Source organism: Diabrotica virgifera, chromosome 6 (genome assembly GCF_917563875.1).
Source record: "Diabrotica virgifera virgifera chromosome 6, PGI_DIABVI_V3a".
NCBI lineage: Eukaryota > Metazoa > Arthropoda > Insecta > Coleoptera > Chrysomelidae > Diabrotica > Diabrotica virgifera.
Window position 1 is genome coordinate 177,333,934 of NC_065448.1, and position 63,746 is coordinate 177,397,679.

The window sequence follows — 63,746 nt, forward strand, 5'->3', positions numbered from 1 at the left end:
TAAAAAAAATTCTAGCATCAAAATTAAACAAGTTACGCTCAAAATAAAGTTAGTCCCTTTTGGTTTTGGTAAAAAAATCGAGAAAATTACCCCCTAATTAGTATCTTAAATGAACTTAATCGTTACGACTTCACAAGTTTCTTGACTCGTGTATAATATATTGTTTATATGCTCTGTAAGTTTCATCGGTTCAAAGTCCTTATTATTGAAAGGGCTGTAGTCAACAGGGGTTGAACGAGTCACTGATCACGAATGTATGCAAATTTAGAAGCACCAAATCTTAATCAATTTTTGTCTAACAGAAAAACAAAAAAATACATGATATTCAAAAAAGCAAATCTGACTTTTTTTGTTTTTCGAGATTTTTGGTATCTCTAACAATTTTTAAGTTATTTTGAAAAAAAAGCATATTTTTCAAAATTTAAATTTTTAAAAATTTTATTTTGAAACCAAATTTTTTCAAAAATAAGCACTTTAAATCGATGAAACTTACAGATCAGATAAACACAACATAAGTAAAATAATTTGTGGAGCGCTAACGATTAATTTCATTTAAGTTGCTAATTAGGGGGTGGTCTTGCCGATTTTTTTTTTCAAAAACAAAAGGGACCAACTTTATTTTGAGCGTAAATTGCTTAAATTTAATGCTAGAAACTTTTTGTAAAAACTGAAATAAACCTTTTTTTAAACACTTTAAAAAAGTTATAATGGGTTTTCCCCAAAAAGTGCTTAATTTTTTGGATATTTCACGTCGAAATATTCTATTTGAAATTTGGTAAATATGAATCTATTTTTCATTGGCTATAACTCTGGTTCTACGAGATCTAGAGACCTAACGCGTACACCATTTTTTTACTTTTTTATAGGCTATATTTTTGTTAAGAACATTTTTTTCGACAAAATACTTACTTTTTGAGTTATTTGCGAAAAACCATCTAAAAATGTGGTTATTTTGTTGAAAAATGAACATATTCACTCGCAAATAACTCGAAAAATGTTGACTTGGCGAAAAAGCTCTATAGAACAAAAGTTACTTAAAATTAGTCAGTTTACCCATTTCCGGACTTATTTTGGACATATATTTTTTCACCCCCAACAGGGGGTGAAAGTCACCCCTAGGACAAAAGCACACATCGGCACAATATCACTTTTTTTCTTTGACATGTAAGCTATACGTATGCCAAATTTCATGTCAATCCAAGCGGTTCTTTACAATTTAGAGCAAAAACCGTGAAAGAATGGACTAATGTGTAGTAAATTCTATAAAGTACATTCGATGATTTATTTCCACGATCATCCATCCATATCATATTCAAATAAACCAATCGCAACCATTTTCTATTTAGATCCGAATATATTTTCATTGGTAAATATTTCAATGCAAAAAGTTTCTACATTTTGCAACTTCAGTTTTTATTGATTAAGGAAACATTTTGCACTTGTTTCATCATCGTGTTGTTTGTTTTGCGTCGTCTTGAGGTTATGAAAATATTAAGAAATCGTATTCTAAAATGATCATGTGTATGATCTTATCGGTGCAAATAAAAAGGTAAATAATAATGGAAATTATCTTTGAGTAATATCTGCTGTTAACAGAATGATATTTATAATTATTTAATGCTAAAGTGCATGAAAAGTATTAACTGTACATCAAAAAAACATACAAACAAGCTGCAGTTCCATCATTAATGATGTCCAAGCTACAGAGCAACAACGTATATTAGTCCAGTATAATAAGGTTTTTTCCATGACACTTGAACCAGCCAGGGTACTGAAGCGTTTTTTCGATAGGTAATACCTATAAGAGCAAATTGTAACTATTTCCTGCGTAGGATCTGGCGGCCATTTTTATTTTTAAACAGTTAAGTGTCAAAAAATGGCATTTTTCACTTTTTTTTTCAAATCAATCAAAAACAGGGAAAGTTATGGTTTTTTTAGTACAAACATCTTCGAGATTATGGAAAAAGCTTTAAAATGACGTAATACAAGTTTGATATACTAATTTATTGTAAATATAATTGCGAAAAAAGGTCAAAATTGCAAAAAAATATTTTCGCAATAACTGTTGCAAAAATTAGTGTAGAGCTTTGAAATTTTTGGCAAATAAGGGTTCTTTGGTGCATAATATGTGATAAAAATTTCAAAGCGATTCATTCAATTGTTTAAATTTTATTCAAATTAATTGAAGAATCTCAGATGCCGAATCCACCAATTTAATAAGAATTAAAATGGTAAATAGTATTTTAAAACTGAGATTTTTCGTGTTGAAAGTTCTTACTGGTACATCCTTAATCTGTGACTTTTTCAATTAATAGGACAGCAGACGACGAATATAGAAAACGAAAGGGAAACGATCACATTTCGCTTTCATTCGTCTAGGAAAAACGGACAGCAGAGGACTTCCAGTACTCAAATCCGAGTAAAGGAAATAAAAATAATAAATGATGGTTTTGCTTGTTTTCGATTCAGAGGGTTGCACACCAGCTAGACAGGCTGTTTCTACCATTTCAGGCGTCCTCAGTAGCTTTCGTTAGTGTGCCTACCTCTGGACCGAAAAACAGCTCTACCATCATTTTAAAGGGAATCTGAAAAATAATTCAAATTTCCCATCAGACGCGATACAGCGACATCTACTAACAAATTGAAGAATCTCAGATGCAGAATCCACCAATTTAATAAGAATTAAAATGGTAAATAGTATTTTAAAACTGAGATTTTTCGTGTTGAAAGTTCTTACTGGTACATCCTTAATCTGCGACTTTTTCAATTAATAAGACAGCAGACGACGAATATAGAAAACGAATATTTCGTTTCCCTTTCGTTTTCTATATTCGTCGTCTGCTGTCTTATTAATTGAAAAAGTCGCAGATTAAGGATGTACCAGTAAGAACTTTCAACACGAAAAATCTCAGTTTTAAAATACTATTTACCATTTTAATTCTTATTAAATTGGTGGATTCTGCATCTGAGATTCTTCAATTTGTTAGTAGATGTCGCTGTATCGCGTCTGATGGGAAATTTGAATTATTTTTCAGATTCCCTTTAAAATGATGGTAGAGCTGTTTTTCGGTCCAGAGGTAGGCACACTAACGAAAGCTACTGAGGACGCCTGAAATGGTAGAAACAGCCTGTCTAGCTGGTGTGCAACCCTCTGAATCGAAAACAAGCAAAACCATCCAAAACCATCATTTATTATTTTTATTCAAATTGTTTATCCCAAAGAGCATTTTTTTGCAATAACATAAGTCAGAAGTAAATGACGTTAGAACCATCCCACAGGTGTCAAATGAAAGAGCATGAGCTATATTTTCAACTTGGTTTAAAAAAGATGAATAAAAAACGCATTTAGTAGTAATAAATAATTATACAAAAGTATCGTAAATCTTTCCTTATAAACTTTTTATTTTGTTATGAAATTATACATATTTATTACAATTTTTTATCAATTATGATATAAATAAAATTACTTGGTAGTTGTGCACTTAAAACAGGGTAAAAAAGTTAATTTTTTTGGAAAAAGTTATTCAAAACTTTATAACGAAAAATTTACGATACTTTTGCATAATTATTTATTACTAATAAATGCATTTTTTATTCACTTTTCTAAACCATGTTGAAAATGTAGCTCATGCTCTTTCATTTGACACCTGTGGAATGGTTCTAAAGGTCATTTTTTTTACCTATGTTATTGCAAAAAAAATGCTCTCTGGGATAAACAATTTGAATAAAATTTAAACAATTAAATGAATCGCTTTGAAATTTTTATCACATATTAAGCACCAAAGAATCCTCATTTAACAAAAAATTCAAAGCTGTACACTAATTTTTACAACAGTTATTGAGAAACAATTTTTTGCAATTCCGATCTTTTTTCGCAATTATATTAACAATAAATGAGTATATCAAACTTTGTAATACGTCATTTTAAAGCTTTTTCCATAATCTCGAAGATATTTGTACTAAAAAAATCATAAGTTTTACTGTTTTCCGTTGATTTGAAAAAAAGGGGAAAATGCCATTTTTTGACAGTTAATTGTTTATAAATAAAATGGCCGCCAGATCCTACGCAGGAAACAGGTATTACGCTTCAGTACCCTGGCTGCTGAAGTGTCACGAACACTACGAACAGGGTATATTTTTGTCTTATTACCCTGGCCTATATATTCGCAACAATCAATAAACAAAAATTTTAATTATATTGTAGGTCTTCTTCTGTACGTGCCATCTCCGATACGAAGGTTGGCAATCATGATTGCTATTCTAACTTTTGACACTACAGTCCGAAAGAGTTCAATTGAGCTGCAACCAAGCCATTCTCTGAGGTTTCTCAGACAGGATATTTTTCTTCTATCTATGCCGCGACTTTCTTGAATCTTTCCTTGCATTATTAATTTTAGGAGTTTGTATCTGTCACCACGTGTTATTCTTTTGCCCTTTAATTCGTCCAATTTTGAACATAGGCTTCCCCCAGTTTCCTCCATTCGCTTCTGTTTAGTGCTTTCTGTTTCCAGTGCGATCCTCCTATCTTTTTAATGTCCTATCCCCATCTCATTTGGGGTCGTCCTCTTGCTCTCTTTCCTGTCCACGGTCTCCATTGTGGTATCGTGGTATTCCATCTATTGTCCGTTTGTCTAGCGTTATGACCTGCGAAGCTCCATTTTAGCCTGGCTATATGTTGTCCTGCGTCTTTGACTTTTGTTTTATTTCTTACCCAGTTGTTTTGATTTTTGTCTGTCAATTTTACTCCTAACATTGCTCTCTCCATGGCTCTTTGTGTCTTCATTATTTTATCCATGTTTGCCTTGGTCAATGTCCATGTTTGACATGCGTATGTGAGAATTGGGAGTATGCACTGGTCAAACACTCTTGTTTTTAAGTATTGTTGTATTTTTTTATTCTTTAGGACCCATTTTAATTTTCCAAATCCTGCCCAGGCTAATCTGACCCTTCTTTTTACCTCCGCTGTTTGGTTTATCCTGTTTGGCTGTTTGGTTATATGACCCAAATATTGCAATTTTCTTATTTTGATGGAATCCAGTATCTCCCTGCTGTTCTTTATTCTTCTTAGTACTTCTTCATTGGTTATTCTGTCTGTCCAGGAGATTCTCAGCATTCTTCAATATGTTCATATTTCAAATGCTTCCAATCTATTGAGACATTGCTTATTAAGAGTCCATGTCTTTACACCATACAAAATAACAGAAAATACATAACACTTTAGTATTCGTTTTCTAATATTTAGGCTGAGGTCTCTACTACATAATATTAGTTTTATATTATTGAATACGCAGGCATTAGACAAGGGACAGCCTCAGTCCATGCCTATTTAATTTAATAATGGATGAAGTTATAGGTAGTGTTAACATAATGAATCAGGGATACAAAATGGGTAACCGAACCATGAGAATACTTTGCTACGCAGATGATGCAATCTTAATAGCCGAAAACGAAGATGACTTACAACGCCTACTACAAAAATTCAAAATACCCGCCGAAAAGTATAACCTGACACTATCCAAAGAGAAAACCCAATCGATGGTAATATCCAGGAACCCAATTAGATGTAAATTAGTAGTGGACGACCATATAATCGAACAGGTAATGGATTGTAGATACTTAGGTGTGGAAATATCTAGCGACAGGCATCTGTGGCAAGAATCAAAACAGCAGGCAACGAAAGCAGCGAGAATATCTGGTTTCCTGAGGGATATAATCTGGCGGAATAAATATATGAGCACCGAAAGCAAAGTCCGCATTTATAAGACATGTGTTAGACCATAGCCACCTTTACTTTACAAGCCATGAAGAGAAAAAGGCAACGTCGCAATTGATGACGTCCGTAGTCCGACTTTCGGACTACCGCTTTCGAAACTACGATTTTAAAGTACAAATTCTGGTAAAATTTATAGTATTTTTTGAGTCGAACAAGAAAATATTATTAATTAGAAGTTTGTACAAAATGATATTAAAAGTAATTCCTTGTAAGTAACGTTTATTATACAAAAAAAAAACCAATAACAAGAATATAAACGGGATTCATTTTTTTCGAATCCTAAGAAAACTGATAGGTATTTTTCAAAAACTTAGACGCAGAGTGAAAGATTACGTTAGGACCGAGGGTCTAAAGTCCCTGAAAACTTCTATGTTTATTTTAATAAGTTACAGGGGTGAAAAACTAAGAAAATTGAGTGTGATTTTTAGTTTCAAATATGTCATTAAAAAAAACTTTTTATTCATTCTAAGGGACTTTCGGCTCTCGGTAATAAAGTAATCTTTTATTTTGCGTTTAAATTTTTCAAAAATACTTATTAGTTTTCTCAGAATTCGAAAAAAATGATTACATTTGAAATACAGGCGTCAAAATTTTGCATTTTGTTCCTTTCCCCTTAAAGTTTGTAGCACTTATTTAGAAACACCCTGAATTGATAAAGAACAAATCTAGTTGTTAAACATAAGCGAATTAGTTAAAAAAACAGAATGTTAAGAAAACCGGAGGCTATAGTTGGGTTTTAATTTCAGTATTTTATAAATGCCCTGTACACCATAAAAATTTAACTGGTTAACAACAATATTATTACAGCGGTATTATTAAAGAATTAGGCTATAACATATTAAAAAAATCACTTAAATCTGCCAACAGATTTGGGAAATATAAGACATTCAAAATGACAAAATTTTTAAGTGGACGGATTTCTATTGGCCCCCAAGTTTATATAAAAATATATTATATTGAACTAAAATTATCTTAATAACATACCTTTTAATGGTCTTTATAATTTGGAGCACGAAATATTGTAAAATATTTCAGTTTCTCTGTAAATACAGTGAAAACTATTTAAAAACAAATGAGAACTGTCAGAATTAATCGGTCTACCAATAGATGTTGCCAAGTTTCAACTTCATGGCTTGTTAAGTAAAGGTGGCTATGGTTAGACCCGTACTGACATACGCAGCTGAGACAAGGGCCGAGACAACAAAGACCAAACAAATAATGAGAACAACAGAGATGAAAACCCTAAGATCCATAAGAGGTATATCACTCAGAGATAGAATACGAAACGAAGACACATTGAGAGAGCTAGGCGTTCAAGATGTAGTGGGATGGACAAGAGCGCGACGACGCATGTGGAGAGACCACGTAGATCGGATGGACCCTGAACGTATGGCGCATTGGACGAAAACACAGAAGCCCAACACCAAGCGACCCATAGGAAGACCCAAAAAACGATGGTACGAGAGTTGGAGCTCCGGATCGCAGCAAAGACTGTAACAGAAAAAACAGGACATAGTCCTATTACAAGAAGAAGAAGAAGATTATTGAATACACTTCTAGCCTTTTTTATTCTAACTCTGATTTCTTTGGTATAATCGTTTGTTTAATTAATGTTTGTTCCTAAATAGTTATAATTCAGAACTCGTTCTATCATCTTATTATTTACGTGTAGATTGATGTTTCTGATACTTTTCTTTGATATAACCATGAATTTTGCTTTCTTTATGTTTAGTGACAGACCAAATTCTTCACTCGTTGCAACAACCCTATCTAAAATTCTTTGTATATCTGTAATATTTTCTGCTATTAGTATTGTATCATTAGCATATCTAATTTCACATATGGGTAGACCATTTATTATTATAAAAATGAAAATAATCGGTTTCGTTTTGATTCAAATCGAGTCTCTTGCCATTCTCTGATACCGTATTTCGGAGTCTACCCTCTATCAAAGAGGCTTCGCAACAAGGCTGGTTTGCATCAAAACAAAACGCACCGAGAAGATGGTAAGTACAAATATTCAAATATTTACACCGGAGTATGGTTAGACTGACCTCTAACATGGTTCGTTGCAGTGGCGTGTCCAGCAGGATCCAGCATCGTCAAGAGGGGGGGCCGATTGGCTAAATTTCTATGAAAAATAAATGAATAAATGAATGTTTTTATAACCTTCATATATATATATATATATATATATATATATATATATATATATATATATATATATATATAACAAAACTGGTAGGATTATCGACCGAAACGTAAATAACAATTTATTGTAGTGGTGTATCGGGTATGCGGTCTGTTATTTGAAAAAAAACTCTTTTTTTCTTTTATATCTCCATATATCGCTTGAATTTCTTGATAAAAACCCATCATTAAACAACAAAACTGGTAGGATTATCGACCGAAACGTAAATAACAATTTATTGTAGTGGTGTATCGGGTATGCGGTCTGTTATTTGAAAAAAAAACTCTTTTTTTTTTTCTTTTATATCTCCATATATCGCTTGAATTTCTTGATAAAAACCCATCATTAAACAACAAAACTGGTAGGATTATCGACCGAAACGTAAATAACAATTTATTGTAGTGGTGTATCGGGTATGCGGTCTGTTATTTGAAAAAAAACTCTTTTTTTCTTTTATATCTCCATATATCGCTTGAATTTCTTGATAAAAACCCATCATTAAACAACAAAACTGGTAGGATTATCGACCGAAACGTAAATAACAATTTATTGTAGTGGTGTATCGGGTATGCGGTCTGTTATTTGAAAAAAAACTCTTTTTTTCTTTTATATCTCCATATATCGCTTGAATTTCTTGATAAAAACCCATCATTAAACAACAAAACTGGTAGGATTATCGACCGAAACGTAAATAACAATTTATTGTAGTGGTGTATCGGGTATGCGGTCTGTTATTTGAAAAAAAACTCTTTTTTTCTTTTATATCTCCATATATCGCTTGAATTTCTTGATAAAAACCCATCATTAAACAACAAAACTGGTAGGATTATCGACCGAAACGTAAATAACAATTTATTGTAGTGGTGTATCGGGTATGCGGTACACCACTTATCGGGTAAGAAAAAAAAAAAAAAGAGTTTTTTTTTCAAATAACAGACCGCATACCCGATACACCACTACAATAAATTGTTATTTACGTTTCGGTCGATAATCCTACCAGTTTTGTTGTTTAATGATGGGTTTTTATCAAGAAATTCAAGCGATATATGGAGATATAAAAGAAAAAAAGAGTTTTTTTTCAAATAACAGACCGCATACCCGATACACCACTACAATAAATTGTTATTTACGTTTCGGTCGATAATCCTACCAGTTTTGTTGTTTAATGATGGGTTTTTATCAAGAAATTCAAGCGATATATGGAGATATAAAAGAAAAAAAGAGTTTTTTTTCAAATAACAGACCGCATACCCGATACACCACTACAATAAATTGTTATATATATATATATATATATATATATATATATATATATATATATATATATATAACTTGGTTTGAGAGGGGGGGCCGATCGCCCCTATCGCCCTCCCATGGATCCGAAACTGGTTCGTTGTCGACATTCATTTCACTGATTTCATTTATTTTTATGCCTGCTACTTCATCTTCATCTTCTAATGCTTTTTTGAATATTTCCTCTGAATATGCATTAAACGGTAATGGCGACAAGATACAGCGCTGTCTAACACCTATTTTAATTTTTGTTTTATTAGTTTTAAATTATTTATTCTTATGATAGCATCTTGTTCATAATACAGATTATTTATTATTATTATATCCCGTGTGCCGATGTTCTCTGTTCGTAGTGAAAATTCATCAGGAGTCATATTGTAGGTAGCTTCTAGTTAAGTACTGAAATTTTCAAAGCATACTCTTCTATTCTGGATCCCAACCATTTTGAAGCTGAAACACGTCTTTTTAATTACAGTTTACATAAAATATGTGTTCCTGGCTTCCTGAATCTCATCCAACGATGTCTGTTAAGGCATGCTCAAACGACTCATGTACTCGGCAAATACATAATTATTTACCTACTTGGCAAGTATACGAGCTTTGCTATTGCGGTGGCAAGCAGGGCGCTCACACGACGACGTGTACAAGGTATCATTCCGAAAGTGACTGCAGAGTGCAGACCGCAAACCACAGACTGCAGCGACAGTGTCGGCTGCGGTCATACCAATTCCGAACAGAACTGCATCTAAGAGCGACAACAGCATTGCGCAATGCGAAGTCATAATATTAAAAGTAGTGTAAGATGTCAGACATACTAAACGACAATGAGTTAATTTTATATCTTTTGATGGAAGAAGACCACAATCATTTTTTGATTTTGCATTATAAAAAAAATAAAGTCAACTAGGGCTCTATTTAAAAATATACAATTTAAAGGAAATTATTCAATACTCATTAAAAATAATCTAATGGGCAACAAAGTTGTCAAAAACTCATTTGGAAACAGCAAAAATACGTGCTGTTGCTTTGCTGTATGCGACACTACTGGTTCTGGTGCAGTACTGTGGTCTGCGGTGGCGACGTTTTGAGTGCGTCGGCGACAGTGCCGCTCTACTCGATATACAGCTCATAAGAAACCATATAAACCAGTAGGCCTGTCGCCTGTCGCTGCGGTCTGCGGTTTGCAGTTTGCGGTTTGCGGTCTTGTTCGGAATCGTACCTTTACCAGTGCGCGAAAGTAAACACTTGCCTTAAAAAGCTTGACAAATTAATCAGTGGTGTGACTACTTAAACCAGGGAATTTAGGAAAAAATAAATCGATTTTTAAACACATAGAAACTTACAACTTTTTTGCATTGTGTTCAGGATGATATCAGGAAAAAAGTGTACAGTAGACAATTGAGTGGAAATTCATAGTTGCATCTTTAAGTGCATAAAATGCATCCAAAAGTGCATAAACATGTAAAAATAAGTGTATTCGCAGGGCCAGATTTTGTTACTCGGGGGGTTTTGGGGGCGCTGAGGACGAATAAGACATCAGAACCGACCAACGGAGCACTTGGTGCCCAGGTTCACTGCTAAGGCACGTCATCTGGAGTTTCGAGAGGTTTCGGCACTAAATTGATACTCGGGTGTCTTTGGGGTCGCTAAAGAAGAATACGTCATCAGAACCGACCCCCTGGTGTAGCTGGTGCCCAAAAACCAATTCAAACTCCAGAAGATAACATGCCTTAGCAGTGACCTTATGTACCAGGTGGGGGCAGGGGGGTCGGTTCTTCTGACGTATTCGTATTGAATGACGAAGGAAGTAAACGTTGATATTTTCCTGGCGCATAAAATATTATTTAGTAAGTTCTTGCTTTTAGTATTCTATTCTATCTATTCGTTATATTCATTCTTAGTTAACTGTTTTTACGAGCATGCAAATTGGTAGAATCCTTCCTTGAGTGTCAATTGGTCATTCGGCACACCCTGCTAGATAAGCTCCATTAAGTCGCACACCTCTTTATTTTGTTTCTATATTTTGTTAGATGTAAAATCTGTTACATTGGCGCCTCAACTAAGCTGCCCATCAACCTACTCTGTTTACTCTGTTACAAGTTTTTCAGTATCTTCATTATGGAAGTTATCGACCTTGCATTGCATATTAATATGTGATTACTTCTCAATACCTTACTAGAAGGTTTAAAAAACGGCATTTATAATTATTAATACAGTGGACAATTGCTTAAAAACAAGGCGCGATGTCGCCATCTACTGGATATTGGCCAACTAAAGAAATCAGAATAACAACTTTATTCATTTTAATTCTCTTTGCTATTTCAATTAGTAGGTATTATTATCCTGTAAGACAATGTCTACAATTAGCGAATTAAAATACTCATTTGCACAGTTTGTTTGTTTATAATAAACGACAATGCAATACTTAGAGAATTTATGGTTTAATGAATTGCTGTGACGGAACGCGTGTCATTTAATTTAGATTTTGTTTAAGTAACTGAAGTTTATTAATGGTACGGGAGCCCAAGCGTTGATTTTTGTAGTTACTCGAGCGCGTCAGATTAGCGTATGGGGAGAAACCTGGTACATTGCAGATGTACCTCTACCATATATTAGCTCTTAACACAGGGGAGTTTGTTAAGGGGGGCCCGAAAAAAAAAATCTACTCGAAATTGTCAGATTAATATAAGGTAAGTTAAGTAATGCAAAAGGGTGTATATTTCAAAAATCTGACGATTTGAGAGGGGCGTAAGTAAATGGGTGAGTCCCAAAGTTTCACAAGAAAAAAGCGAATATTTCGCGAAATGAATGACAGATCGAAAAACTAAAAAACATGTGCTCAATATTTTTTAAAAATCTATCGAATGATACCAAACACGACTTCCGACGGAGAGGGGTCTATTAAAATTTAATATTTTAAATACCAATCCCGCGATATTTCGCGAAATGAACATCAGATCGAAAATCTGTAATATACACTTATTTAATATTTTTGAAAAATATATGGAATGGTTCCAAACACGACACCACACGTAGGTGGGGTGAGGGGTTACTTTAAAATCTTAAATAGGAGCCCCTATTTTTATTGCAGATTTGGATTCCTTACGGAAAAATAAGTAACTTTTATTCGAGACATTTTTTCGAATTATGGATAGATGGCGCAATAATCGGAAAAAACGATTGTTGGAAATGGAAAATTAAATTAAAAGTGGAAAGTTCCCACTAAAATGGAAAATTTTACTTAACTTTTTTTGGTTTTAGGACCTACTCTTCACAACCCAATAGGTCCCCATTACGCTCGAGTGACTGCACATTTAGCATACTTTGCTCCCCTACTATAACGCATTATATGCATCCATTACGTTGGTGCTCCGTGTAACTGCTCTAATGGATACGGTATGCGCTCCTCTATACATAAACCTCCACCGATTGGATCGCCGAGGGTGAGCGCCGAGCGGGAGCACCAACGTATCCACTAGGTGGAGCAGTTGCACGGAGCACCGAGCATCAACGTAATGGATACGTGCCTTTAGGTATAGCCGGGACCGATAGCTCCAACTTATTGTGGCTAAGAAATTATAGTCTAGATCCGAATCTATGTCGACCTTCATCCATCTGTTATCCGGATGGAACATTTTTGAAGTTACTTCTTATGCTGCACAGTGTGTCGATTAGATTTTTATTTTTTTATTTAGCGTATGGCTACATCACAGGTTCATATATATACATATATATATATATATATATATATATATATATATATATATATATATATATATATATATATATATATATATATATATATAAATTACAAACAACAGTAAATACAAAAATATTCTACAAACAAACATCTAGATTATAAATATATTCGATTGACTCTTTTGTAGCAACCAGGAAATCCGAAGGGTTGCCGTTATAGGATCTAATCGGGCATTCCTCTACCATGTGTTTTACTGTTTGCCTTTCGGCGCCGCAGTCGCAATTTGGTGATTGTATTTTTCCCCATCTGAAAAGTGAGTCGGAACATCTGCCACAGTTCGTCCTTATTCTATTGAGTGTGGTCCAAATTCGTCTCGGTTGGTTGAAGCCCTCAGGTTTGCTTGTAATACATGGCATGTTCCAGTTAGCTGGTGCAGCGTTATTCTCCCATTGTTCTCTCCACCGTTCAGTTACATTAAAGTTTTGATCTACTAGCCTTTTTGCTGTTTTTAGAGGCGGGTGTCTTGAACGGAGCCTATTTATGTCTCTGGCGGAAGTTCCGACATGGGAGCGAAGCTCAGGATCAGTATTGATTTTTGTAAATTCTCTGACAAGGGCATGTTCCCGGCGGATGGGTGGTGGAGCTATATGACTCAAAGCTGGTAACCAGTAAGTGGGCGTGGCCTTGATTGTGCCCGATATAGTTCGCATGGCTTGGTTGAGTTGGACATCAACACGGTGAGTATGTGGACTGTTTATCCATACTGGTGCACAGTATTCCGCTACGGGGTATGAATCGGAGTATGTCGATTAGAAGAAGCTAGGTAGACAAAATTATTTTTCATCATATTTACATTTGTATCGAGCAATAATATAATTTGATAATAAAATAAATCATTTTTATTAGTTAAAAACTGAATCAGAGAGGTCTAGAAGCCTAGAAAATAAATAAAAAAATTAAAAACAAATTTTGTTTCTATATTTAATACATTATAAATACAAATACATAAACAAAAAAATATTCGTCTGATTTTGAAGTCGATTTGACAGAGGTTGAGACTCTACTGTAGGAGCTATAATCAACAAACCCCTGGGTACAATTGACCAGCTTTTTTGTTTAGAATTTCTCTGAGGCTATTTATCAGTGGATCAGATCTTATGATCAACATTGAAAGTAAATCTGTAGTCGTGGCAATACGTGAACAGTCTCTGATGTATTGCTCCCGAAACTTGCGGCAATCTTTGTTCCTTGCTTCTTGAGTTTCTTTTGAAAGCGGTCCAAGTGGAACTAATGCTGATTTGATTACATACTTCCATACTATGTATAAGTATTTTATGTACAGTGGCTTTCAGTACCATGAAATGGCTCTTATGGCTAAGAAAAAGTTTTCTGTATTCAAGACAGAAATTTTCAAATCTCAAAAAAAATGTTGTGCTCGAGTGTTTTGGTTATAATGTTATAATAAATCTTATTATCAGTGGAAAAGGTGCAGATATTACATATAGCAAATTTAGCCCTGGTAGGGTCCAAGTCATTGCCATCATTTGAAAGTTTCAAGACGAAGGAAATTCATTCGTTCATCATACAAAGTTTTTTTAATATTGTTTGTTTATCAGATACATTTATTAAATTAGAAAAAATTAGCACAAATATTATCCATCTTTAACGATTAATCTGTATAAATTAAGGAAAACTTAAATTTCGTGTGAAAAAATGATGAACGGAACTTAACGGATTAATTCTATTGCAATAAAAATACGTACCTTTGGACGCTATTACTAAAAAAAAAAGAATGATGTGCAAGCGTGTGCAGGTTATAATAAGTATTACTATTAATGGGAAAGGTGCAGCTATGATATATTGAAAATTTAGCCCGGGTACAAGTAATTGCCACCCTTACAAAATTTCAAAACGAAGAAAATTTCCTTCGTTCATCATAAAAACTTTTTTTTAAATTGTTTGATTATTAGATAGATTTATTGGATGAGAAAAAAATGACCACTTACCTGCATAACCATTAGCCATCTTCAACAATTAATCTTTAAAAATTAAGGAAAACATTAATTTCGTGTGACTGAAATGATGTGCCGAATTCAACTGATTTATTCTATTCAATAAGAATACGTAGTTTTGGGCTCTATTACTCAACGATGGGATGTATTAGACATAAACAAATATTAGAGTAGCATGTTTTGAATTGTTTTGGGGTATTGTTTACAATATTCAAATAATAATTCTTTTAATTTTGAATATGACTTTTGTCCACCTAGCTAGGCTCATCGACACACTGTGAAAAATGTTGGGAGTGAACTTTTATGAAAACGACATTATGAAGTACACGTACAATGATAGTATGAAGTTAGTTCCTATGTTTCAAATTAGGTATTAATGCAAATAAAGTGTGAAACAAATATATATATTGGTGTTCTCGTTAATTCAATTATTATATATGTACTTATGACGGTGATAAATATTCATAGGTTCATACTCGCCAAATTCCAAATCGAATATTTCAACATGAAATTACCAAAAGATGAAGCACTTTTTGGGGAAAACTTATTACCACTTTTTAAAGTGCTTAAAAAAGCTTTATTTCTAATTTTAAAAAAAGTTGCTAGCATTAAAATTAAGGAAGTTACGCTCAAAATAAACTTGGTCCCTTTTTTGGCAAAAAGAATCGTAAAAATCACCCCCTAATTTTCATACTAAATGAAATTAATCGTTACCACTTCACAAGTTGCTTTACTCGTGTATGTATTAATTGTTTATATGATCTGTAAGTTTAATCGGTTCAAAGTGCTTATTTTTGATGGGATTGTAGTTGAAAGGGCTTGGGGTGTATACAAATTTTCAACAGACATACCTATATTTGTATTACAAAAAATACGAAATATTCAGAAAAGCAAAGCCAATATTGTTTTTATTCTTTGTGATTTTTAGTATCACTAATAAATTTTAAGTTATTTTGAAAAAAATAGCATTTTTTCAAAATTAAAATTAAAAATATTTTACTTTAAAACCAATTTTTTTCGAAAATAAGCCCTTTGAACCGATGAAACTTACAGATCATATAAATAATACATAATTAAAGTAACTTCTAAAGCGATAACGATTAATTTGATTCAAGATTCTAATTAGGGGGTGATGCTCCCGAGTTGTTTTGACAAAAAAAAAAGGGGACCAACTTTATTTTGAGCCTAACTTGCTTACTTTTTATTTTAAAAACTTTTTAAAAAAACAAAAATAATAGGTATTTATGAAGCAGTTCGTGAAGTATGCTTAATGCGAACGCACTCGATGTTTAGAGCACGAGCGACAACGGAGCGAGTGCACAGTTTCATACAATATTTTATCTATGATGAACAAATAAGAAAATTGTAACTCTTCGTCACTGGAATTTATTTCTATTCTACAATTTTTAGAACTTTGACATTTAAAAATTCTAACTTCTTTCAAACCACAAAACTGTCAAAACTTTTGTCGTAATTTATTGCTCATTATGTCATCACCATGACAACGCGAAAATTAAGGATATTTGATTTTATGAAAGTGTCAAAAACAGTGCGAAAAAGTAAGTCCCATTTAAAATACATTGTTATTTCACGCACACTTTAAACACTTCACGCACTGCTATCTGTAATGACAGTTTTCACAAACTAAAAACTTATACATAATATGACATAGAGTAGATAAAAATATTTTTAGACACAAAAAAGTCGTAATGAGTTTTTCCCAAAAATTGCATCATTTTTTGGTTACTTTTCGTTGAAATATTCACTTTGACATTTGACTAATATGAACCTATTTTTCATTAGTTACAACTCTGCTTCTACTGGGTCTAGAGAGTTGTTACCTACATCATAATTACACCATTTTTTCACTTATTTATAAGCTATATTTTTGCTAAGAATTTTTTTCGATAATATACTTAATTTTTGAGTTATTTGCAAAAAACCCGTCTAAATACATGTTTTTTTATTGAAAAATGAACATATTTACTCGAAAATAAGTGTTAAAGTTGTGTTACAAGACTTGTCTTTTAACTTGATTTTTAGGTTATTACTTAGGTATTAGTACGCGAATTTACTTTTCTGATTTAGTTTATGTTCTTTTTGGCACTACTGTTTAATTTTAGTTTTTATTTTTAATAACTTACATCTAAACAATTGAAAAACACTGAATTTATATCCTTTATTTTACAAACTACGATATCTAATTTATTTATTACACTAAGGGCCGGTTGTTCGAACGCTAATCAACAATGATCACTATCAAATATTTAATTAATGTCACCAACTGTCAATGTCAACTTTGATTGGGTTGCTGAAAACATAATTGATTATAATTATGAGGTTAGTTAATCAATTAACCTAACAATTATTAACAAAATTGATTAACTAATTTCATAATTGTAATCAATAATTATGATTTCAGCAACTCAATCAAAGTTGACATTGACAGTTGGCGACAGTAATTAAATATTTGATAATGATCATTTTTGATTAGCGTTCGAACAACCGGTCCTAAATCTAATAATTTATATAATTACAAATTCAAAAATATACCGCGCCCGTTACATATCAAACTACGCCGACGTTTTCAAATTCACAACTGAACCCCTAATTCCAAAAATGTCTATTTATACAGTATGTCCCTGTAAGTTGTATCCATATGGAAAACTTTTTTATTATTCATTTTACGAAAAAAAAGTTATTCTTCATAAAAAGCTCTGCATGTTCCAAAACCTAAGATTAAACCATCAGATATCAAATTTTATGAAATATTATACAAGGTATGTCAAAAAGTTTGAATTTCACTCAAGAGTAAAGTAGATTTATTTTTCACAATATTGAAAATTGCTATTATGAAAAGTTTTTTGGAATTAAAAACTATATTCTAATATGTAATTACATCCTTCTAATTGAAAAAAATTTTTTTTGAAAAATTATGGATAACAACATTATTTTCAGTTATTTCAATTTTGATAACTCTTTTATTATTAATTTTACGAAAAAAAGTGATTCTTAATAAAAAGTTCTGCATGGTCTGAAACCTAAAATACAACCATCTTATGTCAAATTTTATCAATTTTATACAAGGCATGTCAAAAAATATGAATTTGGTTCAAGAGTAAAATACCTTTATTGTTCACAATATCGAAAATTGTTATTATGAATAGTTATTAGGAATTAAAAACCATGTTTCAGTATGTAATTACATCCTTCTAATTGAAATATTTTGAAATAAAAATATGAGTATTTTAGACCATGCAGAACTTTTTATTAGGAATCACTTTTTTCGTAAAATTAATAATAAAAGAGTTATTAGAATTAAAATTACTGAAAATAATGATAGTTATCCATAATTTAAAAAAAAAAAAATTTTTCAATTAGAAGGATGTAAGTGCATATTAGAATATAGTTTTTAATTCCAAACAACTTTTCATAATAGCAATTTTCAATATTGTGAAAAATAAAGCTACTTTACTCTTGAGTGAAATTCAAACTTTTTGACATACCTCGTATAATATTTATAAAATTTTATATCTGATGGTTAAATCTTAGGTTTTGGACCATGCAGAGCTTTTTATGAAGAATAACTTTTTTTCGTAAAATTAATAATAAAAAAGTTTTCCATATGGATACAACTTACAGGGACATACCGTATATAATTACAATGTTCTAGAAATAAATAACATCTCGAATAATATTTACAAGTCTAAAAGATTTACTCCGGAAGTCTAGAACAAAAGAGAACATCATAAATCATTCTATATAAAAAAGGTTGAATAGTGGTAAACACATTCGGGTCTGTTAGGCCAGGAGCTGAAAATAGTCTGTGACATAATTATGTCACAGTTGTTTAGAATTAGTCAGTTTGTCCATTTCCGAACTTATTTTGAACGTATATTTTTTCACCGCAGAGAAGGGGTGAAATTCACCCCCAGGACAAAAGCACACATTGGCACAACATCACTTTTCTTCATTGGCATGTTAGATATGTGTATGCCAAATTGCATGTCAATCCAAACTGTTCTTTAAAACTTAAAGCAAAAACCGTGATTCAATGAACTTATTACTATTAGACCCATAAAAAAATTAAATTCAGCGCGTATTTTTTAAGATACTCTTAATTCGGTACAGCAAGGCTGCAAGGAAAACTATGAATACAGATACGGTCACGGGCGTAACGGTGGTAAGGGTAAAGGAAATTACAACTTAATCTAAAAGTGAGTTATAATAATTATAATGATAATTTAATTATATTAATACATTATAGATATACTCTATTCGGTAGGGATACACCGGTCACGAATTAATAAAGAAACAAACGAATCGGCAGGTCGATTGTAATATTTTAGGTATACCAGTAACATAAGCGTAGATCTCGGGTGCGTAGAGGGCCAATATCTATTTAATTATTGAATTTTTAGTAATTTTTTGATTAAAATTTAATAAACAGGATAATTTAAGGAAAAATAATAAGATAAACAATAAAATACAATGCACCCTTGTTAGAAATACCTTTCTTAGCAAAAACTTAATACTAACTTAGGAGTAAGATTATGCAAAACACCTGACTAGAACATTTTCCCGAGCAGATGCGAAGAGACTTCCTTGACTAAAAGAACAATTAGGATTTACCCGCAAGTAATATTTTAAATACGAAAAAATATATAGATTAGTGCCGATTCGATATGCGGTCTACCATCCAATATGCGGTCTACCGCAGAGTAACTAATTCGTTATGTGGTCTATCACAGAGTAGTTATTTCGATATGCGGCCACCACTAAATAATGTTAATGCATTCAGTAAATTTTGCAACTACTCGTATATACAGTATGGTGCAAATGAAAGGAATAAATTCTTTATTTCGTAAACCGATGACATTAGGGAAAATCCCGAAACAGGTCGATTTTTTTTTTAAATTATGATATTTTGAATGAAGTAAAAGACAGACGTACTCTCAATCATTTATTGTAACTTCCGACGACCGGTTTCGCTCTCTAAAGTATGCAGAGCATCTTCAGGTCAACGGTTACAAGTAACTAAATGATTCGGTTACAAGGAGGTACTACCTCAGTATTCATTAACATGATATATCTGCTTAAGTTATGCTAACGGGATATGGTGGAATAGACGGAGAATGTTGCAAAGGTAAAAAAGTTTATGGAATTTGGGAATTTTTGAGGGTGAAGAGATAGTTGGTGAAAGACAACCAACAAATCTGTACCGGCTTTAAAGATTTTTATTTCTATTTATTAAAAGATTTTTGTTTTTATTTATATTTATTAAAGACTTCTATTTATTAGTGTATGTGTTAGTGTAAGACTAACAACGTTTGGATCAAAACGGGTCGATATCTAATATGTATGTTAGATGTGGACGTGCAGCTGTAACCTAAATTGTTAAAGTCAATACTCCTTGATGTTTTAATGAGAGGAGTAGTGGTCGTAAAAAGAATGAAAAATCGGAAAGCTTAAAAATTATAGCTAAAAGGGTATATTAGCAGTCATATAGTAATAACAGTAATAAATGTGAATTGATAGACAACAATGTAGGTACATGAAATTGAGATATAAATTAAAGGGTGAGAATTAGAGTAGAAAAGAAAAGAAAGGAAGGGATTAAAATTCAGTTGAAAGTAATTGATTGTAAATTGAGACTATGTATTATTGATATAAGCAGTGAAGAAACATTAATAAACTATTGAAACAGATAAAAGAAAGGAATAGTAATAAAATATATTTTGGGGGTATACCTACATTGTGTTTTAAAATCTGTCAATAAACCCATTCAACATATGATATTTTGGCATATATATCATACTAGTGTCGTCATCCATCTGGGGGTGATGACGTAATCGATGATTTTTTTAAATGAGAATAGGGGTCGAGTGCTAGCTCATTTGAAAGGTCATTAAATTCACTATTTAGGCATATAAACATTTACACAATTATTTGTACAGGGCGTGCAAAAAAATTTTTAATGAAATTATTTGACAAAAAAGAAGAATGTATGTAGTTTATTTAATTCAAAATACATTTTACTGTTGCCCAGAAACAGAAAAAATGTTTATTTCAAAAATAAACATTGCTTTTCGATTAAATTCAATGTTCAAGCCAGCTCCCGCCAGCCACCTGTTTCTTAGGAAGTTTGAACATTTAATTTAAGCGAAAAACAATGTTTATTTGTGATATAAACATTTTTTTACTGATTTCTAACAGCAATAAAATGTATTTTAAATTAAATAAATTATATAGATTCTTCTTTTTTTGTCAAATAATTTAAATTAAAAAAATTTTTTGGGCGCCCTGTATAAACAATTATGTAAATGTTTATATTAATAAATAGAGAATTGAATGATCTTCCAAATGAGCTAGCACACGACCCCTATTCTCATTTAAAAAAAATCATCGATTACTTCATCACGCCCATATGGATGACGTTACTAGTATGACATTTATGGCAAAATATCATAATTTAAAAATAAAAATCGACCTGTTTCAGGATTTTTCCTTAAAGTCGCCGGTTTACGAAATAACGAATTTATTCCTTTCATTTGCACCATACTGTATAGTATCAAAATAAAGCTCATTTTTTGACCTAGGTATTTTAATTACGGTACTGTCTTGGCATTTTAATTATTCAAGTGAAAGTACTTAATTACCCAAATAGGTGCAAAACCAAATTAGAGAAAGTATGACAAACTAATGCAATTTTAATAGGTAATTTAACTAAATGGGTCGACAAACAAATCAGGAATGCTATAAGAAACTATAAGGACATTTGTTATCTTCCAGTTGAATTTATTCTGTCGAATTGGTAACGCCTTATATTGTTAATTTTGTGAGAATCTGTTCGTGCTGTTTAACCGAAAATGCCAAGACGTGTTTTAGATGTAGATACTCTAATTTGTAACCTACATAAGTACTTTATTGCGGAAAAAAACAATGGTGGTCCTTTAAAATCGGTAACGTCTGTACAACAACGCGTGTGCAATGCTTTAGAAATTAGCGAATCAAAATTAAGATCTACAATTAAAAACGAGAATAGTGAAGTGCCGGAAAACGATCACCACCATACTCGCCTGTTATTAAAAACGAACAATATGTTAGAAGGACGAAAATTTCAAATTCGTAATATCATATATCAAATTCGTGCAAATAAGGAACATGTGACTTTAGGTACAATTTTACTTAAGTTAAAAGAGAGGAAATTTGGTGACATCGGCAGAACAAGTTTATGGCAAGTCCTACATAACATAGGATTCAAATTTAAAAAAGAGGATAACAGAAAAGCGCTTTGTGAAAGAAGTTCTGTTGTACACAAGAGAATTGAGTTTCTGAGAAAATAAATATAACATATTTAAAGAAGAAGGGTCAACTTTTGTATATTTAGACGAAACATGGATATTTTCTAAGGGTGCTACCAAGAGAATATGGCAAGATGACAACATAAAATCGATCAAGCATGCTAGTGGAGAAGGGAAGCGACATATAATTCTGCACGCGGGAGGGAAGACAGGCTTTATAGAAGGTGCTGATTTAATATTTTCGTCTACATCAAAAAACAGTGACTATCGTGACAATATGAACACGGAAATGTTTGTGAAATGGTTGCGTGAAAAACTTCTTCCCGGATTAAGTGAGCCCAGCGTAATTATTTTAGACAATGCGCCTTATCATTCAGAAATACTAAACAAAAGTCCAACAAATTCGTGGAATGTAGATAAGATTAAAGAATGGCTAACAAATGAACGCATATCTATTCCACAGCATATATTAAAGTCTGAGTTGTTACGTTTGGCAAAAGAACATGCAAAACCAAAAATCTTTGTGGTGGATCAGGTTACTGAAAGTTACGGGCATCAAGTTTTACGTCTTCCACCATACCACTGCCAGTTTAATCCCATCGAATATATATGGGGAATAGCAAAATAATATTACGACAACCATATTGGGCCTAATGGGTATACAGACGAAGCGGTTTGGGAAACTTGGCGAGAAGCACTTTCAATTGCAACTCCAGAAGTATGGCGGAACTGTATATACAAGTGCGAAAAATTAATTGAGGATTGGTGGATTCGTGAAAATAAAATTAACGAAATAAGCCCAATCATAATAACAATTAACGGTGACGACAGCGATGATGATGACAGCGATGGCGATGATAGTGTGAACAATAACGACTAAATCATTTTAGTAAAAAAAATTGGTACGTATATTGACTTAATAATATTTAGCATTTTACTTAAATATTTGATGTTTACATAATGCGCTGCTGTAGGATTTCCGGATCCTTTTCAAGGCGTGATTTGTTTGAAATCGAAACTATTTGTAGATATTGTAGGTACATACGTAATATTATAATATTGTTTTTAATAATTTTTATTTTCGGGAAAAATACCCCATTATACATATAAACTATAAAATATACATGACTAACATAGAAAACATGCGATCTGATAAAAGAATAAAACAAGCTCAAATTAGTTTACAATGTCATATAAACGCTTTTTACACGCGTCAATTGACTTTAATTTAAAAACATCCAACGTCAATATATCACTTAAATTGATTGTGACTTTATAGAAAACCATTTTAGAGATTAAATTAAAACATCAACAATACAGCAACGTTTAGCCTTCTACCTTTTATAAGTTATAATTTGTTTTATTTTTATTATATTGATATTCATGCAACAATTAATATTAGGTATATTGATTTTTGGCTACGGATAATGAACTGTTATAAAGAATCACGAAATTATGTCGTTTAGGCTTCTGAGGCTATACAAACACCTAAAATTTAAAATTATTTGATTTATATAAGAACCTCCTCAAATAAAAAATTACTGCGCCCATGTGTAAATAGTTAAACTACAGCGGACCAGTAAATTCGTTCATTTCTTTCTTAATCCATGACCGGTGTAAGTCTACCGAATAGAGTTTACTCTTATTATTTTGGACAAGTTAGTTTATCTTTATTTTGGTCAACTTCGCACGGTGCTTTCTTACACACCTGGTTTCCATCTGAGTCTACACATCTACATTTTCCTCTTCTACATTGTTTTTGGGAATAATTTCCATTAGCATCACAGCTCGGCTTTTCATTACTAGACATAGTAAGTCTGGCTCTTGCACATTCTATAAAGACAAAAAAAAATAAATACTTTATTCCATATAATTCATGATATTTGTGATAACCTCGAGTATTGAACATGATTCGTTTTTGTTTAAAAGAGACATAGACGTATATTTTGACCTAAATGTAAGACAGTAATATTCAACCCATGTGGTTAGTATCTTACACTATATGATGTAAGTAGGTACATAAATAACACCATTTATTATTACTTACTGCAATCCATAGTTTTCGCCAAACTGTCAGTTTGAAGAACAGCATTTAAAATGGATCCTTCCTTGTCCACACAATATTTACTAAAACAATAACAAATGAATAAATACATTTAAAAATAAGTAGTAAATGAAACTGATTTCCCTGTAATATCTAAGCAATTTTAGGATATTAAACAGAGGATTGTACTATATACAGGGTGATTGATTAGTGGGGTAAAGCTCACTAGATCCGCTATAGTAATAGATAGCAATAAAAGTTAATAATAAAAATTGTAGCCAACTTTAAGCTTCACATTACAAAATTAGTTAGAATGTTACAGTGTGTTCGATAACACAGTGGCAGACCAAACTTTTGTTTTTTTTTTAATGGAACACCCTATATTTTATTTTATAGTCGAAATCCTGTTAACTTCTTTATCACAAAAATATAAAGGTTTCTTATGTTATACAGGGTATTTACAAAGTTATAACTAATTTTATATGAAAATCGCAACAAGTTCGACTACCTGTATAAATAAGAATACGCACAACAGCAATGGTTTATTGATGCCATATTTTTTATATATTGTCAAAATTTTCAAAAATGATTGATATTGTTAATTTTCTTTCAATCAAATACAGGGTGAGTCAAAACGCAAGTACATTATTTTCTCAGTAATTTTAAATGGAACACCCTGTATTTTATATCACTATTGAAAAGTACCATTACCGTACTTTAATTTTTAGATAACATTCCCTATGTCTAAATTTATTAGTTTTCGAGATCTTTTCATTTTTCAATGGACCCAAGGACGCGCCAAGTAACTTTGGCGCCGTCGTGCAAAATATTGATAAGCGCCTTTATCAAAATTATCAGGGTAGAAATATTATAATCAATCACTCCTTCACATTTCACCGTGGAAAACTCATTACTCTTGGCAAATTCATTAATTAGATTTTCAATATTCAGGTCCTTTAAAAACTCAAATTCTATAGAAATAATAGCAACATTTTCTAGCCGCTCCTGACCCATTCTAGATCTTAAGTAATTCTTAATTAGTTTTAGTTTAGGAAATGGTCTCTCGGCTGAAGCTACAGAAATCGGTATAGTTAATAATAACGCAATAGTAATGAATGAGTGGGCTTCGTCGTAGAAATTGTAATTCGGTTAAAAGCTCGTTCTATGTCTCTCTCGTATCGATTTTTGTCAGTCAACGCTTCTTCAACTTTTTTACAAAAATTAAATTGATCTTTATCAGAATACTTGCCGAAATCCTCAGTTTTCCACAAAAATTTGAAAACATTGGCATGGGAGGATTTCAATGAGAAGTGAGAATTAAAGAAACAATGATGATGAAATACAGATGAAAGAATCAAAAAAACAGTTGACTTTGAATTTTAATTCTTGGTTTTCAATTGGCTGATCTTCACTTTCATAAGAAAATTGTTGTTTTATTCTTCGTGGCCGTAAGGTTTTGGCATCTACTAGCCTCTCACTGAAGCCTTTGTCTGAACGATATTCTTTTAAAAAGGCATTTAGGCTGTTAAAATTTTCGCAAGAATTTGAAATATAAAATTTTTTAGTTTGCAGAATCTTGGTAACAATATCAACATTACTCAGTATCTTGTACCACAAGACCAACATACAAAGTCATAATTTTTAACTTTTTTAGCTAAAGAAGTAGCTAGATGTTTTCTATAGTTATCAAAATTATTCTCAGAAAAAATTTCATATAGAGTGTCGTAAATTTCGCCCAACTGAAATCTTAGAGTGAAAATCGGTATTGGTACATAGAAAAATTTTTGATTTTTTATGTTGACTTTTTGTAAAGCTTCAAAAATATTTAGTTTTAAATTTGATATTTATTTAACTTTATGTTGTTCTGAAGCTATTTCTTTGTGTCATTTTTATAATCAATTATTTTCAATGGAAAATAAGCCAGAATTTTACCAAAAAAATAATTTAATTAACGTTTCGACTTTTTTATTAAATTTTATTTAACTTTGCAAACTCAAAGGGCGCCTTTAACGCTTTGGCGCCGTCGTGCGCCGCACGACCTTGCCCATATGGACAACGCGTCTCTGAATGGACCAGTAGCGTGGCCACCCAGATCACCAGAATTTAATTATCTGGACTGATTTTTTTGGTGTTACGTTAATAATGAAGTTTATAAAATACCTCCAACAACAAGGGATGAGATGAAAAATAGAATACAAAGTGTATTTCGATGTGTTAATTTACAAATGCTCGTAGTGTAAGTAGCTCATTCAATGATCGTTTTTTAAAGTAGCTTTTAATTTTTTCAAACGTGTTTTTTTTTGCAAAATGTATTACTGATATATTATTTTTCGTTCTTTATTTGTTACATTGTTACATTTACATAAAAATGAAGTGTTTAATTGTCTTCACAAAATGTTGTACTTTTTATTTGTGTGTTTTTTTGGAAAATTTATTACTAATAAATTATTTTTCTTTCTTTATTTGTTACATTTACATACAAAAGTAGTTTTTAATTGTTTAAAAATGTTGCATGTTGTGGTTGTGTTTTTTTGTAAAATGTATTACTAATAAATTATTTTTTTTTATTTGCTACATTGTTACATTGATTACCTGATTGATAATACTATGTTCAAAACATTGCGTATATGTGATGATAACTGCTGGTCTTGAAAACGATAATCTTGATTGTAATGCAAAAAAACCGGTTCCTTTTCCGCTGGCCTTGAAAACGATAAACTTGATTGTAATGCAAAAAAACCTATCCTTTTTGTAAATTTAACGTAAAAAGTAGTTAGTCGTCATCATCATCATCAATGTCGTTATAACTCTTCGAGAGTCTTTGCCGCGTTTACTATTGCTTTCAATGTTTGTCGGTCCTGTATCACTATTTCCCATTGTCTCACTCCCATTTTCTCCAGATCTTCTTTGACTGCATCTTTTCACTTTTTTCTAGGCCGTCCTATAGACCTTTTCCCATCTGACCTCTCCCCGAGCAGCCATGAAAGATTTTTGAAAAAACTCACATTTTTGTCACGTAAAATTTGAAGTTATCGGCATGGAATTGGAATTCGAAATTTGGTAAAATTTCGGGAAGACTTAAAACTGTTACAATATACAACGTTAAAAGTAGATGTTGCTCTATAGTTGTACATACTCTAGTAATGACAGTGTTGACAGTTTAGAAGTTGAAAATGTAATGTCAAGAAATTTGAAAATATAATGTCAGTCATATTCAAGTAAAATGTTTTCCTATTAGTCCAGAAAGCCACTGCGCATCCGCTAGGAAAAATATTCTAATTCGGATTTTTTGCACAATCTTACTCAAAAAGGACTCCTTTTAACAAATTTGCATGTTGCCAGGACCAAAAGGTGGTCAAAAATTTTTTAAACGTTTTTTTTTGTTCTTTTTTTCTAAAATTATTTTTTTTGCATGGAAAAAAGTTTTTTAGGTTTTTTGGATTATTCCAAACAGAAAAGGTCTTTAGTGACTTTTCTCTAAAAATGATAGTTTTTGACATATAAGCGATTAAAAATTGAAAAATTGCGAAATCGGCCATTTTTAACCCTCAAAAACTATGTGAAAAACTGAAAATTTGAATGTTGCCAAGGCAGGTAGATATTCTTTAAACATCGATTAATGAAACCCCGAAGAGTTTTTTGCAATACAATATTCAAAACTCCTTTGTTTTTTAATTGCTAGTCAAGCGTACGCGACACTATTTTCCACCGACAGTATGGTGCAAATGAAAGGAATAAATTCGTTATTTCGTAAACCGGCAACTCTAGGGAAAAATCCCGAAACAGGTCGATTTTTATTTTTAAGTTATGATATTGTGGCATATATGGTATACTAGTGACGTCATCCGTCTGGGCGTGATGACGTAATCGATGATTTTTTTTAAATGAGAATGGGTGTCGTGTGGTAGCTCATTTGAAAGGTTCTTCAATTCTCTATTCAGTAATGTAAACATTTACATAATTATTTATACAGCGTGTCCTTCTACTTCTTTTTTTGTCAAATAATTTAATTTAATAAAAATTTTTTGGGCACCCTGTACAAATAAATATGTAAATGTTTATATTACTGAATAGAGAATTAAAGAACCTTTCAAATGAGCTAGCACATGACCCCTATTCTCATTTAAAAAAATCATCGATTACGTCATCCCGTCCAGATGGATGACGTCACTAGTATACCATATATGCCACAATATCACAACTTAAAAATAAAAATCGACCTGTTTCGGGATTTTTCCTTAAAGTCGCCGGTTTAGGAAATTACGAATTTATTCCTTTCATTTGCACCATACTGTCGGTGGAAAATAGTGTCGCGCACGCTTGATTAGCAATTAAAAAACAAAGGAGTTTTGAATATTGTATTGCAAAAACCTCTTCGGGATTTCATCAATCGATGTTTAAAGAATATCTACCTGCCTTGGCAACATTAAAATTTTCAGTTTTTCACATAGTTTTTGAGGGTTAAAAATGGCCGATTTCGCAATTTTTCAATTTTTAATCGCTTATATGTCAAAAACTATCATTTTTAGAGAAAAGTCACTAAAGACCTTTTCTGTTTGGAATAATCCAAAAAACCTAAAAACACTTTTTTCCATGCAAAAAAAAATAACTTTAAGAAAAAAACAAAAAAAAAACGTTTAAAAAATTTTTGACCACCTTTTGGTCCTGGTAACATGCAAATTTGTTAAAAGGAGTCATTTTTGAGTAAGATTGTGCAAAAAGTCCGAATTAGAATATTTTTCCTAGCGGATCCGCAGTGGCTTTCTGGACTATATTGTCCTGTAATTAAGAATAAATTTATAATCGTTGATGGTCATTTAGTTAGCTAGTTAGCTCACCTAACTCATTTTATAACAGGTTACGGGCCCAATTCACGTGAACTGTGAACAGGTGAAAAAATATGGCCACCAGCAATAACGATTATAAAATTCAAGTCGATAAACTTGAGGGTCCTGAAGACTGGGCAAAATGGAAATGGCACGTTTCGATGTTATTACGAGCGTATGCACTTGAAGACATTGTGAACGGTACGTGTAAGTGTCCCGAGGTTGCTGGAAATTCAACTTCATTGGAAGTAAAGAAGTATCAACAATGGTTAAAAGACGATGCAAAAGCGGCAAGTTTGTTAGCAGGTACGCTAGGAAAAACTGTTGCCGAGCTGGTGTTGACATGTACTCATGCTAGTGAAATATGGGACAAATTACGTGCGCGATTTGAACGTAGCAGTACGCAACGGTTAAACATGTTAATTGAAGCCTTTTTTAGAGTCCAGCGTGATGAAAAAGAAGATATTAGCACACATGTTGCGAAGTTGCAGAAACTGTTTGTAGATTTGAATGATGAATTGCTGAAGCATGATGAAAATGTTTTATCTGAAAGAATGTTAAATGGTCGGATCTTATCAACTTTGGGTAAGGACTTTGATAATTTCAAAGATTTATGGGACACGATACCATCGAAGAATCAAACTTTGAATTTATTGATTGAGAAATTGTGTGCCATTGAATTACGTGACCAAAGTACCACAGAATCTTTTGCGTTTGTTGCACGCAATAGCCCGACAGAAAAATACAAACAGAGCCAAAGTACAGCTACTACAAAGACAAAGAAAAATATACATCGTGCAAAAGAAAAATTTTCTTGTCACAGATGCAAGAAATTAGGCCATTGGGCGAGAGAGTGTCCATTGAAAAAATCTGCTGAGAATTTAGGCGAGAATAAAAGTAATGATGCTGTTTTTGAAGTTATACTTCTTTACGCGCGATATGAGGGTGAATTTTAATAGGATTAAAACCTTTGATCCCGGCGCAGTCGCATTACAACTTTGTTCTGATTGGATGTTCAAATGACATGACAAAAATTATCCAATATGGCAGCTGTGAGACTGTGGTTTGGTTATGTATGGTTGTTGCGTTTTAAAATTTGTAGGAACAGAAACAACAAACAAAAAGTTAGTTAATGGTTATACTGCCTTTTTAAATAGTTTTCATATTATATTTTTGGACTTATTAACATAGAAGAGATGATTGTTGCATGCCAATGTGAAAGCCCATCAAACTGTGACTAGTATGAGTGCCGCAAAATTACTGATAAAAAACCTATTAACTCGAAGGCGTAGAGAACTGTGGATAACAACAATCAACCGGGACGATCTACGATCTCGCTTATTCAAAGCTAAAGAATCTTACACTGGTAAGTGTTTTAAAAATAGTTTTTTGTTATGATATTTGAACATAGCCACTTTGCACGATGCAAGTGATTGCGAAATTTATTAGTCGTTATACGGGCTCTGATTGGGTGTTGAAATGATCTGTCAATAATAAATAATTGTTCAATATGAAGGTAAACAAATGTATAATATATTAGTTTTATTGTTGTGAGGACAGAAACAAAAAAGTTTATAATTGTAGTGATTTTTAAATAGTTTTTAAAGCAACAGGTACGTAATAATTATAAATGTATCATAGGTACCTATTTGAACCTACCAAAATACATAGTATGTAATACTTTTATTTACATAATTTGATTACCATCAAAATTTCTATCAATATTCACCTAATATATTGTTTTCTTACTCTATGTTTTGTTGTATTTTTTCAATTCTAAATCATTTCAATTCACAATCAAAATAATTTGATTTACATAATTCAAAAATGTCAAAAGTTTAATCCGTTTAGTTAGTCGATCTTCGCACATAATGACACACTGTCTCCGTGGCGAAGCGTTTAATGCGAGTGAACTCCAATACAACGCCAATACTAGCCGCGCTGGTAAGTTGGTTCGAATCCCAATAGAAACTTTTATTTTTTTATTTTTTTTATACATTTTATGATTGTAAGTATATTTATTATATCATTTTATTTTCAGAAAATACGTATTTAGTTAAAAAATTTTCCGACAATTAATGTTCAAAAATCATTTGTGACATTTTTAATGTGTTTGTGTGTGTTTTATTCTTTTATTATTTTAATTTTTGGCACTGTCTTAATAAAAATGTTTGAGAAGTAGTAAGTATAAATTAGTTTAATATTTAAATAAAATATAAATAAAAAGTATATTACTTTCGTTTATAATCATATAATCATATAATAGAAGTATAACTTCTTACGTGCGTACAAAGTACACACACATTATTTTTTTTGTCTGTTGTTTTAAGTGCCTCATCTAACAATTGTGTTGAATCTGGGAAATGGTATTGTGACAGTGGAGCCACAAATCATATCACTACAGATAAGCAATATTTCTCTTCTTATACAGAATTTTCCGAACCCGAAAAGATATTACTTGGTAAGAAGGGTGTATGTATGTTAGCCCATGGACAAGGAACGGTGAAAATTCAAACGCGTCTGAATAATAAATGGAAAGATGCTGAATTGAAGAATGTTTTTTATGTTCCTGAAGCAAGCGCTCATTTGTTTTCTGTGAAAGCTGCTGCACAAAGGGGGTTCGTTACAGTACTCGACGAAAAAGGTGTAAATCTACATGATAAAAATACTCTTGAATCTGTAATGACTGGGTACTTCAGTAATGGCCTGTATGCACTTGATATACGTGTTATGAAACCGACCAATCCCATTCAAGCACACTTAGTAGAGTCAACAGATATGTTACAAGTGTATCATGAAAGATTTGGTCATCAGCATAAGCAACACGTAAAGAAAGTTTTGAGGAAAATGAATATAGACATTGATGGGTGCAAAGAAAGCTTTTGCGATGGATGTGCAATAGGAAAAATGCATAGATTGCCATTTAAGACTAGGATCAATCGGCCACAAGTCACTGGTGAGCAGATCCATGCAGATGTGAATGGACCCATGTCTATAGAATCACCTAGAAGAGCACGTTATTACGTACGTTTTAAAGATGAATTTAGTAAGTTTCGGAAAGTTTTCTTTATGAAACGCAAAAGTGAGGTATGTACCTTCTTAGAAAAAATTTTAAATGAAGCAAACACAAATGGCCATGTAGTACAGCAACTGAGATGTGATGGAGGGAGAGAGTTTGACAATAGAAAGGTATCTGAACTTCTTGCGAGTAGAGGTATAAAGCATTGTATCACTCCACCCCATACACCTCAGCAGAATGGTGTTGCTGAAAGGGAAAACCGTACCATTGTAGAGTGTGCTCGTTCCATGTTAAACCCATGCAAGTTGTCCAAAGAATTGTGGGCAGAAGCATGTAATACTGCAGTGTATCTTCTGAATCGCACAGGAAAATCATCAATTGAGAATAAAAGTCCCTATGAATTGTGGTATGGAAAGCCAGTTGGGAGTTTGAAACATTTTAGAATATTTGGCACTGAATGTTATGTTCACGTAAACAAGTATTTACGCAGTAAATTTGATGATAAGGCGATACATGGTTATTTGGTTGGTTACGTGAATGATAGGGATGGTTTTAGAATATGGATTCTATCTGAAAGAAGAATCGTATCGAGCCACGACGTACGATTTAAACCTGAGGTTACATGCAATTTGCGAATTTTTGAAGTTAATGCTGAATCAGTGAACCAGAATCAGTCGGAATGTTATAGTGTACATGAAAACTCCGAAGAAGTGAAAACTGGTATGAATGAAATTGTGCAATCTGAGAATATGGAAAGTGCAGAAAGTGCAAGTGAAAATCAAGAAGTGAATAGAGAAGAAAGAAGCGATGATGGTGTTCAAGAATCTAAGCGTTACAATATGCGTGTTAGAAAGAAACCAAAATTGTTTGGCTTATCTACTTTTCACGTTGAGGGAGAGTGTTACAATATACAACGTTAAAAGTAGATGTTGCTCTATAGTTGTACATACTCTATGTAATGACAGTGTTGACAGTTTAGAAGTTGAAAATGTAATGTCAAGAAATTTGAAAATATAATGTCAGTCATATTCAAGTAAAATGTTTTCCTATTGTGCTGTAATTTAGTGAATTATAATCGTTGTTGGTCATTTAGTTATACACCAGGGCGCATCTGTAAAAATATTAGTACATTTAGACGTTGAGAGGTGACTCAAATTTTTTTGCAGAAATTGCTTGAAAATAACTCAAATAATAATATTTAAGTTATCCTCCCTCTCAAAAAGGCCCGGAACATTGTTTAAATAATCAAAATGTCAAAAAATGAAGGAAAAATTCGATTTTTTTCTTCGTTTTTTGATAATAACTTTAAAAGTATTCATTTTCGAGAAAAGTTGTAGTGACATAAAAGTTACGCAATTAAATTTCTTACAATATAGGATTGGTTGAAAATTTAAAAAATAGTCACCCTTGTTGAAATAGCAATAATTGCGAAAAAAACATACAAAAACAAGTATTTGCATTTTACGTTTTTCAACCATTTTTGCTACACTTAGGACCTTTATATTTCACCCAAAAAAACTTTATGATACAGTAAAACAATGCGGTAAATTTCATTAAGATCGGTTTAATAGATTTTGCAAAATTAATTTTGCAATCCAGCTTTCGCAAAAAAAATTCATTTTTTCAAAATGTTACAGGACTGAAAATAAAGCAGAGAGCAAGTTGAAATTTTTTTTGCTTATAGAAGTGTACTGTATGTTTCATTTGCAATTTGCAAAATTAAAATCGATTAATTACCACGGCGTCAGGAATTTATTTAAATAAACATTAATTTTTGGTGCTACGCGCAGGACAGCGGATAGTTTGCTCTAATTGGGCATTCCAATGACCTTTGATAATGATTGATACATTTTAATTTTTATTACATTTCGATATAAATAAATAAATTTGTTTATTGCAAAATAAAAACACATACTCTATCCTTTAAAATAACACTTTTTTAGCAAAAACTTTCTTTGTTCATATATTTTAAGTTAGAGAATAAAAGATTATTATTTTTAAACATATGCAATTGTTTAAATAATATTTCACAAACAATAATAAAATTAGTTTGATTTTTGTGGAATTAAAATATTAAAATACAACAAAATATAGAGTAAGAAAATAATATATTAGATAAAGATTGGAAGAAATTTTGGTGGAAATCAACTGGTGTGAATCGAACACCGCTGTCCTGCGCGCAGCACACAAAATTAATGTTTATTTAAAAAATTTCCTGACGCCATGGTAATTAATCGATTTTAATTTTGCAAATTGCAAATGAAAGATACACTATACTTCTATAAGCAAACAAAAATTCAACTTGCTATCTGCTTTATTTTCAGTCCTGCAACATTAAAAAAAATGAATTTTTTTGCGAATGCTAGATTGCAAAATTTATTTTGCAAAATCTATTAAACCGATCTTAATGAAATTTACAGTGTTGTTTTACTATATCATAAAGTTTTTCTGGGTAAAATATGAAGGTCCTAAGTGTAGCATAAATGGTTGAAAAACGCAAAATGCGAATACTTGTTTTTGTATGGTTTTTTTCGCAATTATTGCTATTTTGCAACAAGGGTGACTATTTTTTAAATTTTTAACTAATTCTAAATTGTAGGAAATTTAATTATTCAACTTTTATGTCAGTACAACTTTTCTCAGAAATGAATAATTTTAAAGTTATAATCAAAAAACCAAGAAAACAATCGAATTTTTCCTTTATTTTTTGACATTTTGATTATTTAAACAATGTTCCGGACCATTTTGAGTCGGAGGATATCTCAAATATTATTATTTGAGTTATTTTCAAGCAATTTCTGCAAAAAAAATTTGAGTCACCTCTCAACGTCCATCTCAAAACAGATGCGCCCTGGACTATTAGCTCACCTAACTCATTTTATAACAAATACTATTCGGCAGCAAATAATATTACTTAAGGATTTTTTGTCCGGGATTTTTTGTGGGGATATTATGTCCAAAAAAATTTGTGGGGACTATTTGTCCGGAATTTATTTGTCCGGGGATTTTTTGTCTAGGGATTTTTTGCCCAGGGATAATTTGTGGGGATTTATTGTCCGGGATTATTTGTCCGGGGATTATTTGTCTGGACCCCCTTTAGAAATGTCAAAAGACAATTTTATTTTACTTACTGTGTTGAATTCTCTTGAACAGATTTATAAGTTCCATCTATGTCGCAGTTAGGAAATGTAAATCCGAGCATTATACTAAAACCTTCGTCCTTTAGAGCCTTATAGGCTTTATAACTTTCCAGATACTCACTTTCGCATTTTTCATAAAATATACCTGGTTCTTTGTTTTTATCTGAAACGTAAATGAAAATGTAAATCTGAAAATATAAATATTCTGGATATTTTTAAGATTGTTTTTTTGGCTTTGTGTATTTTTGTGATATATAAGCGAAAATGTGAAAAAACTACATAGTTGGAACGAAATTGAAAATTTAGAATATCTTTCATATAAATAAATAAAATTAATATAAATAATATTTAATAAAAATATTAAATAATATAAATAAAAAATAAAAATAAAAGCGTATCAAAACACAAAAGGGCTTTAAATAATAGAAAAACAGATTCTACGGACGCACTTCACCTTCTTCTAGATCATAATAATAATTATTTTAATGATAAGTTTTAAATTCTCCATATTCAAGATAAAGGCGTTAAGAGCGTAGATGCAAAATTTCGGCCAATCCTTTTTAAATACATTTATTTTTTTCGGAATCCAGAAAAAGTAATAAATATTTTTGAAAAATTTAAACGCAGACTGAAGAATAACATTATAGGCGAGCGGGAGATCCCCTAAAATGACCAGGTACTGACCACGGAGAGGTGAATGGCTAATTTTATTCATACTTTATATTTTTGAAGGTGCTGAAAACGAAAATGAGCTTTATTTTGAATTTTATGTGGGGGAACATTGTCAAAATCGCAATTTTAACCTAAAAATAAAAAACACGTTTTTTTGCGTTTACCTCGCTACAACTATTTCCCTTTTAATACACTTTTCTGAAATTTTTACAGTATATATTTCTCACCTTCTTTAAGAGAATTATCTCTTACTTCAAGCTTTCAGTCTTATTCTCATAAAAGTTATGAATTTTTTAAAGTGAAAGGTGCAGATTTCGAATTGCAAAGTTCAATCGCATAAGTTGAGCGACGAAGTTTGAAATTTAGCTTTTGAATTACATGTAAATTAAAGTATAGAGTACAAAGAAGTTTTTTGGAAAGTTTTAGATTAAAATGTTTTATAGAAAAAAAATTGTGCAACTTTTAATATCAACGTTATAAATCCCCAAAATAACGCTTATTTTTCGAGATACTGACCATAGTGACCATGGGTGGTGAATGGTTAATTTTAATCTTACTTTATGTTTTTGATGGTACTGAATACGAAAATGAGGTTTATTTTGAATTTTAAGTGAAGAAATATTGTCAAAATCGCAATTTTACCTTAAAACTAAAAAAAAGCTAAATCACGTTTTTTGCGTTTTGCTCGCTACAACTCTGGTTTATTTTAATATTTTTTTCTAAGGTTTGTACACTATATGTTGCTCACTTTTTTTGAAGACAAGTATCTTAAGCTTTTAGTATTATTCTGGTAAAAGCTATGAATTTTTTAAGCTACAAGGTGCAGATTCATGAATTGCAAAGATTAATCACAAAAGTTGAGTGGCAAAATTTGAAATTTATCTTATTAATCACGTTTATGTTAAAACATAGAGTACAAAGAAATTTTCTAAAAAGTTTTAGTTACTAATGTTTTATAGAAAAAAAAAATGGTGCAACTTTTAATATAGACGTTATACATCTCCAAAGTAACGCTTATTTTTCGTGATACTGACTATGAGCGGTAAATGGCTAATTTTGGTCTTATTTTATGTTTTCGATGGTGCTGACAATGAAAAAGAGGTTTATTTTGAATTTTATGTGAGGGAACATTGTCAATATCGCAATTTTAACCTAAAAATGAAAAAAATAATGAAGTCACGAATTTTTACGTTTAACTCACTACAACTTTGTTCTATTTTAATATTTTTTTTCTGAAATTTCTACAGCGTATATTTCTCACCTTTGTGAAGACTATGAAAGCAACTGTAGTCTTTTAGACTTTTCTTCATAAAAGTTATGAATTTAAAAAAGTCAAAGGTGCAGATTCGTGAATTGCAAAGTTAAATCGCAAAAATTAAGTGACACATTTATCTATTTGATTACGTTTATGTTAAACCATAGAGTCCAAATAAGTTTTATGGGGAGTTTTAGATCTAGATGTGTTATAGAAAAAATATGGTGCAACTTTTAATTTTAAGAAAAACGTGGTTTAATTTTTTTTTATTTTTATGGCAAAATTGCGATTTTGAGAATGTTCTCCCACCTAAAATTCAAAATAAACTTAATTTTCGTTTTCAGCACCATCAAAAATATAAAGTAAGATCAAAATTAGCCATTCACCACCCATTGTCAGTATCTCGAAAAATAAGCGGTATAGGTATTGTGGATTTATAATGTCGATATTAAAAGTTGACTATTCTTTTTTTCTATAAAATATCTTGATCTAAAACCTACCAGAAAACTTCTTTGTACTCTCTATTTTAACATAAACGTGATTAAGAAGCTAAATTTTAAACTTCGTCACACAACTTTTGCGATTAAACTTTGCAATGCACAAATCCGCACCTTTTCCTTTGAAAAATTCATAACCTTTATCATAATAAGAATAAAAGCTTGAAACGGGTACCATTGTCTTCGGAAATGTTGAAGCTATATACATACTGTAAAAATTAAAAAAAAAATGTTAAAATCGAAGAGAGTTGTAGCTAGATAAACAAAAAAAATCGTGATTTAATTTTTTTTATTTTTGGTGTAAAATTGCGATTTTGACAATGTTCCCCTACATGAAATTCAAAATAAACCTCATTTTCGTTTTCAGCACCCTCGAAAATATAAAGTATGAATAAAATTAGCCATTCACCCCTCCGTGGTTAGTATCTCGAAAACTAAGCGCTTTTTTGAAAGTGTCCCGCTCGTGTATTATTACCGAGGGCCGAAAGTTCCTAAAAGCTTCTATAATGTTTATTCTAATAAGTTAGAGGAGTGAAAAAAAGAGAAAATTGAGTGTGATGTTTAATTTCAAATATCTCATTCAAAAGAAACTATTTGTCTATTCTAAGGGACTTTCAGCCCTCTGTAATAATGTAATCTTTCATTATGCGTTTAAATTTTTCCAAAATATTTATTAGTTTTTTCAGGATTTGAAAAAACTGGAAAAGAATAAATTGGAACGTTTTTACTTACAACACTTTAAAGTGTCTTTGGAAATGTCGGTAATATTGACCTCTTTAGCATCAGGGTAGGTGGGAACGCCATCGTAAGTGTCCACACAGAAACACTTCTCATCCATGCATTGAACAGGATAGTAATCTCCATTGGGCGAGCACTTGAAGATCTCACCAGGGTTAAGTTCTCTTCCTATTATCACCACCGCCTCTTCGTAGTCACGAGAACATTCTAGAACGAGTAAAAAACACATAAGGGTACGAAACATAAGTAATTATACAGGGTGAGTCATGAGGAACTGTACATACTCCTACCTCGTATGCAGGCCTTTATGGGGAATAACAAATGACCATTAAAAAGTGTCTGCTCCCATTGTTTAATAATATACAGGGCGAGTTTCGCATTTTGACAGAAATTTGTACTCGTCATAATTTTTGAACGGTCAGATCGATGTGTCTCTTATTTTGGTCAATCCTTACACTATTACCACCTAATCAACTGATTTATTCAAACTAGAAAAAAGTCAGGCCCGGCTTTAAAAAAATTAGTTCGTTAGAAAAAATTTCACCATGTATACGCTTTTTGAAAACTCTAACATAAATTTTACAAATTAGACAAATAGGCAATTAAAATGGCATATTTATTTTTTTCCGCACACGATTACTTAATTTTTTTATAAAAAAATCAAATTTGACTATAAATTAAAAGTTTGGTAAAGTGAACCATAGATTAAAAAAAAATAAATTTTATTACAAAAATTATTTTTTTTGAAGAAATATTTAATTTATGTTACCACCCAATCAACTGATTTATTCAAACTAAAAAAAATCAGGCCCGGATTTAAAAAATAAGTTCGTTTTGGTCTTAGAAAAAATTTCACCCTGTATACGCTTTTTGAAAACTCTAATATGAATTTTACAAATTAAACAAATAGGCAATTAAAATGGCAGATTTATTTTTCCCCGCACGATTACTTAATTTTTTATTAAAATCAAATTTGTCAAAATCGGAATTTTAACCTAAAAATAAAAAAAAAATGAAATTACTGTTTAACTCGCTACAACTCTGTTCCATTTTAATTTTTTTTTTGAAATTTTTACAGCACATATCTCTTACCATTGTTAAGACTATGAAAATTGTTGTAGACTTTCAATCTTCTTCTCGTAAAAGTTATAAATTTTAAAAAATAAAAGGTGCAGATTCGTGAATTGCAAAGGTAAATCGCAAACAGTAAGTGAAAAAATTTAAAATTGATCTATTTGATCACGCCTATGTTAAACTGTAGAGTCCAAAAAAGTGTTATGGGGAGTTTTAGATCTAGACGTGTTATAGAAAAAAAAAAAAATGGTAAAACTTGTAATTTTAAAAAAAACGTTGTTTTTGTAAATTAATTTTTATAAAAAAAGTTAATTTTTTTTTAAATCTATGCAAAAACTTTGCCAAACTTTTTATGCATAGCCAAATTTGATTTTTTAATAAAAAGTTAAGTAATCGCTTGGGAAAAAATAAATATGCCATTTTAATTGCCTATTTGTCTAATTTGTAAAATTCATATTAGAGTTTTCAAAAAGCGTATACAGGGTGAAATTTTTTCTAAGACCCAAACGAACTAATTTTTTAAATCCGGGCCTGACTTTTTTCTAGTTTGAATAAATCAGTTGATTGGGTGGTAACATAAATTAAATATTTGTTAAAAAAAATTAATTTTTGTAATAAAAGTTATTTTTTTTAAATCTATGGTTCACTTTGCCAAACTTAATTATTCATAGTCAAATTTGATTTTTTTATAAAAAATTAAGTAATCGTGTGGGGAAAAAAATAAATATGCCATTTTAATTGCCTATTTGTCTAATTTGTAAAATTCATATTAGAGTTTTCAAAAAGTGTATACAGGGTAAAATTTTTTCTAAGACCAAAACGAACTTATTTTTTAAATCCGGGTCTGATTTTTTTCTAGTTTGAATAAATCAGTTGAATGGGTGATAAGATAAACTAAATATTTGTTCAAAAAAAATTAATTTTTGGTATAAAATTTAACTTTTTTAAATCTATGGTTCACTTTACCAAACTTTTAATTTATAGTCAAATTTGATTTTTTTATAAAAAATTAAGTAATCGTGTGCGGAAAAAAATAAATATGCCATTTTAATTGTCTATTTGTCTTATTTGTAAAATTCATGTTAGAGTTTTCAAAAAGCTTATACAGGGTGAAATTTTTTCTAAGACCCAAACAAACTAATTTTTTTAAAGCCGGACCTGATTTTTTTCTAGTTTGAATAAATCAGTTGATTAGGTGGTAATAGTGTAACGATTGACCAAAATAAGAGACACATCGATCTGACCGTTCAAAAATTATGACGAATACAATTTTATGTCAAAATGCGAAACTCGCCCTGTATGTTATTAAAAAATGGTAGCAGACACTTTTTAATGGTTATTTGTTATTCCCCATAGGGGCCTCTATTCGAGGTAGGAGTATGTACAGTTCCTCAGGACTCACCCTGTATAAATATGAGCGGCAAACAATTTTAAATACACATAGTCCAGTAGGATTAGACGAATAACAGGCTTAACCTTGCATGCCGAGCTACCCCAAATATATATTTTCTAATCTTTAGGGGGCTCACTAGTAGTGTAAATTTAAAACAGCGACTGAATTTCGCCGTTGCGTTAGTCGCCATATTAATTTTGAACGAAAACCGTTTTTGCTCAATAGGTATCTCCGCCATTTCCAACTTTTCGACAAAAAGTGTAAAAGGACCGAAATTGTTGAAATTGCAATTTTCTATAATTTTTTTTATTACAATTTTTTGTGCTGTCGATGTTTTCCGAGTTCCCAAGGGGAAAGTAGCGATAGTTAGAGTATAATTACTTAATTATCTCGTTTATTATTAGTTTTATGACAAAAATGTATCTGTACAAGAAGAGAAAGACTTACATTTTATACAATTTTGATCGTATTCATATCATTTTTTGCTAAAATCATTATTTAAGGAAGTACGGATGAGGTAAAGGCGCGAGCGTAATATTTGATTGGTTTTATAGCAATTGCTTTTGTTCAATATTTCCGCCATTTTCAATTTTTCGACAAAAAGTGTAAGAACTAAAATTGTTTTAATTGCGATTTCCTACAATTTTTCGAGATAACCAGTAGCTGAGCTCGAGGGGGGATTGCGGAAATTCCCCAATAAATTATAAAATTTGAAAAATTGTTGAATCATAAAAATACATTAGCTGACATGAAACTCAAATTATAGATAGACAAATTCATCCCAATAAACCGATTAATTAATAAAATTAAGTGATCTTAATGTATAGTATTATTTATGTCTTTTATGTAGATTGGTTGGTGTTTCATAGGAAGTTCCAAAAATTGTATAAAATATAATTCTTTCCATTTTTTTAAGTACAATTATGTCGTAAAGTTAATAATAAACGAGATAAAAAATAATTATGCTTTTCCTCCCCTTACATTATTTTGCCCCTTAACTCGGAAAACACTGACCACAAATAACATGCATTTAATTTATCAGATATCAAAATTTTAGATACAGAAAATAATTACAAGAAACGATTATTTGTCGAAATGTACCACATAAATAAAACTAAGAATTTAATTAATTACAAAACAGGTACCAGCAGTTTGAGCGATATTTACGACAATATTTTATGATTCTAAAAATAGCCAAATACTTACTAGCTCGTTTGATCATAGACTTGTTGGCTGTTTAACACATGTCGAAAAAGACATACCTACCTCTCAGTGTCCTCTTAGCGCTCGTGAAAACGATGTGTTTCGCAAATAAATTGCTTTATATTATAATAGATTTAGGTACAACATTTCGTAAGTCATATTATTGTAGTATTATAATTGTATGTAATTCTTAATTAATTTTGTAGTTTGCTCCTGATGAAGATGAGAAAATAAATAATCATCGAAATATCGAACTTAACAGAAATAAATGTAGTTTCAATCTAAGCCACAGACCGCAATTCCCGATAATTCAACACTATTCCATAGTGTTATAAATAACATACTTCTACGGTCGATAAATACAAAGGATTTTGAATCCAGTTTTATATAAAATATTATTTACTTACTGCACTTAAGTTCACTTTCCGGTATTGAAGTAAAAACTGCCTCTCCAAAAATTCTGTTGCCTGTTGAATCTACACAGTAACACCTAAAAACGTATATTTGTATAAAATATATTAAAAATTTATATACTAAAATAAAATTGAGCCTAGCAAAATTCGTGAGATATCGTGGTATACCCGACAGAAACGATTAAAACTATTAGACATATCTTTATCATACTCATATGTTAAATAATCGCTTCTGGCTGTAGCCAGTACAACACGGGATAGTGAATGATTGACCCTTCCCAAATTCTACGCCACTGACAGAACTGCTATTTTAGCATAATTTTTAGATTCTCCAATACTTTCTATGTAAATAATATACTCTTCATTCGTAACAATAAAAGTCATTAGTTTTCGAGATATTTGAAGTTAAAAACGAAGAAGCATAATACATTAATCAAAATAACTGTGCCGTTTCACTTTTAACTTCAGATATCTCGAAAGCTAATGACTTGATCGTTACGAATGAAGAGTATTATATTATTGTTTACATACAAAATATTGTAAAATCGAAAAATTGCACTAAAATAGCAATTCCATTCCGCTAGTGGCGTGTGGAATTTGGGAAGGGTCAATCAATGACTTTTCCCCGTCGTACGCCTCTGGTAGTAGCCAGAAACATTTGTTTAACATAATTTAGTAGGGCGCACAGTACCTAGAATCCTGCCAAGTATGACAAAGATATGTCAAACGGTTTTAAAGTGCGGTGGAACCTCGTTAACTCGGATTAATCGGGACCGCGGCAGATCCGGGTTATCGAAAATCCGGGTTAGCCGGAGAAAATGGTAAAAATTAATAGAATACGGTATACTTACAGATAAACTCCGTTATAATTGAAATAACATGAAATATACATATATGCACAGTACACATCTAAATTACGTATCAATTACGCCTTTATCAATTTTACCTAATGCTTCTAGTTTCTTTTCCATTGTCACTACAACATTTTTACGTTTTGTTGTCATTAAGTAGATCAAAAAACAATTACAGAACGGAAGCGAACAATACGACTGTACTACACACAATACGGTCTCAATCGCAACGATGTTATTTTTAATAACAGTGAAGACTAAGACCATTGTTTAAAAAATAATGTTTTAATAGTCTTTTAGTCCTTTTTAAACAATGCTAAGACAGTTTGAAATAAATAAAGGATACTACAGGTGCCTGTTGTTTCCGATAACACGACAATGAACGTCGTGTGCCATGAGTCATTTTTACTATCGTATATGTAGTTCAAATTACACAAATACCCATTATCTCTCAAATATTATATTACATACATTTTTATTGTTGAAATGTTTGTCTGATAAAAATCGGTCCGGGTTAGCTGGACTGCCGGGTTATCTGGGGCCGACTTATCGGGGTTCAACTGTACTGAGTACAAATACTTTTTCAGTTTTTAAATAAAACACCCTGTAACTCAGTAAGGAGCCACATGTTATTTAAGTGATTTGAGTTAAATCATAATATTTTAAGCCCAGGAATCTACAGTTAAAATATTTCCAATTATTAACGAATCACCCTGTATTTCGGATTTTTATACTTACGTTTCACCTGGTATACACTTATACGGTACAAACTCTCCTTCACTATCACAATCCTGTCGCACTTCCATATATCCTAGAGTACCATTTTCTCTTTTTCCATCGTAATCATCTTGCTTTTTAGTACAACTTGTCTCCACTAAAACAAAAAATATGTACAGGGTTATTCACTATATTTTGACCCCCCTGTAAACTGCTTCATTTACAGAATTAGAAAAAAATGTAAAATACAAAAGTTATTCGATTTTTAAATTATGATTTTTTGACATATATATCGTACTAGTGACGTCATCCATTTGGGTGTGATGACGTAATCAACTATTTTTTTAAATGGGAATATGGGTCTAGTGCTAGCTCATTTGAAAGGTTATTCAATTTCCTATTCAGTAATATAAACATTAACGTGATTAATTATACAGGGGGTCCAAAAAATTTTTTTGAATTAAATTAATTGACACAAAATGAAGAATGTATGTAATTTATTTAATTTAAAATACATTTTACTGCTGTTAGAAAACAGAAATAAAAGTTTATTGCACAAATAAACATTGATTTTTGCTTAAATTCAATGTTCAAACTGCCAAGAGACAGATGGGTGGCAGCTTGAACATTGAATTTAAGTGAAAAGTAATGTTTATTTATTCAATAAACATTTATTTCTGTTTTCTGACAGCAGTAGAATGTATTTTGAATTAAATAAATTACATACATTCTTCTTTTTCTGTCAATTAATTTAATTTAAAAAACATTTTTTTGCCACCCTGTATATGTAATAATATTAATGTTTATATTACTGAATAGGAAATTGAATAACCTTTTAAATGAGCTAGCACTCGACCCCTATTCCCATTTAAAAAATAGTCGATTACGTCATCACGCCCAAATGGATGACGTCACTAGTACGATATATATGTCAAAAAATCATAATTTAAAAATTGAATAACTTTTGTATTTTACCTTTTTTTAATTCCGTAAATAAAGCAGTTTACAGGGGGGTCAAAATATAGTGAATAACCCTGTGCTTACAAGTAGGTAATTGAAAACCTAAGTGGAAGAAAGAGGTATGTGACATTCTCTAAAATTTTGAGTTTTCTATTGAATGAAAGTAATATGTGACTTCTCTATAATATGAAACTTACACTGAGCCCCTAAAAAGCTTATGGTAGGGGATTTTTGCAGTTACTCGAGCGCGTCAGATTATCATATGGGGAGAAACCTTGTACACTGTAAATGTACCTCTAGCATATTGGCTCTTAATACAGGGTAGTTTGTTAAGGGGAGTCCGAAAAAAAAATCTATCCCCAGAAATACTCGAAATCGTCAGATTAAGATAAAGTTAAGTACATACAAAAGAGTGTATATTTAAAAAATCTGATGATTTAAGCGGGGCGTACCTAAGGAAATGGGTAAGTCACAAAGTTTCACAAAAAAAGCGAATATTTCGCAAAATGAACGTCAGATCGAAAAACTAAAAAATTCGTGTTCAATATTTTTCACAAACATATCGAATTAAACCAAACACGACCCCCCATGGAGAGGGGTGGGGGTAAATTTAAAATTTTAAATACGGACCTCGCGAAATGAACATCAGATCGAAATCTGCAAAATATTTTTGAAAAATCTATCGAATTGCACCAAACACGACCCTCTACGGAGGTGGGGTGGGGGGTTACTTTAAAATCTTAAATAGAAGCCGCCAATTTTATTGCAGATTTTAATTCTTTAAGTAAAAATAAGCAACTTTTATTTGAGACGTTTTTTCGAAATATGAATAGATGGCGCTATAATCGGAAAAAACGATTGTTGGAAATGAAAAATTAAATTAAAAAATTGAAAGTCCCCCACTTTATGAAAAACTTTACTTAACTTTTTTTGGTTTTAAGACCTAATAATCACAACCCAATAGGTCCCCATAACGCTCGAGTGACTACAAATTTAGCATACTTTCCTCCCCTACTATTAATAACAATGCTTTTAAGCTTTTTATAGGTACAGTGTAAGTCTCATTTGGTAGGGAAGTCACATATCACCTTCATTCACTAGGAAACTCAAAATTTTAGATAATGTCGCATTGTACTATTCGACCGGGAGATATTAGCAATAAGTTCAGCCACGATTTTCTAAGTCCTGCCCTTTGCAATACTGGAAGGGTAGAGGAAGTACTTACAATTTGTGGAAAAATCCACGGGTTTCCCGTGACATTTTCCTGTGAAAATTAGACTTTCCATGAAACAGATGGGGTGCAATGAATTTCTGAGTCCTGCCATATCCATAGAATGGCAGGATACTATCAATTTTCTGCATAAAATCGATAGTATCCTGTCATTCTATGGATATGGCAGGACTCAGAAATTTATTATAACACGCGATTTGTTTTCATGGAAAATATCATTTTCACAGGAAAATGTCACAGGAAACACGTGGATTTGTCCATAAATTGTAAGTACCTTCTCTAACCTTCCAGTATTGCAAAGGGCAGGACTCAGAAAATCGTGGCTGAACTTCTGCCTAATATCTCCCGGTCTATATTATAATAAAATTATTGTTAATATAATATAAATGTAATAATGATTATGTACAGATAATCATTATTACTATGTAATAATGCTCCTTACTTCGACTACATATTCCATCACTTTCGCCTGGAGTAGTATTTTTACAATATAACCCAGCTCCACATATTTCTGTCACATCAGGATTGCTAATGTCACCCATACTACACTCTTCGCCTTCATCTAAAAATATAGAATACAAGTATTATATTTGAAGTATCAGTATTGAACAAGTAATGGAAGTAAAGCACCCTGGAATTACATTGTCAAGTTACGGAGACCTGGACAAAGAAGTGAGAAATCAAGTACAAAAAGCAAATAGACTGGCAGGATGCCTTAATAACACTATATGGCGAAACCAACATATTAACACTGAGATGGAGTCAAGAATTTATAAAGCCAGTGTAAGGCCAATAATGACATATGCATCAAAGACAAGCTCCGATACAGCCACAACCGGAATGGGACGTTTCGATGCCGCCGGTTCATCGCCGGCCGTTTCGATGCCGCCGGTTCATCGCCAGTCCATTTCATCGCCGTCATATCTCGCATTTCCTAGAATTCCTTATTAATACTGTAAATAACTAATAATTGTAACTGTCGAAAATTCGGAAATATATCAGATAGCGATTAATTGACTGGCGATGAATCGGCCGGCATCGGCATCGAACTGGCGGCATCGAAACGGCGGCGATGAAACGTCCTAGACCCAGCCACAACACAAACAGTACTGGAAACGGCAGAGATGAGAGTACTGAGAAGAATTACAGGAAATAAGCTGAAAGATCGAAAGAGGAGTGACGAAATTAGAAGACAATATAACGTACAGTGTATAAACGATTGGACACTAAATAGAAAAAAGAATGGAATAACCACATAATCAGAATGGAGGAGACACGTGTGGTCAAAATAACAAGAGATGAATCACCAATAGGTAGAAGAAGTATCGGCCGTCCGCGCAAAAGATGGAGTGAGGTATCAATCCACCAATGAACAAGCAGAATTGCTTATAAAGAGGAAGAATAAAAAGAAGTTTTATTAATAATTCTTATTAAAAAACTATTAGACACATGTAAAAATGTGTCCGTGCGTATGTGTATTCCGTGCGATCCCATGGGAATGTCCCAGTATACAAAATTTCTATGATGTTCTAGATGTCATCTTTCCGAAACGCCACCGCACTCAGACCGAAGACTTCACTAAGGCTATGTCTCCACTGCTCCACGAGCTACCGATTGACGCTAGCAGAAGCAGTAAAATTACGGCTGCAGTACAACAGTAAAATCATGGCATGATAGCGGCAGTTTCCAGCGCACATAGCGCCGCGTTTTGGTCTTGTAGCGGCGCTATGACGTGACACAATCAGTAATAATTATTATCTTATTGTGCGTGTTTATAGCACGTAGACATAATAAAAGTAGACTAGGTAAGGTATGAGCCGCTGTGTAAATAGAGGTGTAACGCCAATATCATCAAGGACGTCATTCAGCTCTATTCTGTAACTTTTAACACATGACAAAGTCGAATCGTAATTACCCGAAATCGAAATGTTGGATATCTATCGCGTCGTTTTCGTGTTAGCATTGTGTTAGGATTGACATTCCGTAACTCACTTCGTATTCATTGTAAATCGAAACCGTCAACTTCTATTTGACGCGCTCAGGAGTGACAAGATCGCACTGCAGGAAATTACCAAAAATGGTGGAATTATAAAGTCGTACTGGGCTCAATGGGAATATAATCTGTATCTTTCCAACCGTCGGAAGTGGAAAAGTCCCGGTGGAGTACGTAAGTTTAGGCAAAATTATTTGTTAATTATTTCTATATTTAACATCGTTTAACCAGTTAACTACTATTAAATCTACTAATTTTTACAACAAACCAGACATTTTTTGACTGTTAACAATTTGACATTTATCAAATTGTTACTTCATCATAGCCTAGTTTAGGATTGTTTAAGAGCAAACATTAGCGATCAACAGGTAGCAACAAACGCGTTCCAAGATTGCGGCTCTAATTTTGAATATTATACCGAGATATTTGGCACACATATTCGTAATATAATAAAGAATGGCGGTACAGAGCCGAATTTCAGAAATATGTTAGTATGTGGAAATTACTCTATAACTAAATAAAATATTGAAAAAAGGAGCCTGTACCGCCGTTAAGAAAGACAAAAAAATACACTTTCTTCAAATAAACTTTTTTATCCCGTGCCTACATTTTGTGTCACATTGGAACTACTAAAAATCAATTTTTTATAACAAGAAATCGAACGTCACAAACTTGGCAACATTTCGCGCCTATGTGTATAAAAATTATTGTTTTTGATAGTATAAACGTCACTGTCAGTGTCGAATTACCGACGTACTGTTGCCTCACTTTTGAAAGTTTGCAGAACTTTCGCAATCTTGGACCGCGTTTGTTGCTACCTGTTGATCGCTACTGTGTGCTCGAAAAACATGGCTAGTTGTGAAAGTACCTAACTTTCTTATTTTATAATAGGTATAAGCGAATGAATCAAAAAACAAAATATTAAGAAAATCTGAGGCTATTGGGTTTTAATTTCAGTATTTTTGATATGCTAGAATATTCCACAGGGTATTGCGAACTTTGAGAAAAAACACAGTCTGATTGGTACACCCGGTATACAATGACGATTTACTTGTCTAGCAACCATATTATTACAGCGATATTGTTAAAGAATAAAGCATATTTTTTAAAAATCACTTCTGACAACAGGTTTAGGAAATACGAAACATCAAAAATGTCCCATTTTTAATGTGGTGCGTTAATTTTGCTGCTTAGTGTATATAAAATGGCTTGTGGCAAGATTATACCTGAATTGAATAAAGTTGATCAGACGCATTATTTGATGACATTACTTACTTAAATTTTCTAAACAATATTCGCAACAATTACATGTCACCATTGATGGTAAGATTAGTCCATTGTGAGTGGCATTTTGAATCTGGCATTTTGGGGGAAGCTCATCACATTTAATATCCTGCAAAAAAGAGATTTAGAGACAGATTTAAGATTAGATTTATAGCTTTTTAGCATCGATGTTTCGAACTTTACGCGATACCTCTTCAGGTGAAAGTCATAATTTGATTTTTTTAAATGGGAAAGTACATCATCCACCTCATTTAAAAGCTTTTGAAAAACTGATTACAAAAATGTATACTACTTGGGCAAAATTTCGATCAAATGCTTTTTAAATGCATTCATTTTTTCGAATCCTGACAACTAATGAGTATATTTGAAAAATTTAAACGCAGAATGAAAGATTACATTATTACCGAGGGCCGAAAGTCCCTTAGAATAAACAAAAAGTTTCTTTTGAATGATATATTTGAAATTAAAAATTGTACCAAATTTTCTCTTCGTTTTTACCCTTGTAACTTATTAAAATAGCCATAAGTTTTTAGGGACTGGGCCCTCGGTAATACAGTAATCTTTTATTCTGCGTTTAAATTTTTCAAAAATTCTTATTAGTTTTCTCAGGATTAAAAAAAATTAATGCATTTAAAAAGCATTGGACAGAAATTTTGCCCAAGTATTATACATTTTTGTAATCCGTATTAAAAAAGCTTTTAAATGAGGTGTCACATGATGTACTTTCCCATTTAAAAAAATCAAATTATGACTGTCACTTGAAGAGGGATCGCGTAAAGTTCGAAACATTGATGCTATAATATACTATGATTATTTTAAAAATGGACATGTCCAAGCGTTTTGCTTATGTGCTAAAAATAAATGAGTTAATATGGGGAGATAACACTTATTCCAGCGCACTGTATATAGCGACTCTTTTATAGAATCCAAGGCCGTTTATCGCAATTCAAACGCCATTGTTTTGCCATGAATCAACTTCTATATTTCTTCTGTTCATGACTATATTGATCCCTTTTTCCCGATCCCTTTTTTTCTTTGGTTTTCCTTTTTCCTTTTTCTTTTTGGGACCCATTCCCAGGTTTTATAGCTCTGCCTTAAATATATAAAATAAATCAAAGTATACAGTTGAGTCCGGGAATCTTTACCCGTGCGTCATCATTTAAAGCATACGAAATAAGTCGATGATAAGTTGGAAATTGAAATTTACTAAACGCAACAACAAGTCACTTAATGTCACTTGCTGTTACGTTTAGTAAATTTCAATTTCCAACTTATCATCGACTTGACCAATGAAGTCATTAGATAGGCTTCTCGTCGATGGCGATTGTAAACTGCAAATCTAAGCTTACTTTGAGTTACTGCATGATATTAGGAATAACCATGTATTACGACAATACATCAGCAGTTTATTCATGCAAAACACTATCATTTTTATCTTTACATAGAGTAAAAATGACTCAAAACTATGTAGTGAAATCGTATATCAATCGACACAAAGTTACACTACAAGAGGCTAAGCGAACGGCTCCACGAGCGAGAAGTTTACGCCAGCAGTAGCCGTAAAGCGAACTTAGAACTGAACCGACTACGCACAAGTCCTGTAGTCGGTTCAGTTCGGCTGTTCCTATTCCCTTCCGCAGAGCCTTAAGTTCGTTTTACGGCTACTGCTGGCGTAAATTTGCCGCTCGTGGAGCCGTAGCCTAAGAGTTCAAAAAATATCGACTTGCTGTTCCATTTCCGGTCACATTGGGCGAAAACATAGGACCTACGAAGCCCAATTACTTGTTTCATATAGAAAAAGTCCCTTGACTAAAAAGAAGAAATATTAAAAATCTAGAATGTTCTAGATGTCATCAAAATATTCTGAAATATCTCATTGGGTTTGAAACGTCAGAAAATATTTATATAAACAGGAAGTTCAAAGTTCAAATAGTAGTAGTATGTAATTGAGTTTTGTAATAGTCCTGATATTCAATTTGAGTTGTTACTATGTTGTTACCTATCAAGTATTGTAGTATTGAGTCAGGGCCGCATTTAAGTCAATTGACGCCCTAGGTAATTCTCTAGTAGCCGCCCTTCAAGCATGTACCATTTTTTGTAAAGTATTTTTGCCGCCCTGTCATAATTTTCCGCACTAGGCAACTGCCTATATTGCCTAATGGATAAAGCGGCCATGTATAAAGTACAGGAAATATGTCAATATTCACAATCTTAAGTAATTTTCATTGGTATTAGATTTTGCCTACCGGTTTCAAGGCTTACAAAAATCCCCATCATCAGGCTCCATTACAAAAGAGATTGAAGACGAGAAGAGCCACAAAAAGTTAATGAAGGAGGGTTATCGAAAATCGGATGGAGAGCCGATATATTTTCTAAAGAAATTTTAATGCAGATGTTTATTTAGACCTTTTACGTTTTGACCTTATTTCAGCCTAATTAGCAATCGTCCTAATGAAGTCGATGCGGATGTACCTTCTAACACCATCTGGTTTCAAAAACACGGTGCCCAACCTCATTGTATGAATGATGTGCGGAATTATCTTCAAGAAATATTTCCAAATTGATAGATTGGTAGAACATGATTTATTGAACGGCCCGTCGTCCTTCACATTTAACTCTATTTGGTTCTGGGGTTATTTAAGAGCAAAGTCTATGAAAATAGGCTAGACAACATAGAAGTGCTGAAACAACTTTTGAGTCTGGAGACAACTAATTAAACCGGAAGACATCTCTATTAAACATGTCTCCAAAACAAGATATAGGAAGAACAATATATCTAATCCTCTCTTACTTTTGATGGTGTCAGATGTTGATACGCCGATGATACGGTGTTGATTGCTGATTCCGACTTAGGCCTACAACGACTCATCTACAGGACCAACTCTGTTTGTGAGCAATTCCACATGAAAATAAACTGAAAATTAAGAAAACCAAAGTGATGTCACTTCTAAAAAAACCAGGATATATTTCAACCTTGCACAATAAACGGGCACATTTTAGAAGAGGTCAATAAATTTAAGTACTTGGAGCGTTGGATGATAGCAGCCTAAATCCTGATCTAGAAATAAGATTGAGAATAGAACAGGCCAGAAAATCGTTCGAAATAATCAATGTGACTCTCGAATAAAACTCGAAATTCGATTACGTTTATCAAAATGCTACGTCTGGTCGACTCTAACCGTAGCAACCCTAAATAAATTGGAGGCCTTTGAAAGTGCTGCAAAGAATAGGCAAAGAACGAGAACCTTTCAACACAGTTAAAGTTAGAAATACATCAACGTAGGCCACATACTGAGAAACAATAAGTACATACCAATATGCTCAACTAATAGTGAAAGGAAAGATCGAGGGAAAGAGAGGACTAGAAAGGAAAAGACTATGGTGGCTAAGAAACATCCATCAATGGGCAAGGCTGAATTTTAAATAACTAATAAAAACAGCTGAAGACAGACAATTGTAGTAGCCAACCTCCTAAGAGGAGCTGATGAAGACACGGATCATTTTCTGGTAAAAGCGAAGACAAGGACAAGAATAGCGTCCAAAAAAACACACAAGAATATACCAACACAATTATGGAATACCGAAGTTCTACGTAATAAGGAGACGGAACAGAAATTTCAAAAGGCTATAAAAATCGCTCTAACACAGACAGAAGACTATAACAACATAGACTCAGCTTGGAAAAATGTCAAATTAGCTCTGACAAGAGTATCAGATAAAATACTAGGACACAAAAAGAAAACAACAAAAAAAATGGTTCGATGATGATTGCCTGAACTCCATAACAGCAAGAAATATGGCTAGAAGGAACATGCTACAAAACCCCTCGCACAACAACAATGAAATGTATAGACAAAGAAGAACAGAGACAAGAAACCTAATGAAAAGGAAGAAGAGGGAGTATCAGGAACAAATAATCAGAGATATAGAAGAAAAAAGAAAGAACAAACAAGCGAGAGAGTTCTTCCAAGGAGTTTCAGATATCAACACCGGGTACCAAGCAAGAACAGGAAACTTACTTCAAAACGACAGCGGGCAGCTTATCACTGATGACAAGGAGATCCTAAAAACCTGGAAGGAATACTTCTATCAACTATTGAACGACCAATCTAGCAGAAATACATCAAACATAGAGGTACATACAGCTGAAATAGAAGACCAATACCCGACATACGAAGAAGTAATACAGGCAATTAAAAAACTTAAAAATAATAAGACACCAGGTAGCGATGGTATACCCGCAGAGTGCTTAAAACATGGAGGAGAAGCGTTGTACAGTTCTATATACAAGCTAATTCAAGACATTTGGCGAGAAGAAACAATGCCAGATGAATGGAAAGAAGGGGTTATTGTACCAATACACAAAAAAGGAAACAGAAAGCAATGTATTAACTACCGAGGAATAACACTCCTAAACATCACCTACAAAATCCTTGCAAACATCCTGCTAGAAAGGACCAAAACATACACAGAAGAAATCGTTGGAGATTATCAATGCGGATTTAGACCGGGCCACTCTACTATTGACCAGATATTCACAATAAAATAGATAATGGAAAATGCTGGGAGTTTGATTGTGAGCTTCATCAAATGTTCATAGATTTTAAACAAGCATCTGATAGAGTATGCAGGGCTAGACTCTGGACAGCGATGCAGGAACTTGGCTTTCCAAAAAAACTAGTCAGGTTGATACGGATGTGTATGGAACGGTTACGATGTAAGGTGAGAGTTAGACAACAATACTCGGAGACATTTGAAATAAATAATGGACTAAAACAGGGAGATGCACTCTCACCACAACTCTTCAACTTAGCTCTGGAGCACATAATCAGAAGTGCAAGAATCGAAAAACCGAATACAGTATTTCATCGAGAAGGACCAAACTTACTACTGGCATTTGCAGACGATATCGATCTAATAGGAAACACACGATTAAGGATGAAGGAGACTTTCATGAGGTTCGAGAAGGAAGCAGAGAAGATGGGGCTCCAAATCAACGAAAACAAGACGAAATATATGTATATGAGTTGCAATAACCAAAGCAGAGACAGAATCGGTCAGAACATCACCATCGATGACTTTAACTTTGAGCGCGTTAGAGAATTCAAGTATCTTGAAACAACAATAACGGATCACAAGAAATAAACAACAGGATTCAGGCCGGCAACAGATGTCTTTTTGCCCTCCAAAACCTTATAAAATCGAAACAACTAACAAGAAGTACGAAGGTACAGGTCTATAAAACAATCATACGACTCGTTGTGATGTGTGGAAGCGAAACATGGACGATAACAAAGGCAAACGAAGAGAGATTATGTGTTTGGGAGAGAAAAATCCTAAGGAAGATCTTTGGTCCTATGCTGAACTGGCTTTGGAACTTTACCCAGACGCCAACATCATAAAAGAAAAATAAAGTCCGGAAGACTCCAATGGACAGGACACCTCAGAAGACACTCTGACCAAAGAACAGTAAGACTGGTGTGAGAGGAAGTCCCAACTGGAAGGAGACCACGCGGACGCCCTCGACTCCGGTGGCGAGATAATATAGCAGGAGACCTGAAAGCTATGGGCATGGAGAATTGGATAGAGGTTGCTTAAGACAGGTGGGTTAAAACCCACGAAGGGTTGTAACGCCACGGAGTAAGTAAGTAAGTAAGTAAACCTCTTAAGGAGAGGGCACTTTAAGAAGAAGAAGAAGAAGGTGTAATGTTGACACCTCTAGTATCTAGTCTTAGGATTGTATTTTCTACCAACATATTGTTTTGCATATTTTATTTCGATCTATAAACTATTGTAACAGTTCCTATTGAGAATGTCCTCTCTTTTCGTCTTTTCCCATTTAATTAGGTACCTAACTAGTAAACTAATACGAATAAAAAAATAAAGACAACTAAGTAGGTACTAAATCGAGATATTGATGGAAGTATCATGATAATGGCGATTATTTCATTCATAGGAGATTCTGACCAATAGAAAGCTACAGAAATCTGAATTAAATCGATAATTTTTGATAATCTCCCGTCGTTAAGTATATTACGTCAGATGCCCTTCGTTGTTACGAAAAAATACATTCAGTGACATTAATGACAATTAATGTTTTAAAAACTATAAAAGTGATGACTTTCAATCGTCAAATATTTATAAAAACTGTGTGTTTAATGGTACTTACATAAATAAATTACAATAAAATTTTGGTTTTGAACAGTTTTATTCATGAAATAGTCGCAACAAATTGCACTCGACCTCTGAAATTAATATAGAATTTTTGCTCTCGTGACACTTTGACATAATTTCACTCGCCTTCGGCTCGTGAAATTAAAACTGTCAAAGTGTCACTCGGGAAAAATTCAATAATTTCAGAGCTCTTGTGCAATTACTACTGATTATTTCATTCATAGGAGATTCTGACCCATAGAAAGCTACAGAAATGCAAATTAAGGTGATAATTTTTGATAATATCCCGTCGTTAAGTATATTACGTCAGATGCCCTTCGTTGCTACGAAAAAATACATTCAGTGACATTAATGACAATTAATGTTTTAAAAATTATAAAAGTGATGACTTTGAATCGTCAAATATTTATAAAAACTGTGTGTTTAATGGTACTAATTTGTACTTACATAAATAATTTACAATAAAATTTTGGTTTTGAACAGTTTTATTCATGAAATAATCGCAACAAATTGCACTCGAGCTCTGAAATTAATATAGAATTTCAGAGCTCTTGTAGTCCAGAAAGCCACTGCGCATCCGCTAGGAAAAATATTCTAATTCGGATTTTTTGCACAATCTTACTCAAAAAGGACTCCTTTTAACAAATTTGCATGTTGCCAGGACCAAAAGGTGGTCAAAAATTTTTTAAACGTTTTTTTTTGGTTTTTTCCTAAAATTATTTTTTTTGCATGGAAAAAAGTTTTTTTAGGTTTTTTGGATCATTCCAAACAGAAATGATCTTTAGTGACTTTTCTCTGAAAATGATAGTTTTTGACATATAAGCGATTAAAAATTGAAAAATTGCGAAATCGGCCATTTTTAACCCTCAAAAACTATGTGAAAAACTGAAAATTTGAATGTTGCCAAGGTAGGTAGATATTCTTTAAACATCGATTGACGAAATTCCGAAGAGTTTTTTGCAATACAATATTCACAACTCCTTTGTTTTTTAATTACTAATCAAGCGTGCGCCACACTATTTTCCACCGACAGTATGGTGCAAATGAAAAGAATAAATTCGTTACTTCGTAAACCGGTGACTTTAAGGAAAAATCCCGAAACAGGTCGATTTTTATTTTTAAGTTATGATATTGTGGCATATCTGGTGTACTAGTGACGTCATCCATCTGGACGTGATGACGTAATCGATGATTTTTTAAATGAGAATAGGGGTCGTGTGCTAGCTCATTTGAAAGTTTCTTCAATTCTCTATTCAGTAATATAAACATTTACATAAATATTTATACAACGTGTCCAAAAAATTTTTATTAAATTAAAATATTTGACAAAAAAAGAAGTAGAAGGACACCTTGTATAAATAATTATGTAAATGTTTACATTACTGAATAGAGAATTGAAGAAACTAATTGAAACTTTACACTAGTATACCATATATGCCACAATATCATAACTTAAAAATAAAAATCGACCTGTTTCGGGATTTTTTCTTAAGAGGCTACAGTAGCGAGCAACAGGTAGCAGCAAACGCGTTCCAATATTGCGGCTCTAATTTTGAATATTTTGTCGAGATATTTGGCACACATATTCGTAATATAATAAAGAATGGCGGTACAGAGCCCAATTTTAGAAATATGTTAGTACGTGGAAATTACTCTATAACTAAATAAAATATTGAAAAAAGGAGCCTGTACCGCCATTAAGAAGAAAAAAATAATAAACTTTCTTCAAATATACTTTTTTATCGCATGCCTAGATTTTGTGTAATCTTGGAACTACTAAAATTTTTTATTTCTAACAAGAAATCGAACATATTATAACTAAATAACTAATTAGGCAACATAGAGAAATTATCAGTGTCATTTTGACAAACCTGCGTCAGATTTTCTCTAATTTGTTCTGTCATCTTTAATGATATCAGTCCAGTGCAGTAGTGTGTTAATTTAAGAATTCGTTATAGTTGTTTCATAGGAAAATAGTGTTTATTGACAGTTATTTATTATATTTTTGTTGTTGTTGTATAAGTTGTTGGCCTGTTTGAAATAATAGATTGTTGTTAATTGTGTTTTAGTTCAGTTCTATGTAGGTAGGTAAGTATATTTTACGTAAAAACATTTCGAATTCTAATGCGAGTATAAAGATTTAGGAGGATATTTTATTTTTAACATATTATCAATAGTTTAATGAAATGGGAAAAGTTAATCAAACGACAAATAAAGCGAATAATTCCAAGAAAAAGTCCATTAAAAGCCGTGCCAAAATTATGAGAACATCGAAATTGGAGCCACCACAAATTTTAACAATGTAAGTACCTATGAAAAGTAATCTACTGTTGTCATACATAAAAAAAGTGTGAAAAGTTGTTTCCCATGAAAATGAAATTCTTAATAAATCTATGTTTAGGTACAGAAATCCTGACTACAGTACAAATGCCAATTTTTTTTAGGTAGATATTCATAGTCCTGTCGCCAAGGGGATACAACGGTCTCCTTTATTCAGATGGTCTTACCCAAGATTTTTTTATGTATCTTGACCCGTAGAACACGAATTTGTTGGGTAACAGTTGATCCGGATGTCGATAAGATTGTTATAAACAAAGAACTTGAGGAATTACATAACAGCGATTTCTCGCAAAACAAAACATTTTTTTTTGTATTCTTTGGGTCATTCAAAGCAAAAACTGTTCTGACAAGTTTTTTCGTAGGATGCATAGTTTTCGAGATAAACGCGGTTGAACATAAAATCGAAAAATTGCAATTTTTGAACCCGAAAAAAATTATTTTTGCTAAAGGTGATACAGTAGCGATCAACAGGTAGCAAAAACGCGTTCCAAGATTGCGGCTGTAATTTTGAATATTTTTTCGAGATATTTGGCACACGTATTCGTACTAAAATAAAGAATGGCGGTACAGGGCCCAATTTGAAAAATATATTAATATGTGGAAATTACGCTGTAATTAAATACAATATTAAAAAAACGAGCCTGTACCGCCATTAAGAAGAACAAAAAAATACAATTTCTTCAAATAAACTTTTTTATCCGATGCCTAGATTTTGTGTAATTTTGGAACTACTAAAATTTTTTATTTCATTAGTAGTTCCAAAATGACACAAAATCTAGGCATCGGATAAAAAAATTGAAGAAAGTGTATTTTTATAAAAAGTGCAGGAGCTAACAATGTCGAGGAAGATCTATCAGGCTGCATCTCACTTCCCGCCTGTCCAGCACGGTAAAATTCCAACAAAGCTTAGTTCCGAATACTCAGATTACGAGTAGAACTAATCAAAATAATAAATAATCATTCCATGAAGTACGACTTAACCTTGTAGATTTCCCTCGGCCTTCTTATCTCCGGCAATTCGTTGGCTTGCAAATTTTAGAAGCCACAAGCCACGATTGGTTTAACCAGAAGACTAGTTCTAAGTTTTATTTTATTTTTGATATTGTTAATATTAGAAGTAAAACTTTCGTTCGTCTTTAGCAGATACCGCCACGGCATTCATGCCATCATTTCGTTGTGAACCGATAACGGTAGCCCGAATTTTAGTAGTTCAAAGAGAATGAAATATGCACCTCTGATGGGACCCTAAGAAGGGTTAAAGGGTGTTCTAGAGTGCCTTTGGCGCTCTATGAACTAAATAAAATAAGACTGCTCTCGTTTCGCTTCACAATGAAATTATTATTTATTATTATTTTTTCGTACAAATACCTATGTTAACATAAAATTTTCACCCATTTGGGTTTATTTTTATAAATATTTATTTACTAATAACAAAATTGTTTTCGGTTACTTCCATTTAGCGCGCCTATGAGTTAAATTGTCAATAATATTAATCTTACATAATGTCAAAGATTACCAATGTTGCCAAAGTTTATGATACTATCTCCCGAAGTTATATTTTATTGCTACCTGTTGATCGCTACTGTTTACTCTTAAAGTCGCCGGTTTACGAAATAACGAATTTATTCCTTTCATTTGCACCATACTGTCGGTGGAAAATAGTGTCGCGCACGCTTGATTAGCAATTAAAAACAAAGGAGTTTTGAATATTGTATTGCAAAAAACTCTTTTTGCAAAAAAAATTAACCGATGTTTAAAGAATATCTAGCTGCCTTGGCAATATTAAAATTTACAGTTTTTCACATAGTTTTTGAGGGTTAAAAATGGCCGATTTCGCAATTTTTCAATTTTTAATCGCTTATATGTCAAAAACTATCATTTTTAGAGAAAAGTTACTAAAGACCTTTTCTGTTTGGAATGAACCAAAAAACCTAAAAAAACTTTTTTCCATGCAAAAAAAATAATTTTAGGAAAAAAACAAAAAAAAAAAACGTTTAAAAAATTTTTGACCACCTTTTGGTCCTGGCAACATGCAAATTTGTTAAAAGGAGTCCTTTTTGAGTAAGATTGTGCAAAAAATCCGAATCAGAATATTTTTCCTAGCGGATGCGCAGTGGCTTTCTGGACTATTGTGCAATTACTACTTATTATAATAAAATAAATTATTTCAAGGAGTAGTATGCGTTTAAAAAAAATACAAATCTACCTTACAAGTCTCCTCTGTGCATAAAATATTATCTTCTCCAGCCAATATTGGGCCAAATATACAAAACAGCATTGCAAACAACAACATTGTAATTACAATTTTTTTGTAAAATATCACAGTCATACGAAAAACACAACTATTAACAGAAAACAAGCGACAAATATTTCATTTGAAATAATATTTGATTATCTATGAATCATGTTAAGATAATCAGATATCAGATTGATTCTAAATAAAAATTCGTGAAAGATAAAGTAGTAAGAATTACTATTTTAATAGAGAACACATACAGAATGCTTTATTAAATTTGTAGATATGCAAATATAGAATTAAAATTAAACAAAATATTGAACCTTGATGAGATTTATTTAAGTATTAATAAATATTTAAAAATGAATTTTGATAAGACTTTAATAACCCCTGCATTATAGAGTCACCGGCAAAATAACCTAGTATTTCTTTTAATTTGCAGAAATTATCAATCTTGGACCAAGTTTTATGAAAGATAAGGTGAAAACTACCTTTGAAGAAAAATAAAACAATAAAATTTTGAAAAAAAAGACGCTTATCAAGTGATAGGGATGCTTAGCAAAAATCCAGTGTTTAAAAATCTTCGAAGAAAATTCATACATATATAATTTTGAAAATCATAGTTACAAAGGTAAATTAGGTAATTAATCTTAGTGTAGGAAACAGAGGTTGAACCTTGCAAAATGGACACAAGTCCGGTTTTATTTCTTTTTCTGGTATATCAAGGAGTGATTATTATAAAACTAACTTTTTTTTAATTTCGCCCCGGAAGCCCCCTTTTCACCCCTTTAAAGGGGGTAATTTGTGGTTGTTGCGAAACGTAGCCCTTTCTGTACCTTTTACAAAAAATTTATTTTATTGAAATATGAAGAGGACTATATTTTCTACGATTTATTTCTCAACAGCATATGTCTATCACCCACCGTTTAGTGGGTGTGGGGCCCCAAAGTTGACAAGTTTTTAAAAAAGATGTTTAAAAAAAATATTTTTCCCTAACTGTAATGGAAATTAAGAACAAATCCTGCGGCAATTATTCACAAATAAGTGACTGATTTTTTGGTATAGGTTTTACTTAAGGGTAATTGCCCTTTTTTTAATTACAGGGTGTTACATTTTAAAAAACCCCTTTTTATACCATCTGAACCGTTTATGCTAGAGTAAAAAGACTTTCAGCGATTACCCATGTACTGGTGCTATTTACAAATTTGTATAATCCCCGGAACCACCCCAAAAAAAGAAGAATTAACAAAGAAAGTAATTTTCTTGGAATCCTTCACACACAATGCCCTTTATTAATATACTTCATATATCATTTTGTGCATGTTACTATTACCCATGCATGGACATCAAAAGCGATTTCCTAGTGCAACCCCTGTAGCCAAAAATAAATAAATAAAATGGGGGTTGAAATTTTTTTTTGCTTTTTGATCCATATTGGCATATGTCTCATCAATACTGTTTTTCAAAAATATATATGGTTATTGCAACATCCCGGCGGAAACCACCCCTATCCTTGAAAATATACTGCAGAAACTACCCCTATCCCTTGGCGAGCATATTTTACGATTTTCTCATTACCTATGCATTCTTTTTAAACAAAACTTATATAAGGTTAAAGACCACTATTTACTCTAAAAATTAGATCATATTCACTTTTTTCGTATAAGCAACCGTTACGGCACAGTGGCGCCGTAAACCTCAGATATGCTTTGGCGGGCTCCAGTTTTTGTTTTTCTTTCGTCACCTGTTCGTTTTATTAATAAAGTACTTATGTAAAATAAAAGAACACAGTGTAACCTACAAATTATGACCTAGGCACATTTTACGTTCTTTGCGCCCCAAACCCGCAGTGGTGGCCCAAAATCAATTTTTGCATATTTTCGCCACCTACACGCATTTTATTGCATTAATGCTACTCTAATAGCACAATATTCACCCTTAAGTGGTCGCTAAGCAGTGGCGGATCCAGGGAGGGGTGATGAGGGCGATCGCACACCCCCCTCTCAAACCAAGTGATATTATATTTAAAGATTATAAAAATATTCAGTTATTTTTATAGAAATACTTAGAGGCTATTATTATTTTTATAAGAATGGCGTACTTTTTATGCTTTAGCGACAGTGGCGGATCCAGCATCGTTAAGAGGAGGGTGTCAATTGGCTAAATTTCTATTTGTTTTCAAGAAATTTACGAATGTATTCAAGACCAAAGGCTATAGCGTGCATATTTAAAAACCCCCTAACCAAATTTTTAACTCCCTACGTGACCCCAGGTGTCCCCTATAGCAAAAAATGTATTTTTTCGAAAGACATTTTTTTTTACGATCCTTTTCTTTAAACACTGTGAAAAAATTTGTGGATGTACATTGTTATGCCCAAAAGCATACTGCATTTTTCAGATTTTTCGGATCAAAATTGAGCTCAGGAAAAATCTTTGAATTTTTCAAATTTTATTAGGTTATGTAGATAATTTTTGGCTAGCTGCGAAATAATTTTCTTAGTGTATTTTTTTCATTCTTTTGAATTGCGAAGATAGATTTGCCATTTTCTCGCCGGAAATTCCTCAAAATTCGAAAAAAACCCATTTTTTAGTGCCCCTTCTCATATTTTTAGCATTTACCGAGCGATCCTTTGGTTTAAAAAATCTGAAAAAAATTTTGAACATACATTGTCATGCTCAAAAAAATGCTGATTTTTTCAGATTTTTTGGATTAAAATTGAGCCCAGGAAAAATTTTTGAATTTTTCAAAAAAATTTAGGTTAGTAAAAGTTAGTTAGTAAAAGTTTAGGTATGTAAGTAATTTTTGGCAAACTCCGAAATAATTATATTTTCGTAAATTTTTTTTTCATTCTTTTGAATGACGCGGTTAGATTTGTCATTTTTTTTTCGGAACTTCCCTACAATTCTAAAAATTTTAAAAAAACTATTGACATCTCCCCCTCCTCACATTTTTAGCACATAAACTGCATGTCAATTAACTGTATGTCAATAAATAACTATTGTTGATATTTTGTTTGTTATGTCTATTGATTTTATTAAAATTGTGGCTTATTTCCCATTTGAATATACTTGATTATGTCTATTGATATATGATCAGGTTTGCCATTTTCAGACCAAAACATGCTCAAAATACAACAAACGCTCTTTTTTTATATTTGTCACGCATTAATTAAATTAATAGGTACGTGGCAATAACAATTTTTGCTCCCCCCTTTATTCGAGTGGTGATTATCATTTTTATCTACATTATAATTTATGGATTAAATTAATAGATATATATATATATATATATATATATATATATATATATATATATATATATATATATGAGTTAGTTAGAAGCAACCTACCTTGCTCGTTTCGGTACGAAACCGATCTGTGCCTCTACTTTGAGGCCACGAGATGTCACCTGG

General features: G+C 32.2%; 1 protein-coding gene across 1 annotated transcript; it reads right to left on the reverse strand.

Moving 5' to 3' along the window:
• Nucleotides 1-19,175: 19,175 nt before the first annotated feature.
• LOC126887036 (uncharacterized) lies at nucleotides 19,176-60,473 on the reverse strand. Its single transcript, XM_050654348.1, has 9 exons — nucleotides 60,304-60,473; nucleotides 49,575-49,692; nucleotides 46,749-46,868; nucleotides 44,137-44,272; nucleotides 42,542-42,624; nucleotides 38,459-38,671; nucleotides 35,294-35,465; nucleotides 24,321-24,400; nucleotides 19,176-24,106 (listed from the first exon to the last, which is right to left on the reverse strand). The coding sequence occupies exons 1-9, from the start codon at nucleotides 60,424-60,426 to the stop codon at nucleotides 23,919-23,921; spliced, it is 1,233 nt and encodes a 410-aa protein (XP_050510305.1). The 5' UTR covers nucleotides 60,427-60,473; the 3' UTR covers nucleotides 19,176-23,918.
• Between the last annotated feature and the right edge of the window lie 3,273 nt (nucleotides 60,474-63,746).

Bases quoted from the DNA above. Each gene is read 5' to 3' on its own strand.
- LOC126887036 (XM_050654348.1), bottom strand. From the start codon at position 60,426: ATGACTGTGATATTTTACAAAAAAATTGTAATTACAATGTTGTTGTTT. The intron at 38,672-42,541 runs GTAAGTAAATAA...TACTCGTTCTAG, and splicing joins GGAAAGTGAACTTAAGTGCA to AATGTTCTCGTGACTACGAA. The intron at 35,466-38,458 runs GTAAGTAAAAAC...TTTACGTTTCAG, and splicing joins CAAAGACACTTTAAAGTGTT to ATAAAAACAAAGAACCAGGT.